The sequence below is a fragment of the Phaethon aethereus genome (genome assembly GCF_964289735.1).
Source record: "Phaethon aethereus genome assembly, chromosome: 4".
Lineage (NCBI taxonomy): Eukaryota > Metazoa > Chordata > Aves > Phaethontiformes > Phaethontidae > Phaethon > Phaethon aethereus.
The window spans coordinates 78,421,527-78,493,158 of NC_138578.1; the positions used below are offsets into that span (position 1 = coordinate 78,421,527).

The 71,632-nt window shown below is 49.0% G+C and overlaps 1 protein-coding gene across 1 annotated transcript; it reads left to right on the forward strand.

The window, feature by feature from the left end:
- Positions 1-20,239: 20,239 nt before the first annotated feature.
- On the forward strand, positions 20,240-36,179 carry ATOH8 (atonal bHLH transcription factor 8; the record flags this gene model as incomplete). The annotated part of the gene is made up of 2 exons (XM_081998925.1): positions 20,240-21,401; positions 35,697-36,179. Exons 1-2 carry the CDS (start codon positions 20,448-20,450, stop codon positions 36,177-36,179), a joined length of 1,437 nt encoding a protein of 478 aa, XP_081855051.1. The 5' UTR covers positions 20,240-20,447.
- Positions 36,180-71,632: the final 35,453 nt, after the last annotated feature.

Here is a 71,632-nt window from a genome sequence, read left to right on the forward strand (position 1 = left end):
TAAATAACAGAATTACAGCGGGTCTCATCCTGCAAAGTGCTGAGTAACAGCTCGTTCCCCATAAATTAAGCAGGCACTCAGCGCCGCAGCCTGATATTTGTATCCATGTCCTCCCGGATTATCGGTCTCTCCTCCTCGCTCTCTCTCCCCGGCCCCTCGGGGAGCAATTATCTGTGAATGAGAACAGAATAACTCTTTTAGCAGAAGGTTTCCACACTTGAGCACAAGGAGAGCTCTGAATGGATTTATCATGCTCGCTAAAAAGGGAGGTGGAAAAAAATACCCCCTTCTTTTTTTTTTTTTCTTAAGGAGAAATCCCTGAAGCGGCAGCCGTTCCCCAGTGGCTCCACACACCAGGAAAAAAAACAGAAAAAAAATGGATATAGTAAAACTTTTTAACGGAGGCATGAATTGGTTCTTCAGAAAAACAAGGCAGCAGTGCCAACTGGAAATGTTTGCTTTTGGTGAGTTAGATGGCTGGCGTCAGCCAGGGCTAAAGACATGCCAGCGGAATGCAATATTGGGGAAGCAGCAGGTCACTCAATCACTGGCAATTTGCCCAGGAGCAACTGGATGCCTTCAGAATTTTTTTTTTTTTCCTTGTGTGTGTATGTTGCTTTTTTTGCCTTTTTTTTTTTTTTTTCCCCAGGCAAACAGAGCCCCAGCAGTTTTGGGGCCAGGGAGCGGAGCTGGAGAACGGTATTTCTGAAAGGCACGTTCCTGCAGGAATACCCCCGTGGTCTGCTCAGCCGTGCAGCCGTGACATCTGGCAGAAGGAGTTGCGTTTCGATGGACGAGGCTGAATCCTGCCTGCTGCTGCCTCCACGCACAAGGCAGAAGATGCAGCTCCACGTGCCGCCTCTGCCAGGAGAGTGAGCAGCCCCCGGGAAGGGATGGGGCAGGGGAACAGGACAGCAGTGCCGATGGCTCCAAAAACACCCTCCAGCAAACAAGAATCTTTTCTCCAGTAACAAGTATCGAACACTAGAGAAGAGACTTTTGTTTATATTGTTGGGAGGCAACAGGATTTTTTTTTCCCAAGGTTCTTTTCCTTACAGGAGTGGCAAAAGTAGGTAAAAGACAAAAAGAAAAATTTCCACTAATGAAAAATGTCCATTAACTCCCCGCAGCATGGGAGGAGGCAAAGACCCGGCAGGCACTTTTGTCTGCACATCTGTAGTTTTTCATTGCTATCTCGTTTGTGCAGAGTGCCAGGCTGCACGCAGAGCCCGAACAACCCGGGGAGGGCGGGCATCCCGGCAGGAGCGGCTCTGAGCTCTGGTGGCCCCACTCACAGCAACCACCATCATTAAGGATTTGCCCTTCTTGCTAATGAGGGAAATCAGTGGTCGGCCAACAGCTGAGTGAAGCCCAGTCACCAGCACATGATGGGCTGATGTTGACCGTGGCACTTCTCCAGAGCTAAAAAGGAGCAATAAGATTGCCCTCGTTGTTGCCTTCTCCATCCGTTTGGGTAAAACCCGATGTGGGAGAGGGAGGGGAGCTCACATGAAAGCAAACCCGGGGACCAAGCTGTATCCATGTACTACAGGGCTCAGTACCGTTCAGAAGCATTTTCACAGTTAAAAGACAGCATCTTGATGCCCGTCACCAGCACACACCCATCTTCCACTACTCCACAGGGCAAAGTCCCCCAAGGAGACTGCTGTTGCAGATGGAGGAGAGGTGATCTTCCACATAGGCAAATCTGACCAATCCATGAAGAAGTTGGAGAGAAACTACACATCTTTGGAGGCAGATCCCAGCTATGATCAGCAGGCAGGGATCCCTGAGGGGTCTCCTAAGCAGGCTCTGTACCAGTGCTCTGCTGCTGTCCCCCAGTCTGGCAGCTGCCCTTGCACTGCTGTGTCATGGTTCCTGGTGACACAGCCACCAGCCCACCCAAGTCCAAAGACCATCAGGCTCTGAAGTGCAACTTCAGCTCAGGACTCACTCCCCACCTGAAATGCAGCTTGTTTTTCCACTTCTGGCTTTCAGAGTTTCACAGGTTTCACTGCTCTGGCAAAGATGATTTTAGCTTGATCACTCTTGTCTCCCCACTGGCTCCTTTCTTTTTAGATTTTTCCTCTTGGTTTTGGATCTTGATCCAGCTACAGGGGAGAACAGACCAAAATGCACTCAGCATCCCAGCTCTCCGTCGTTCTCCTTTTCTGCATCCCTTTTCATCTTAAAAGTTTCATATGTGGAACAAGAGCTTGTCATTAAATCACTGGACAAGGGCTTTAGTTAAAATAGATTTGCATTTCCAGGTCAGTCATCAGTTTCTTGTGTGATCTTGAGAAGAATCCCCCTGCCCCAAACCCTTCTACTGTAAGATGGATATTGTAACCTTTTCTTTTCCTTGCTGTGCTTTTTTCAGTCTTAAGGGCAGAAAGAGACTCTCGCTCACAAAGCACATGCACAGCAAAACAGTGAAAATTATTTGGGTTTATTGTGAGGTATCTTTAATCATTATTTAATAAAACACCCAAGTTCCTGACAATGTCTTGGGGAAAAACATTTCCCCAGCTTCTTTTCTAGATGATTAATCCTTGTAAAAAGGATCACATCAGTGTCCAGCCCATACAACAGTTTTAGAAGCTGTAGTTGTCCATTCACCTCATTGCCTGCCTGCAAGCGCCTCCTTCTTCCCAGGAACACCTCTTCAAGGGGAGCACTGATGGGCCACAAGGAAAGAAAGTGTGGACACACTCGATCACTCCAAAGGATAAATGTCATGGTGAGCTCTCCCACCCAACCCTGTGCTCCAGGGCTGCAGCACAAGGCAGGGTGGCCACCAGAGATGGGCAGGACTGAGCCCTTTCCTGCTCCTGCCTCAGCACTGCTGTGTAACTTGGGGAAATTGAGTTTGCTTCCTGTACCTCAGTTTCCCCATCTGGAACATGGACATAATGACCTTGGCTTCTTTTTAAAGCTCTTTGAGATGAACAGCCCTTTTAAAGAGGTAAGTAGTATTATAAGCAACGGACTGTCACGTCTGCCAAGAACCAAAAGTGATATGAGGGTGATGAAATTCAGGCCACCTCATCAGCAAAGCATGTTGTCCTGGCCTTCAAGACAAGGTTAGGCTCTTGGAGAGAGCTCGTTCCTTTTTGGGACAGAAAGGAGTGGACACAGACCCAGCACATGCTTTCCTATTATTAGTCATTTGTATCCATGTATTGCTGCAAATGTATACAGCCCTCAAAAACCCAACCAAAGCAAATGCCTAGCCTAAAGCCATGTAACCCAGGAGCTCAGCCACGCAATACGGGCTGAGCAGAAGTTGCCAGGTAATTTTCCCATGACAGCTTTAGCAGGATCAATGCAACCAGCCCTCATCAAGCCTGCAAGCCCCAGCATCTCCATAAGCTTTTCAGTAGGACTGGAGGGGGACAAGAGCGGGCAGAGGGGCTGAAGCCGGAGAGCACAGTGTCTCCAGAGGACCAGGCGGGAGAGGATGGTGATGCACGATTTGGCTGGGGGAAGGAGGCTGGAAGGAGGTGAGATGCAGGCATGGGTGAGGTTGGTGAGGACCTCGCAGACGAGGCTTGAGGCACGACTGAGAGCTGCTTTGCACGACAGGGCCAAATCCATCCCTGGCACAGCTCCGCTCCGGCCGCCTCTGTGTGTTTGCGTAAGGATCCAGCTCCGGCCGCGCCGGGAGGCACCGGCTGCGCGGGGCTGGCATGCCAGCCTGACGGCCCAGACGCGAGGACACCGCCAGATGCCCGGCATATTTTTTCAGCTGCGCGGGCTGCGGGTTGTCACACAGGGCTTGGCGTGCACCTGCGCGACCCTGAGCCGCCCGGCTATTAACAGCCGGCGACAGAGCTCTGATGCCATATCGCTGACCGCTCCGTTCTCGAGCGGGGTGATAAATCAGCCACCCTGCTGACAACCCCAGCTCTTTTCTGCAGCCGGCACTGATGCAAATGCTAATGCACCTAATACTTACTCCACGGCAGGATTCGGCCATGTGCAGCCAGCCTGGCTTCACCGCCTCCTGCCACCCTAGGTCACTGCTCATGGGATGCCCGGTGCTCTTGGTGCTCCTGGACCAGCCCCTTGAGCTGATGGGGCTCTAAGGGTCTCCTGAGGCAGTTAGCGAACCTTTGGGGTCCTTCAAGAGGAGATGAGACCAGTACAGATTTCTGAGAGACAAGCCAACATGGGGAGGACTAACGCAAGGTGTGAAGTCTCTGGGATATGTTTGAGGACATATAAAGCACCCAGAGGCAAGAGCTGCAGCAGGTGCTGAGTAGCAGGGGGCTAAAACCTTCTAAAACATGGGGGATAGCATCTGAAGGGGTCAGGGAAGGAGGAAAGGGATGGAGAAAGATGAGTTTATCTCTGTCCTCACTCCCTCTGCAGCAACCCTGCACAATACTTGCACGCTCAGAGGAAAAGTCCTGCTATGTTCAGCTCCTTTGCAAGAAACACTCAATGGGTGATGCCCTTCACATTCTCTCTTTTCTTTCACTGCTGACCCAAAATAAGCATAATCTGACTAATTAGAGCTAGTTAGCATCAGGATGAAACATCCAACATGGACCGCAGACTCTTGGGAAATAGATTTTGGTGTCTTGGGACATCAAAAAATGATTTCCCAGGCATCATGTGCACAACACAGCTGGCTCTGTGACTTTTCCTCTTTTTCCTCATCAGTTCTTGGTTCTAGCACAAAGATGATTTTTAATGCCAAATCATTGTGCTTCTTCCCTTTTTATTTCAGGCCGCAGGCTCACCACATTCTGGACTGGTTGCAACCCATCTGGTTTCACTAATACTTCTAATATAATATTTATAACTAGCTAAGGGTTGATCATATGACGGGTGTAATCAATAAGTCATGTGCCAATTGTGATTATTCTACACCTCAAGCCATTTTTCTGTATTTTGATGTCCATAGCCTGCTGGGGTATTCGTATGTTTTTTTGCTGTTGCACCTTTCCACCTTTGCAGCCTGGCATTAAAGAAGGCTGTCTTGAGTCTCAGTAATTGAGAAAAAAAGAAACATCACTTTGTTTCCACCCAAAAAAGGAAATGAGATGAGAGAATCAACCAAAGGCTCTGCTTGCCAGATACCACTTGCCACCATCTTTGGCTTTGCTGAAAGAACTTGTGCTTTGGAAGATTGTTCAATCTAAACAAAATCATCTTCTCAACAAGTTCCTCCTTCCCACCACCAGAAGGATCACCCAACAGAAACCAAAACCAGGTCTGACAGTTTTAGCTCACCCGTAGCCGGCTGTGGCAGCCCAACTTCATATGCAATGGGCACAGGACATTTCCTGGCAGACCATCAGATGCCAGGGAGTAAAGATCCCCTATAATAAGGGGGCAGTTCCTGTTACATGCAGATACCTTCTTCTTGTTCTTTCTGCCCTTCTCACCCTACATGGCTAGGGTGGGCTAGTGGGATTAATCTCTTGGTAGATGCTCAAGTACAGCAAGAGGTGTTCTTGACCCCTCCCAAAAAGTATTTCATAAAATATCTTCAAGAAACTTTGGTTGAGACCATCTTTGAGAAAAAAAAAACACACCACTTTTAGCTTAGTTTTGAAAAGAGTGCATATCCTTGGTGTAAAAACCACTGGAGTGGCACCAGGCTAGGATTTGGCCCTGTGTGGCTGCATGGAGGCAGAAGGAGAGTGAATTCTCCCTTTCCATGGGTGCTTATAGCTGGCCACAGCCTGTAAAAGCAAATGATTTAATGATTCATTCTGGCAAGCAGGGAAGGATGACTTCAGGTTTGAGCTTCCCACATCACTTCCACCAGCTCCCCCCAGAGAGCCAACACGTCGGTGGCCAAGACGATTGCACACTGCAGAGCCAAGCGGTGCTGCCTTCTCCGCCTCTGGAGCAGGAGCACAAATGAGGGTCCCTCTGTGACACATGGGAGTTCAGCAGCAAAACAGAGGCTGTGCATCAGCCCCAGGAGGACAAATTGAACATCTCCTTTTTATGCAGAGGCTTTCAGCAGCGACAACTGCTACCTTGTGAGTCAGTTTATTCAGAACAGCTCTGCACTAACAGGATTAACAAGCTCCTCACTGCTTCGATTGCTTCATAGTGGGAAGATCCAAAATCAACTGATGGAATAAAGGATAATTCCTCCTGCAGAGGGAGCAAGATTGTTTGTGGAACCAAAAAATCAAATGATGACTTGGAGTGCTGCAAGTAAGCCAGGCATGGAGACAAATACCCAGACAGTGTTGGGCACTGGGCTGGATGATGCAGGCTCACATGGTTGGGACCCCATGCCCTACACTTGGGTGCAGCTCCGTGGCATGGTCAGTGTTTGACGGTAGGAGAGGTGATGGGGAAAGGAGTTAGGCACTTTTCAATTGTAAACCTCAAGGCTGGAGGCTCAGCCCCAGCCCCGAGCAAATGCTACTTAAAGGAAATTAAAGTCCTGAAATGCCCCAGCACAGCTTCTATTGAGCAGTCACAAATAACTCATCCATAGCCACCATCATATGAGGACGTGCAAAACATTTCTCTTCTTTGCAGAACTGAGTTTCCCCTTCCCCACAGAGGCTGCATGGCCTTGTACCTTGGACAAACACCTCTCTTCAAGGAGAAAGACACTCTCAAATTCCTTCAGTACCAACCTTGCCCAATGAATTTTCTGCTTCATCCAGCTCTTATGGGATTTGGCACTGAAGAGGGTGAATTGGCTGAGCATCAGCACCAGCAGGCACCTACAGTCTGTGGCAGAAGAGCAAGGCAAATTGTGGACACCCATCAAGTCTCCACCATCAAGCATGGGAGTCACTCAGCTGGCCTTGTTTCCCGCTCAGGCTGTATCTCAACCATTTGCCACATAACACAAATAAGCCTAGGGCCCTGCCTGCTCAAGGCATCCTGATGTGTGGTCCACTGATCATCTCAACTTGCTACACATGGTCAGAGATGGGCAGGACACCAAAATGCTACACTCTGGTGGGAATGAGCTGTCTTGCCGGCACCAGGCACCAAAAGCAGTTGGTCACAAAAAGGGTTGTCACCTCAGGCAACACAGTAGATTCACATTCACGTAACCTGGTATTTGGAGTCCACTTTTTACAAAAGAGGAACACTCATGAGTGCAAAAGTTTTGCACTAAAGGCAGTCACACACTTAATGAGGGTGCATAATTTCAACTCTGAGAAGCTATAAGACCTTGTCAGAAATTGTTATTAGAGGTTTCATACGTGTCCTGTTTTCCTTTGGTCTCTCCCATGGCAGGGAGTGAAGCCATGCGACAGGCGTGAGTCAAAGCTATCTAGCCAGGACCCTACTAAGGGTTTCCAGTCTTCACACAGAGCTTGACACTTCAAAATGACATTATTCAGGCTCTTCTCCATCTGGAAGAGTGGATGGACTACAGCTGGTCTGAAAATGGAGTTTTCTTCTTCTCTCACAAAAATTCTAACTTTTACTTAAAAAAAAATAGAAACAGCTGAAAATAAACTTTCTGCTTTTAGCTGAAAAGCTTCAGTAAACATCTGAAATTTCATGCTGAAAACAGACACTTCTCAAAACAAGTTGGTTAATCCATAATGGCATTTTCTGTCAGAAAACCTTTGAGAGGTAAACATTTTGGAACAGCCCTGTAAATGCTTTTTTGCCTAGCTCAGTTCACTGCACATTAACCACTTCAAATATCAGTTTGAACACTGTCATCTGGACCTTTTGAAAAGAGAAATCTTTCTTCCTCCCCTTCCAGGTAAGCTCAGCAATAGATCCTCGTAATGGCTCTATGGCTTTCCTCCCATCCCATTTCCACCTTGACTGTGACCAGGCTTAATAGTTATCAAGATATGTACCTGCAGATTTAAAAGCGAATTAATCTCTCAGGAATTTATCAGGGGCTTTGAATGTTATCAGGAGCACTCAGTAGCAGGAAAATGGTTGCAAGTTAGGGTCTCAATGTCTTGTTTGACTGTGCATAATGTTTGAGTCTACTAAAAGATGGGTGGAAAGCAGAAGAGCAAAAATATCCACGTGAAAATGGGACTGAGGACCACACCGCATATTTCAACAGGCTCCTGTTTCAGGCTGGCTAGGGTTAGCTTTCCAAACAACTCACCCCAGTATCACAAAGAGAAATGTTATCAGCTATTTCTGTTGTGTTAATATCCAATTTATTTTTCAGCAGCACAATTTCCTGCCTGCTCTTTGAACAGCTATCAAAGGACAAGACACCAGACCATGGCAGACATTCTTCTAGTGGTGACATCTGCTAAACTAGTCAGCTTGTTCCTATACAGCCCACTCAATGCATCCTAAAATATTTTATAAGCCACCAGTGGAACAGAGGATGTTAATGTGGGTCCCTGACCTTTATTTGAGCCACCTTGATGTTCAGTACAGATGGGGAATCACACTTCAGCAGCCAGAATTTCTGTGTCTATTCAGCTTAGGGTTTCTGTGTTATCTCCAAACCCAATAAACTTCGCTTTAACGCCATCTGGCACTTCATATCCTTCACTGTTTTTCATCTGAGAGCACTGGCAAATCTGCATATGTGGCTTAATCCACAAGCCTCTGAAAACCAGTGGAAAGATGGTGTTGTATCATGCCTAAAAGTGCAAGACTTTATTTAGAAACATGCTTTCTACAGCTTTGCTGGAAGATGCTCCTCCTTTGACTAATCACTCAACCAGCATTCCAAGAAAACCTCTGGACACCTAGGAAAAGGTTGGTCTAATTACATTTAGAGAAGCTAAGAAATATCACTAATAAGATATTACCCAAACTCTTATGTGTTAGCTGCATTGCTAATTTTGCTTGGGCAACACCACTGATACCATGAATATCAATGTGTTTCACAAACATAGCCAAGTTCTGCTAGGGACTACTCACAGATAATTTTCAGAGTTATTCATAGGACTTGCAGTCTCTGCGTCACTGTCTCTCCTGTGCTCTCTGGCTATATCCCAAAATGTTTTCCATACCAGTGCTGACTTCTGCCTGAATTTTGTGTTCTGCAGCCAGAAAAAAAAAAAAAACCAAAACCAAAATGTGCCCAAGCACCTGAGAGTTTTCTTGTAGGTTTGATTGGAGTTTTGCCCCAACCTGTTACTATTCAAGGAGTCCTTCTCCTTGCTCTCAGCTCCTCACCATCCTTCTGGGTTGTGGTTCCATCTCCTGAGCATGATCTCTGCTATGCTTGAGCCCTGGTCCCTGAGCCACATCTGCCTGATCTCACTCCCATTCTGTCTAGTCCTTGTCCTGGATCCTCTCCTGTGTCACTGTTCTTCCCAATCTTCAACTTAATCCCAGGCTAAACTTTCATTTTCTTCTTGAAAGAGTTCTTCGATACATTTTGGCCAAATTTCTGGCTTCATCTCACTTATCTGGACCACTGTATTCTTCTAATTCATGTCCATTGACCACAGTTGTTGTCCTCATTCACTTCTTCTGAGCCCTGCCTGACCTTGATCACCTTGCTGAGATGTCTTAACTACCAGGGACATGGTTAAAGGATGTGGCTGACTAGCAATGTCATTGACTGTTCAATGACAAGCATGCTTGGTTATGTTTTCTCTCAGAGACAGTCTGAGCGCACTTGTGATTTGACAGTATGGACAACAGCTCTGTCCTCTGATGTGGTGTGCACCTCTGGGTGCAGACTGAAAGACGGCCCTGGTTTGGCAGTCTCAAACCTCCTGAGGAAAGCTTCCACAGTGGGGAAGAAAGGCCTGGCTGGTGCACTGACACAGTTCTGCTACGAGTGTCTTCACCAGGCTGATGGGACAGGAGTGAATTCAACAACAACAAACCAATCCATCTTCAGGCAGCTGAGAAACCATCACTCCTTTGACTAGTCGAGAGAGAAAGTGACAAGCCACAGTCATGGCAATTGAGAATCAACCTCTTCGGACTGTCCCCATGTCATCCAGGTGGATGGATGTGTTCATTTCTCAGCACTGAATGACTCGCATCCAAGATAGCAGAATACCTAAACCCAATGCTGAAGGCATTGTAACTTCATATTTGACAATGGATCAACAAATTTTGGCCAAAGCCCAGTTCTTCAGCAGCCCCAACATTCTGGGCTTCATAGAGAGACTTTGAACTCTGTACCACAAGTTGACTATGTCATACTTCAGCCCATCACTAATTTATCTTTCCCTATTTCTTTTTGCTGCAGTGTTCACCAAGACCCTGATCAGCGTAGATGTAAGAAGTTCACAGACCAAACTCTCAGAAAATTGATAATGTCCACAGAGTATTCATTTATGTGCTGAGAAACATGTTAGGAGGCCAAGGTGGAGAAACTGTATTGCAGAACTGGCTTGAATCTTGGCATGGGTCATACTTTATACCCTGTTAAACCTAGGAAGACATTTACTGACTAGTACTAAACCAAGTCCTGCAGTAAACTGATGTATAGGCTACCAGTCACATCTTTCATATGTTAAGCAATGGAGTTTCTTCTCTACTTGTAGGATGCAGACAGGTAGTAACACGAAACTGAAGAGTTGTACTGAAAGGAAGTTGAAAGGGAAAGTTAGGAGTCAAATGATTTCAGGACTCACAGAGTTTATTTAAACAGTACATTTTCAATGCTAAATGTTAATAGAATGAACAATAGAATAAAGTCTATTAGAAGTAAAAGATGGGAATGAAGTTCAAAAAGTGAACATAGAAAAAACATGCACATAGGTGAGGCAATGTTAAAAATTAATATAAATCTATTAAAAAACATTCTGAAGAGTGATTTCTTAGAGCTCTGAAAGCTAATAATAAAAACTGCTCCAAACACTTCCAAAGCGAGTAGTTCGCCAGACAGCTGTTCAGACTAACAGATGATCAATATGTGATAGATGAGCACTCAAGACACATTATCTCCCGATAGCAAAGTCAAATAAATACTGAGGATGAGTCCCACACTATACAGCCTTTCCTTACTGGGAGCATGTCTGAAGAAATATCTCAAATTGAAGCGTCAGTAGAAAAGATTTTCAAACAAACCAATAAAGTGAATAAGACAAATCTGCAAGACCAGATGGTATTCACCCAAGAGCTCTATGGAAATCCAAAGAGGAAATTGCTGAACGGTTATCCACAGTGCAGAGCCAACCTGCTGTTTAAATCAGCCTATGTCAAAAGAATAGAAGCAGTAAACGTGATGCAAAATGAAATAGCAGTTTCCAGAGACAGCTTGTTGAAGAACTAAATACAGACAGGTGTAATTCTGTATAAGGGAAACTGATAAATATTCTAAAAAAGAATATTAGACACATCAGGGAGCAAAGTGTAATGGGGAAGAGTCAAGTATTGCATCTATAGATATACGCAGTGTCTCACAAATCAAGTTCTTTGAGGGTGTCACTGAGTTTTGGGGGATGGTGATCTGAGTAATATGGTTCACTTGGATTTCTAGTTGTGGAAACCTGTGGAAAAATTAAGCTGTTCTTGAACAAGGGAGAAAGTCCTCTTGTGGCTCAACAGCTGGTTGAAGCCAGGAGACCAAACAAGGAATAAATGACCAGGTTTCATAACAAAGGGAGCCAACCTGTGGGACTGGATGAGGTTCTAAGCTGCTAGGATCTCTGGTGCTCAACACACACACATATTCTAGAAAAGGCATAAGAAGTGAAAAGAAGGGTGATGACTTTTTCTGACAATACTAAACCATTATTCCAAACTAAAGCTGTCAGAGCTGTGAGCAAAGAAACTCTGAAAGACTTACAATGCTAAGTGACTGTGCAATAAAATGGAAGACAATATTCAGAATAATATAAGTAATGAGGAAAAAGCAATTCTAAGGATACATGCACAATAAGGAGCACTGAGTGAGCTACTACTGTTGGGAACAAGATCCTGGAGCTACTGTGGATGGTTTTCTAAAAATGAGAACTTAGTACTCTATGGGGATTAAAACGGCAAAGAGAAAATTAAAAACTAGTAGAAAAAGACTTCGGAGCAATATAAAGAATTTTTGCACATAGCTCCAGTGCACAAATCTCATATAGGACAGAGCAGAACTACAAAAGGCAAGAAAGGGCAACAAGACACCAGAGGCGGGGAACAATTTCCAGACACGAAGAGCCAAAATAGGCTAAAACCCTTCATCTTGAGAGAAAAGAAGACAGAGGAGATCTGAGACATGTCTATGGAGCCATGAGTTGCATGGAGAAGATGAACAGGAAATAACTGTGTAGCATTTCTCAGAATCAAGGGCCAGGCACTAACTAATGAAATGAACAGGCAGCGAGTTTAGAACAGAAGGAAGGACATTTCTCTCACAAAGAGTCATGAACAGAAAAAATCAGAAATTAGTACAAATGGGCTTAAAATAGTAATGGTGGCTAGCTCCAGCTGGGCTCCTAAACACCATAGTCCAAACTTAACCTTTAGTTCAGGAGTTCCCTTAGCTGTTGACTGCCAGAAGCTGGGATGATGTACCATGGGTAGGACCACTCTGCACTCAACCTGCCTCTTAATTTTTTTAATTTCTTACAGTCTATATAACTCTGAAACGGTATGACTCTGGACTCCCACGTCCTTATTCACTAACGTGCCTCTAAAGTAATGTATCCCAGTGTAAAGTTCAAACTTAATGAGAAACAAGCTACTACGAGAAGTTTTGCAGAAAAATAACAAGTTACACTATTGATATACTCTAATAATAAATTCAGCCCTTCTGATGAATGGTTAATAGAAGAAAATAATGAAATTTAGCAGGTGATAAGACCTCCTTCACACAGATGAGCCTCTCTGGGAATCCTCTACCTTCCCAAAACCTCGATTTCTGCACCATCGTGATGACTGGCCACTGGAGATGTGAGTACTTAGCTCACGTAAATGAAGGTCTCAGTGGTAGTGCTCTTCCTTTGTCACATTAAAACCTCTTTTACACCTGGAGTATCTGACTAAAGAGTTTATTATAAATGTGCCTCTAACTGCGCTCTCTTTACTGTAACCACTAAGAGTCATTGGGAATTCTTGGGACCTTGCAAAACACTTTCAACAGCCACCATTAAAAAAATCTGGCAAACAAGTGCTTGCTTTGCCCTCACCCACAAAAGTAAACTTCCATCCAAAATACATAGGTTTGAACTAGAAAAGAGACTGTCCTGTACCTATGTTCTATTTAAGGTCCACTGTCCTTTTTCTGGACCAAAAGAATATTAAGTAAAAGACCTTAGCATCTTCACACCTCATCCTTTTTTTTTTTTTTCTTTTCTGCCACAATTTCTCCACAGATATCTTTAATACTCTGGTTTTGCCACGGCATTTGTCACTAAGCACACACTGTCACTGAAGACAGCTTTATCCAAGGTCATCTCAGCCTCTTGTCCCATTTGCATTTCAGAGTTGGCCAAGAGCTTCCGAGTGAACCAAGTGGTGCAGGAACGGGGCAGGGTTTGAGGCTGACCAGGAATATCAGCTGACAGGGAGACCAGCTGTAAAGGGACAAGCTTGCTTTCACTGACAAGAGAGAAGCAGCAATGCTGAGAGAACGGACCTGAAACTCCAAAAAGAAAACCAGTAAAGCCCAAAGGATGATCAATGCACATGGGGAAACTAAGGCAGAGGGAAGCCTGAGGCTGCTTGCATAAGCCTGTGTACCTCTTGTCTAGATGTAAAGAGTAACTGTTTGAAAAGCCTAGAAAATACTATCGCTCTCAGCACCTTGACTGAGGAGGAAGAGTGAGCTAATGCTGGTACCGGGCATCTTGTTGGTGCTGTAGGGCACAGGGACCACAGTGAGGAGGTGGGTTGGGGCAAGGAAGGACGTGGTACTGCTGCTTGCCAGGATCCACAGGAGACCAGGAGCACTACAGGGAACCCGCAAGAGAAGTTTTGGCAGAGCTGGGACTGCACCTTGTGTCCATCTCCACACACAACCCCTCTCCTGACCGCATGAACAGCCTCCCAGCCTCAGACAGGTCCTAAACAAACAAATGGAAGGATTTTTACTGGTTTCCATGATGGATGAGGTCAGATCAGGCTGATGTCAGACAAGCTGCCAGCGCAACTGTGCATAAATCAGTGGATTTGCTCACAAATGGAGAAAGTTGAGGTTTTTGCAGGCCCTTACCCAGTTGTTCAACCTCCCATACATCTCACATCCCCGCAATGCAGAAGCCCGTACATGCTCTTGCTGAAGTCAATGGAAGAGTTGGCCTTGGCCTTGATGGCTCCAGGGCCGCTGCATAAGCTGCTACGGTGTGGCTAAGCCTCCCGGCAGGTTAGTGGAGACACATCTTTCGCCTTGCCTTAGCGGGAGGGAAGCACTGAGGCGTTGCTCTCGGTACTGTAGTACTTCCACTGGGGCTAGGCTGAGAACTTCAGGCTTTTCTAAATGTTAAATAATGGTTTTTATAAAATTGAGCTACTCAATCTGTAGTGGAGTGCATCCAAACCAATTTGCAAGACCACCAAGCACCCAGTGGCTTCCACCAAGATGTACACTGATGTTTCAGAAAGTCAGATACCTGATTGGGATTCAAAGGCATCAGGGCCAGAGAGATCCTGTACAAGTATTTAGTCCAGCTTTCCACAGAAAATAAATTCATACAATAACTCCTGCATCAAGTCCACATCTTAAACCATAACCTGTATTTTTAAATTAAAAGATGTCCAGCTTTTATTTATACAATTCAAGCAATGTAGATTCCATTATTTCTTTAGGTAATATGTGACAGAGATCGTTATGTTCAGCATAATTACATAGTTCTTATCACAAGCCTCATTTGCTCTGCCTCTGGAAATCATTGAACTTCTTTCCGATAGACTAGAAAGCCACCTGGCAGCAATGTCCTCCTCATGGAGATGTGGATGGGCCATGAGCATCTCACCCTTTGCTCTTTGCTGACATACACTGACAAGACGTATTTTTCAGACCTTGGATCACTGTTACAGCCCCTCTTTAAGCCCGGAGAGGGAGAGGGAGAGGGAGAGGGAGAGGGAGAGGGAGAGGGAGAGGGAGAGGGAGAGGGAGAGGGAGAGGGAGGGAGAGGGGAGGGGAGGGGAGGGAGAGGAGAGGGAGAGGGAGAGGGAGAGGGAGAGGGAGAGGGAGAGGGAGAGGGAGAGGGAGAGGGAGAGGGAGAGGGAGAGGGAGAGGGAGAGGGAGAGGGAGAGGGAGGGGAGGGGAGGGGAGGGGAGGGGAGGGGAGGGGAGGGGAGGGGAGGGGAGAGGAGAGGAGAGGAGAGGAGAGGAGAGGAGAGGAGAGGAGAGGAGAGGAGAGGAGAGGAGAGGAGAGGAGAGGAGAGGAGAGGAGAGGAGAGGAGAGGAGAGGAGAGGAGAGGAGAGGAGAGGAGAGGAGAGGAGAGGAGAGGAGAGGAGAGGAGAGGAGAGGAGAGGAGAGGAGAGGAGAGGAGAGGAGAGGAGAGGAGAGGAGAGGAGAGGAGAGGAGAGGAGAGGAGAGGAGAGGAGAGGAGAGGAGAGGAGAGGAGAGGAGAGGAGAGGAGAGGAGAGGAGAGGAGAGGAGAGGAGAGGAGAGGAGAGGAGAGGAGAGGAGAGGAGAGGAGAGGAGAGGAGAGGAGAGGAGAGGAGAGGAGAGGAGAGGAGAGGAGAGGAGAGGAGAGGAGAGGAGAGGAGAGGAGAGGAGAGGAGAGGAGAGGAGAGGAGAGGAGAGGAGAGGAGAGGAGAGGAGAGGAGAGGAGAGGAGAGGAGAGGAGAGGAGAGGAGAGGAGAGGAGAGGAGAGGAGAGGAGAGGAGAGGAGAGGAGAGGAGAGGAGGCTTAAATGTCATCATTCAGTCTAAGAAAATAAAATTAAGCTGCAGTTATAAGTTTTCCCTCTGAGTGCATATTGACTGTGTCAAGTAGAAAAAGAAGCATTTAAAAAGAAATACAATTTTAAGTCAATGACAGATATGACTCCAATATGCATTGGGTGTGAATAATTCTCATTTCTTACCTCATTTCACTATCCTTCCTCCGTTTCATATTATCCAAGAGGACTATCCTATAATCCTGCCCATGCACATTTGCCAAGTCTCCAAATAGCTTTAAAAAACCCCACTGATGAGAGACCACCAACTTTACGGTTCTTGCAACTCCCACTGTACATTTTATGGGTATTTAGCAATGCTACAGGGTTTTCCTAACGCTGGAGAAATTTCTCTTCTCTTCACTAATAATAGACATGTGTTTCAGCTTTTTCTTTCCTCACTTTTTCTCTCCTTTCCTGCCTATATTCTCAAATTGCTGGTTTTTAAGATGTATTTTTCATAGAACTATAAAAACAGTGCATTTTTTCCTTTTTTCTTTTTCTTTTTTTTTTTCCCCCAGATTAGGGACTGGACAAACTTTTAGCCTGCCAAACTTTTTTTTATTTCTTTTTTTGTTGTTGTTTAAATACTTCACAATAAAAGAATGTGCTCCTGATGGAATTTTTACTGCGAAAAAGAAACGTTCTCCCCTTCTCCTTTCTTACATCTTACACACTTCAAAACACATACTGAAATTCTGTAACCTCCCAAGAAAAACGGCTGTCAAGTGCTGTCAAACTATTAATGATAATGTCAGAATACATGACACATATTTAAACGTTAAAAGAAAAGGGGTTAAAGCTGCATCTCAATCTCGCTTTGATGACTTAGCTTTACATTGATATACTCAGCATGCCACTTGCGATCAGACTTCTGTTTTTGCTCTTCAACAGCATTTTAAAATAATTCCTCTTGCCTAAGGAGGATGGTGGGAAATGTACAGGAGAGTAGACGTTCCTATTTAACAAGTGCAGAGCTCTGTTTTTTCACAGGATTTGGAAGCGTGTTCTGGTTTTCAGAAAGTACCAGCTGGATTAGCTTTCAGAAATGCTCAGGATGCTTTCCTGGGGAAGATGTCCTGTCCTTCGGGCTCTGCTTTGGAGACATCTCCCTGGCACCCACCTGCAGCAAGTCTTTCCACCATCACCTATCCTGGGTGCTGAAGACAAGCCTTTTCAAACACCCCAAACTGCACCTACCACTAAATCTTGCCACTTAGTAGATTGTTTCCATTTCCTTTTTCTCTCTATTAATCCATTATTTAAAAAAAAATATGTTATCTGAAGACACATTCTAGGGTTTTGCAGTAATTTTTTTCAACCACATCAATTTTTAGCAGAGTGGAGAGCTGCCCAACAAGGTGTTTCACCCACTGGCAGAAAGCAGAGACCGGTTTAGGGCATGGTGCTGCAGTGTCAGGGAGAGCTTGACCCCATGCTGGATGGAGTTAATCCATGACTTTGAGTAACGCAGTGCTGGAGGATGCTGGGATGAGAGGTTAACACTTCTTCAGTGATACTTTCTGCTCAGATTTTCACCCAGGATGCTTATGTCCTTCACAGGGGACTGGCCAAGCGCTTATTCACTTACTTATTCAGCCTTGAAGGCAGAGGTAGCAGAGATGCATGGCAAGCTTCTTGGTTGGCACTTATACTGAAGTTCTTTTCTTGGTGGGTCTCAAAGCAGAGGAGCTGCCCCTTTCCCACCCCACCAGCACGCGGCCACGGCTACACCACCATGTCACAAAATGCCAGGCATATCAAACAGGACTGGGCTGGGTTAGCCTTGCTCACCCCGAGCAAAGAGGGCCCCAGAGCTGGCAAAGGGAGGCAATGGGAGTACGGAGAGAAGGAGGCATGGCCGTGGGATCGAACAGTGGCACCAGACCATCAGCTTGGCTCTGCCATAGATGAAACCTCCTTCTGTGTGTGCCTATGCCCTGCAAGTGCCTGCCTGACCCGAATCTGTGAATACCTGTCCCGTAGAACACTGCAGGACTGCTAAAATGGTGCAACTCCAAGCGCAGACAATGCTGACATTAAGTGGTCTGCAGAACAGAAAGGTCAGAAGTTTCGCTACAACTCATAACCGTGGTCCTGTTACTCTGCACTTGTCCCCTCCATCCGTTTTTCACCTCATGCCGTCATTTCGGCATGTAGCCGAATGAGCTGCTGCATCCATATGGCACAGAGCAGCCAGCACCACCACCTGGAGATTTTCTTGCATTCAGTCCCAAAAGCCGTGTTGCTCTGGTGGCACGGCACGAGGCCGCGCTACTCCTAGCCCAAACGCTGATGCCAGCACAGCCCCGCTGCTTTGATTTCCAGAAGCGAGGTGGTCTCTGTGAGCTCGGGCATTGCTGCCCATCTGCGTTGCATGGGGAAAGCGTGCCAGTGGCTCTGGGGCTACCATGGCTTGGGCTGAAGGTTGTGGCAGGGTTTACTCTGCAGGAAACTCATCCTTGCTTAATTTAATGAGTAACTTTTAGCTAAGGAACTTAAACTGGTAGAAGAGGTTGTATCGATCCTTTCGTTGCACTTTAAATCTCTCTCCATTTTAGACTCAAGCAATCTTTAGTATCAACCACCGTTAAGCTAAACAGGAGCAACCCAATCGGATGACAAGAAGAGAGCCCACACGCAGTTTGCGCTGCTTTAACTAGCGAAGCGAAAGCAAGGTAATGCTCACGCTGCAGGTTTGTACGTACGTGGCCTCTGCGCTCCGCGGTTGGCCGCTCTCGCTGCTGTGTTCTCTGCGAGCAGGGCACAGACGGGGATGGGCTATATGCACCACACTGTGTGTCACCCTGAGGGACAAGGACCATCATGACCCAGCCCTGACTCGGGCCTCCCCAGCTCTCCTGTGATACCCATAACCACAAGGATACTAAAATGAGAGAAGGGGAAGGTCTGACAGGCAGTTATGTGACTAGGGACACTCAGGTTTAGGTTTCTTCTTGGAAGCACTCCGTAATGCAGCTACCGCCAAGGGAGCAGCTATATAACCAGCACCCAGAAAATACATGCGCCTTAAGGGCAAGACGTGAAAAACAAATGGTGTAAATGGCTGCAAATTCCTTTGTTTTTAATGGGCTTCATCTATTTAAGCCACCCCCCCGAATGGATCTGGTTCACGGAGTGAAGCTGGAACAGCAGGGGGATTTTAGGTAGGCAGATTAATGGCTGAGACTGAAAATTGGCCAAGATCTTGGGTTTAATCCTCCTTCTCTTGTGAGAAGAACCACCAGATTTTAACATAGGCTTCCACTGAAAGATAGACCCTGCCGGAGGGGCTGGTGCTACTACCACTCACTGGGACATTTGGGAGAAACCAGGTCATCAAATCCCTTTATTTGCTGTCATCATTGAGAGTTAGAGGAACTCCGAGACGAAAGATGCAGAAAATGGTTATTAGGGCATGCCCTGGCATTAGCAGCAATAATTCACGGGCTCTAGCTGAAGAGACCAGAGCAGTTTGCCAGCACCATCACAAGGCGGGGTGGGGGTGATGCTACCCACATTGGGAAGTCAGGCACTTCTGAGTTCAACTGACAAAGTCCTTCTGCAAAAGAAAATCAAACTGCAGTGACATCTGGGGAAGAGGATTTAATGGAGGAGGCAGCATGGCTGTTATAGATATGATGCTGAACCGGGACTCAGAGTGTCTTCTCTAGTACTATCTCCAGCACCTCTAGTTTCTCCACCTGAAGAAACTCTTGCTATGTCTGCTCTGGGGCAGCCTGGCCACATTAGCACAAAGCAGAGGACATTAGCCACCAGGCAGAGCTTGTCTTCCTTCGTGGACCTCAACTAGGTCAATAGAAGTTCCCTCTGCTAGCCCCATGTGGTGCTGATGGCTGCTAGGTGACATGCCATGGGAGGAGGAGGGTTAGGAACTAACATCACTTTCTCTGCCGTGAATTGAAGCATCTCACAGCTTACATCCCATTGATTCTCAATGCAACTTAATGTCTGAAGGGTTTGTCACAGAATCATAGAATAGAATATGAACATAGTTTGTGTTGGAAGGGACCTTCAAAGGTCATCTGGTCCAGGCCCCTGCAATAAGCAGGGCCATCTAAGGCAGGATTTAGGTTACTTAAAAACAGAAGCCAGGTGCCTAAGTAACAGAAGTACTTTTAAAGATGACCTCCTGAGGTCCCCTCTGTCCTGAATTTTCCTACAACCCTGTGAAATGCAGTTTATTCACAGCTGTGCCACAGCTCTGACTGTGACTTTAGGCAAGTCCCTGCACCTCTCCAGCCCTCCCTCCCACCCTGCCTGCCTGCTCTGCCGAGACCCCCTGGCTCTGCTGCCCTGGGGCTGCTCCCCTCGGGTGGCTGGGGTTAAGGGGAGTTAAGGGGTTTCAGGGAGCCAGCCCACGGCTGGTGGCAATTACCCCCCCGTGTCCGGGCTCCCTTGTTACCCCTGTGAAAAACAGGGCAGCGCTTTGCTGTGGAAGAATTCTTCCAAGAGGATCCGAAGTCGGTAGCAAAGCAGCAACCGAAGGCTGCAGGGAGCCGTGAAAGGCGAAGCGGCGACGGGAGGGACATCTGCGAGGTGTCGGGACATCTGCGAGGTGTCGGAGCGTCCCCCGCTCCACCGGCTCCCCATCCTGCCGGAGTGCCCTCCGTGCACATTTAGGAAGGCAACATGAAGTCAAGCACCCCCCACCTCGCAGATGAGGAGCTTGATGAGGGAAGCGAGTGATAAGAGGGGAAAAGCGGGATGAAGGAGGGCTGGAAACCAAAGCAAACCACGGATTTCCCTGGGGAGGCAAGAGAGGGGGGTGAGGGGAGCGCACACGGTGGGTCGCGGCGAGTCTCCGGGGGGCAGGATTTCTCTTCCATCGCATGGAAGAGCGAGGTTAAAGAAGAAAGTGGGAGTGGGGTGGGAGGGAAGGGAAGGGGGGGTGGGGGGGATGAACAAAGGAGATTGGCAGCACAGCTGTTTTGGGAAGAAAAAAAAAAAAAAGCCAGCCTTCCTGTTTCTTTAAAGCCGCTCATCTGCGCGGCGGGCCGGCTGCCGGCGGTGGGAGGCAGGCTGCGGGGAGCCGCGGGCGGGCGGGCGGACGCACGCACGCACGGACGGACGGAGGGAGCCAGCCCGCCGGGGCTCCGCTGCCCGCCGCGGCCGAGCGGGCGCAGATGGGCGGCGGCGGCAGCGGGGCGGCGGCGGCAGCAGCAGCAGCGGCGACGGGAGCGGAGCGGCGGAGCGGCCGCTGCTGAGCGCACCCGCGCAGCGCCCCGCGCCATGCGGAGCGCGCCGCTGGCGGAGGGCGAGCCCTGGCCGCGCCTCTGCGCCGCCGAGCTCGGGGGGCTGCGGCGGCTGCGGCGCAAGCACGGCTGCAAAAGTTTCCGCGTGGAGCTGAAAGTGCTGAGCGGCAGGCGGCCGGGGCTCCGCGCTCCCCCCCCGCCGCCGCCCCCCGCCGCCCCGCCGCCCGCCTGGGAGCCGCGCAGCGCCGCGCTCGGCGCCGCCGCCAGCGCCTTCCCCGCCGCGCCGCCGCCCCCCGCCGCCCGCCCGCCGCCGCCCGCCGCCTCCCCGCGCCCGCGGCCGGGCGAGGCGTCCGGCGTCTCGCCGGAGATCAAAGCCCTGCAGCAGACGCGGCGGCTGTTGGCCAACGCCCGGGAGAGAACCCGCGTCCACACCATCAGCGCCGCCTTCGAGGCGCTGCGGAAGCAGGTACCTGCCGCCGCGGCAGCGCGTCCCCGCGGGCGGGCTGCGGGGGGGGGGGGCACGGCTTTGCGAAGTCCTTCCCACGCACACGCGCCCACGCACGCAGCCCGCACTGCTCTCTCTATCGGGGACGCCCGAGGGCTGCCGATGGGTGCGCGGGGCCCGGGGGGAGCGCCCGCGCTGCCGAGCGCCCGAGGCCGCGGCGGCTGACGGCGGGAGCCGGGAGGAACGCCTGACAGAAGGGGAAGTCGGTTCAAAATGCCTGGAAGTACCAACCCTACAACTATGCTAACACTCCAGATAAATAAATAAGGGCTTTTAATTTGCTTGCAGTTAGAAACTGTTGGAGTTTCACCCCGGAGAGTGAGAATGGTGCGGAGGGGGGGGAAAAAGAAACAAACCCGAGAAAAGGCTCCCGAGTGAAAACAGAGGGTGGAGAGAGGCGCTTGGCCAAGCTGCGAGCTGGGGTGATGCTCCTGTACCAAGAGCACGTGTACTTGCTAGCCTTCCTGCTGAGGTGGGCAGCCCCAAAGGGATCACCAGGAATTTGGGCGGCAACAGGCTCCCGTTTGTTTTCATGCAGGGTGCCTGACCCCTCAGGGTCCTTGGGGTTCCTGCAGCCACCTCTGAAACTTTCTGTGTGCCCCATGTCTGCCAGGGGTAGCCCAGTTAAGTTGTGCTCCCCTGCCAGCCAGCTTCCCATGATTTTTACTGTAGTGCGTGCTTGAAGTGTGTATGGTGTCGGGCTTTCTTGTTGAGAGGTCTTGAGAAACCTCATGTCCGTGAAGAATAATAGATGTGTTCTCACTGGTAGGGTGCAGCTTCTGAAAGGTAAATGAAGTCTTGGACAAAATCCCTCCATCACCTCCCCAACATGTGGAAGGTGAGGAGAGATCCAGAGAAGCCACAAGGTTCTTGTATCTTCCCCACGAGGATGGATCAGTGCCCTGGCCCCTATACTTGACCCTATACTTCTCCTTGTATGCGGGCACCCTGTAACCGCTCACCGATAGACGAAGACGTGCTGTCACGCTGTGCAAGCCCAGCTGTCCCGGCTTTTCTGCCTTTCCAGTAAATGCTGACAGGACAATCCCAGGTGTGTAGGAAGGAGGAGATGCGCAGGACTTGGAGGGCTATGGGAGCTGCAGACAAGTCTGACCGTGAGAGATGCTGAGCTTCGTCTCTTCCAGGATGGTCCCGCCAGCCTGGTGGGAGCGGCACGCTCTGCTTGCAGGGAGGCTCACACAGCCAGGATTTTGGCTACCATCTTTCAGACATTACTCATCCAAGCCATTCCCCAAGTGTGCTCACTTTAGGACTCCATCCTGTTTCCTGCTTAGAGGAGCTCTGCTTGTTCCCATCTCCTGCGTGATGCCTGCAGCCTTCCTCAATGACTGCTGTGCATTGGGTACCTGCACCCCAAGAGTTAATCCTCCTCTGTCATCCACTTCTGCAAACAGACTTCCAGCCCTGACCTCGGTAGAAAGCGCAGGCTGAGTCTGGGGCTGTGTGTCAGGAGAGAATCGCTGATGAGTGTCTAAACTAGAGCATGTTTAATCACCGCGTGGTGGTGGGATTTGACAGCTTCTGCTATAATCTTGGTAATCCAGTGTGTGCCGGATGCTGTCCCCTCGGTGCCGAGAGGCCACCCCTTGTAAATGCAAACTCCAGACTTGATATATTTTGTTTCTATAAGCTGCTTCCATATCTCAGTTGTTTGGCGACTGTGTGTAACGCGCTTGGAAGTGTCAGTCTAATTCTCCGTGGACAGACATCTACACCACCAAAACCGCAAGGGGAAGTAGCACTGATTTCCCAAATCACTGGCAATCTTGTTCTAGGCTGAGCCTCAAGCAGAAGTCAGGCAAGCAACAAATTAAAGCCGCACTCTTTTGGGAAATGGGCAACTCTTGAAAGCCTCAGATTCCTGGCCTTGGCCCTGTCTCCATAAATCATTTCAGCCCTGGACTCAGCTGGGAGCCCAAAGAGCCTGGAGAACAAGTTGCTGTCCTCCCTTCCCATGAAAGCTGGTCTCTAGGGTCGGCACGGGAACATACTGGCAGAGCTGTATTCGCTCTGCAGAGAGAAAGAAATCATTCTCCGGGAAATGTTTGCTGCGAGGTTTTCCTAGCAATTTGCTGAGGGGTGGGCTGGCTGTCCTGACCATCATTGGATGACATTTGGATTCATTTCTTGTTGGGCTGCCAGCGGCATGCTTGGTGCCGTACGTGACATCAGGTGACAGTCAGCTTCATTGCACATACTCGCGGCGCTGGCTTGTCACTCAAATCATTCACACCGGTGCCGGTGGAGAGGTTTTTGAGGAGCAGTTCGGATCAGAAGAGAGGACGTTGCTTTCCGTGACGTCTTGGTCAGCGGGGCCGGGAAGCAGGAGTACAGAGAGATGCGTTGGCAGAGGTAGACGCGGCAGGGAGGCCTTCGCTCGCCTTGGGTAAGTGCCGTCTTTCACATCCCCGAGCACGCAAAGGGCCTTCAGCCCCGTGCGGGAGCAATCCCTGTGTGCCGTCAGCCACAGAGCTGGGTTTACTTCTTGTTCCTCGGTTAGTCCTCTGTCCCCTCCTTGTCATCACGTATCAGGCTCTTAAGCAGCTGGGAGGCTTTTCCTGAGGCACTGAAACCGATACCTCCCCGCAGACGGGCGGGCGCAGAGTGCGGCAGAGTGCCGTGCTTGCACGCGGCCGGCGCCGGCCCCGCACTGCTTTGGGAAGGGGTCGGGCGCTGGATGCGGAGCTGCTGGAAGCGGGAGCCCTGCTCAGCCACTGGCACCCAGCACCCACGCAGGTGTCATTCCCTTCCCCACCCTGTTTGGGCACGTGGGGCTGGAGATAGCCATTCTCACTGGCATGCACGAGATGAAACCCCAATGCTTGCAGGATCGCGTCCACCACAGCCACGCCATAGGGAGCCCGTCCGTGCCCGGGGAGGAGGAGGAAGGGGAAGCCATGCCTCTCTGCAGGACACCCTCCCCATCTCAGCAGCCCACCCGAGGGCAAGCAACTGGCACGCAGCATGCCGGGCAGATGGGCTGACAGCGACGTCCCTGCGCTCCGCAGCTGTGTACATATGGCACACGTGTTTCGGCTTGTGTCGGCTAGCTCTCCAGATGGCAGGAAGGGGTGGGTTGTTTTTTTCCCTGGTTCTTGGTGGAGAAAGAGCCGACCACAGTCGTTTCACACAAGGAGAGACTAATCCAGCCGTGTCCCCGAGCACTTAGCTGTCGCTGGCTTGCCTCTGAAGCCAGGGCCCCCTCAGACGTGGGAGGTAGACAGCTGCCGGCTCTGGGAAGCTGCCTGCTGTTGGGAGAGACGCGTCATTGCCGTTGTGCTTGCCTCATGGTGTCACGGCCACCAGGAATGAGGATCTCTTTCCCTCTGTATCAAACTGATGCCTTCACCATAGGGCCATAACACTGAAGTGGGACTGAAGAGCAGATGCTCCTGAGATACAGCTCCTTCCCCCTGGTCTTGGCACTTGTGATCTTCAGCTACTCAGTCTGGAAGAGATTTTCCCCACCTCAGTTCCCCAAGCATCGTTTGTCCAGGTGATCCTCACACTGACGGCGTACTGAGTCTAACAGTGGAGTTCCCCATGGGAAACACTCACCTGCACTTTGAGATGGTGGGGATACTTCTGCTATACTTCGCTCTCCCTCTGCTGCTGCCTTTCAGGGTGTCCCTCCTGTTCCCATGGCTGGGCAGCTCCTACCCAGAGCACTGGTCTCCTGCCCTCGGATGCCCTGGCAGATGCTGGTCAGTGGGTTCTTGCGCTGTCCCAGCTGCTCCAGGAGGCTGAGACTATTCTGGGGATGTATCATTATGTGCTCACCCTCTTTGTGTGTCATCCCGTAAGTGACATGATGGGTTGCCACTTCCATCCTTTTTCTCTGCCTCTTCCTACCGTTGTGGGTGGTCAGTGAACGCAAACAACTGTGATGCAGGCAGAGACGCAGCACTGAGTTCGCAAGAACCCAAGGTCATCTCCTCCTCCATCTGAAGTGCCCTTGTGCTAGTGGATGTTCTAGTTCATGAAGCAGTGCAACCGTTTGGAGGAGAGAAGATGCAACACCACCACTGCACATCTTCAGAGCAACTGCTCTCCAGGCCAGGCCACGCTTGCCAGCATCGCTGGCACTTTTTTTTGTCTGCGGATTCCTTTTGGCAGCAAAAGTCTTTTACTCCAGTACATCCCAAGTGTGACACTGAACCACCTTAATGTTTATTACAGCATGGACTTAGCCACCAAGTTTGCTGCTGGAGGCCTTGGCCAGGAGGGGATAGTGCTCTCCACCGTTAGGCTGCAGTGGGCACCCAGGCAAACCAGCTCCCACCAGTATATTGCACTCGCAGGAGTTGTGATCGAGCTTCTCAGCTGTGCTGACAGACCCTAAGGTGGCAGCAAACTCTCCCTCCATGGACGGAGACAACCACAGCAGCCTTCCTGATCTGGAGCCTGCCTAGGCTTGCACATCTGGTTTCTCTCTGGAGCACTGCTGTCCAGCTCCTCCTCAAGAAAGCGCCACAGCGAGCTCGAGTCTGCGCCGGGAGCAAATGTGTCCACAGACATTTATTTTTCCCTTGAAGTCTATTGGCGTTTTTCTAAATCTTTTCACCACTGCATTACCAGGGCGGTCTCTGCCTTAGCAGCTGACAGCCTCGCTCTCCACACTCGTGTGGGTTCTGGAGATATTTTAGGGTTTTATAGGACTTTTTAGCTGCTGGAGTGGAGGTTTTTTCCCCCCGCTAGCATCCTTTCACTTTTTTCTGCCGGCATGCACGTGGCTACTGTGGCTTGTTGTTAAATCAGTGCAGAAAAGACCCTGCTCGCTCCCATTGGGAGCGTGGTGGGACGTCCGGGGCGGCAGCCTCAAGGCCATGGGAGGAGGTTGCGTTGCTGCGGGGTGGCATGGGGGCAAGCTGTCTGCAGGGGTTTGAAGGGACAAGCCAGGCACGACCTGCGGCTCGAGCAGCGCCTTAGCCACAAGCTGGTGGAGGCAGAGACTATTCTGGGGATGCGTCATTACGTGCTCGCCCTCTCTGCGTGTCATCCCAAAGGCGGCTGTGGTTTGTCACCTCTGCAGGCGGGACACCGTATGTGACCAGTGTCGCTGGCGTGTCCTTACTGCGTGGTGGGGAGGCTGAGAGCTTTCCTCCATCACCTGCTGACATCTCGCAGCCCTATTCCCAGTGATTCATCCCCCCATGATCCCACCAGCAGGAAAACCTAAGATGCCTTAAAACCCAGCTCCTGAAGACAAACCGCCCGTTGAGCTCCCTGGGGGTGACAGCCGGGCAGGAGGGACTGGCCCCGCTCCACGGTGACAGTTGGAGAGATGCTGCTGGGCGTCATGTTGTCATCGAACAGCCCAGCGTTAACCGGAACATCTCGGTGGTTTCAGCCAGTCCGGAGTGACGCTTACGGTTATTTAGAGCCCGGTTGAGGCAGAGCTGGGCAGCACTGTGGTTTAACAGCTAAAGAAGATGACAAAATACTGGCCTGAAGCAACGCAAGGGGAGAGAAAATAAGGGAGAAACCAGACAAAAGGACAAAAATCCTGAAAACAATGACTGTGTCACCAAGAACAGGGCTTGTTTGCTCCCTTGGCTGCTGTCTAACTGATTTTATCCTCTGCTACAACTCCCGCTCCTGTCGGGAGGTATTTGCTCTGCCTGCTGCAGCCACCCCGAGTTAACCTTTGTGTTTTCTTATGGCTCCTGCTGAAATCAGAGGAAAGAGTCAGCCCCCGGGCTCTTTGTTCCCAACCTGCTTCTCTTTCGGTGCATGCCATGTGTGTTCACAAAGTGATCTATCCCACCCCGGTCCCAGTCTGCACCGTCCCCCGTGCCGAGCAGGGATGCGGGGATGCGAGCAGAGCCACGCAGGTGTTGCGGGAGGGTTGTGCTCCTTGCAGCCGGCCGCGGGCTCGGGGCAGCTCCCGGGTCTAAGCAGCGATAGCCAGGGAGTGGAAAACACTGTGGTGTCCAGCAGTGGACGGTGACTAAAGAATCACCAAGGCCAAGCTGGGGCTGGTGTAATGCCATTAGCTCCAGTGGAGCTTGTTCTCCTGTTCCCCAGGTGAATTGGACCCACTGGACCTCAGGGATGGAGATCACCACTACTAAAATGTCACCCAAAAAAGTGTTTCCCCACTGTAGTGCTTTGAGGGTAGCCCCTTCTAGAGGAGATTTTCTGTGCCCGACAGCCCTGGGATTTCTCCTGTGATACCCCAGTAGCCCCTCTGTGTAGCAGTTATTTTGGGAGGTGGGTCAAAGAGCCTGCAGTAAGGCAAGAACAGCCCAACAATGTGATACTCTTCGTGCATGATACTGAGAGTATGTGTTGCATGCCCTGGGGATGCGCAGGAGGCTTTGAGGGTGCAAAACGTCCGGGGATAGTGCAGGAGGACTGTCCAAAATGGAGCAGAGCCAGGCCTGGGGCAGCATTAACCAGACTGCCGCTTGGAAGAGATCCCCAGGGTGAACTCACCCAGCACCACACCTAGGTTTTGTTGTTTGGAGGAAGCCAATTCATTCACTCCAAGGAGTGAACTCATGTTTCTGCAATGTGAGCAATGGGGGAGCCAGGAGCTGGGAGGGAACCGGGAGCTGGGTTATTTAACAGCGTGGACCCACCCAAGAGGCGAAGGCGCCTCGGTCGGGACTAGCGCTCCCGCCTGAGTGATGCTGCTTTTGTTCTTGTTGGCATCTTTAAGCTAGGTTTGGTCCCTGGCCGGATGCTTCGCTGCCTGTGGCGAGGCAGGGATGAGGTTTTCTTTCAAGCTGCTGTGCTTGCTTTGCTAGCACGGGGCTGCCCGTTCCCCACTGCTGCAGTCTGGTGGCAGAGAAACAAAAGCCTCCCACACCCACGGTATGAAATAGCTGCCCATCGCTGACCGGAACAGAGCTCTGCGGAGCGTCTGGCACCGTGATGCCCACAGGTGGTCAAGGGAAGGGGTTCTGCCCCTCTGCCCCGCTCTGGGGAGACCCCCCTGCAGTGCTGCGTCCAGCTCTGAAGCCCTCAGCACAGGAGAGACATCGACCTGCTGGAGCAGGGCTGGAGGAGGCCCCAGCAATGCTCCGAGGGCTGGAACAGCTCTGCTGGGAGGACAGGCTGGGAGAGCTGGGGGGGCTCAGCCTGGAGCAGAGAAGGCTCCGGGGAGACCTTACTGCAGCTGCCAGGGCTTAAAGGGGGCCTGTAAGAAAGATGGGGACAGACTTTTCAGCAGGGCCTGTGGTGATAGGACAGGAGTAGCGGTTTTAAACGAAAAGGGGGTGGATTTAGACTGGAGAGAAGGAAGAAATGTTTCCCAGTGAGGGTGGTGAAACCCTGTCCCAGGTTGCCCAGAGAGGTGGTGGATGCCCCATCCCTGGAAACATCCCAGGTCAGGCTGGACGGGGCTCTGAGCAACCTGATCTAGTTGAAGATGTCCCTGCTCACTGCAGGGGGGGTGGACTAGATGGCCTTGAAAGGTCCCTTCCAACCCAAACTATTCTATGATCCTATGGAGCCCTTTTCCAAAAGCACTCCCCGAGAACCGTGCCATTTATTCACAAAGCAGGATCTGGCCTTGCTGGGTTCAAACCTGTGCCGTGCTGCCCCAGAGGTCCGGTTCAGTGTAGTGAGCACCGGTGGCATGGAGGAGCCATTGGTAGCAGCTGGCTGCTGCTGTGCCGTGGGCAGGAGGACAGGTATTTAGAGACCAGAGCCATGCAGCAGGCTCTGCTGCAAGCAGCAAATCTGCCTGTCTGGTAGCTGCAAGTTGCTCTCTTGGCTCCTCTGTTCAGGCACTCCACGGAAGTTGTCCGCTTCTGTGGTGCCGTTACTGCAATCGCCAGATCCACCCGCTGATAACCAACTGCACTGAAGGGCCTGGCAGGACTGTGAAAGGGCGTCCCAGCAGTGCTTGCAGGCTTTTCCATCATACAGCTGTATACACCATCATCATCCCACTTGGGACGTTTGGAGGACTTGGGGCATGTAGCTGTCAAGAGCAAGGTAGGGAAGTCCCTTGCTGCTGAATCTGAACACACCATGTAGCCCATCAAACAACAGGTCCCCCAAGAAGTAGGAGGACCCATATGTGTTCACCTCTGCCCTGGAACTGGGTGGAAAGAAAAAGGCTGGCTTCAAACCCTTCCCAAACACGCTCCACAGCGTAACACATCTTGAAAACAGGCAATAGTCTTCTGGACAAGGCCTTCAGCTTGTTAAGGCTGTTACTCATAGAATCACAGAATGATTTGGGTTGGAAGGGACCATTAAAGATCATCTGGTCCAACCCCCCACTACGGGCAGGGGCATCTTTCACTAGATCAGGTTGCCCCATCCAACCTGACCTTGAATGCTTCCAGTGATGGGGCACCCATAACTTCTCTCCTCCTCCTCTTCTTCCCAGTAGCTCTGCAGACACCAGCCCCGGGGATACTTCGGGATGGTCAGGGAGAGAGGTTTCCCCTGTGCTCAGGCCCGACAAGCAAGGAGCACCAGCAGTCCTGCTGCCCCAACCCGCCGCCTTTCCCCCAAGATGCCTTGACGCCGGGAAACGTCTGACTCGCCCCGGGGTGGAAGGGGGTATCTGAAGGCCAGCGCTATTAAGCAGTGGACATTTATATGAACATAAATATAACATTTATATTATTTTTGGCAGGAGGCACAGCGCAAACAATGAGACAGTGCAGTTGCGCTGTGTGCTCGGACGCAGGGCAGAAGCAGCCAAATGCTTTTCCGGGGAGGGCCCTGGTGTGTTTTAACTCCCAGCATAAAAACAAACCAGTTGAATTAGCAGGCAGGTAAATTCAGCAGCTTATTACGGCACGTTGTGGAGGAACTAGCTGGCAGGAGGGCTTAGCTTATGCTGCATCACAAACACGGATGTTTCTCTGGCACCTCGTGTACCCAGGGGTGGCAGTGGGGGCCCAATTCTGCCCTGTGTGACCTTCATGCGGAGGGGATCTGTGCAAGTCTGTGCTGCCAAGTCCCATTTCTAGCACGGTAAGAGAGAGATCTGGAGGCCCAATGCCCTTCTGTCTTCCAGCGTTTTCATGCAGTGTAAAAGCAGAGTGGACTCGTCTTTACAGGTGTTATCTGTACAGGTATTTATAGAAATTGTATCCTATGGGTAAGGACAGAGCTACCCGGCCAGAAGCTCAATGGTGTGAACTGGCTTAATGTTCCTAAAGTCCATGGGATGCTCGTGGTTGTTCCCCACAGACCTATCATGGTGAACACACCCTGCACCCTCATACGGCAAGGGTGGTTATTGTACCCTCTCACCCATCTTTTTCTCTAGTTGTTCCCCGACCACATCCCGCAGACTCCCTTCCTGTGCCCTGGGTGAGAATCAACTCCAAGACCATGTCTTTGGTGGATGACAGTGACCCTCCGGGGAGCAGCAGCGGAGCCCGGCCTTCCTCCAGAGAGCTGGCTGTGGGCCGAGCACTGCTCCGGCCCACGGACTTCAAAGGGAGCATCTTCGGTCTTCCAAGGGCGCTGCCTCTGAATTGTAGACGTCAAGGATGGAAAAGACCTGTTAGGTCACATCCCGTCCTGTCTTCCTGCCAAAGAAGGGCTCTTCTGCACAGGAATATGGCTCAAGAGCATTCATCTTGCGTTGCTTCAGCTCCTGCCAGCCTGGGGATCACTGATAAGATCCATGAGACTGTGCAGAGCCTTTCGCAGACACAACCAGCAAATATCTTCTGGCTGAAGCTCTGGTTCCCGCTGGTCCCAGCCCACTGCCGTGCTGATCTCCCAAAGCTGAGGGTGGTGCCAGTATCCTTTCCTTTCTAGCAGACAGCTGCATTCCTTTGGATCGGTGTGAAATTTCAGTTGCAGTTCCTTCCTAATTCCTTTTAATCATTGCAAATATTGCAGGCAAGATGGTGAGCTGCGCTGCCGCTTGGCAGAAATCAGTGAGGTCAGATAAGGGAAATATTTTCATTAGCTGCACGGGAACTTGAGCTCTCCCCTGGTTCCCTCTGGCTCTGAACGGACCTGCTCAACTCCCGTCTTCGCAGCTCTCCCACAAAACACTGACGTCTTGTTTGGCTCTGGCGTGATGAGCAAAGAAGGTGACAGAGGAAAGAGCTTGGTGCTCACCATGATGGATGCTTGCTCGCATTACCTCCTGCCGAAAACCTGTGTAGCGCAGACCCCATGGGGGCTGGGAGGGTTACATCTGTGTGGCCACACTGGCACCGGGCATTTTTCCCATTTCTAAGATGCTCGCTCTGTTTTGGGTTGGATTTTGAAGATTTCTTGGTACCCAGGTGTGCCATTGACACCCTTCACTCCAGCATGTGCAAATCTGTTCCCTCTTCCCTGCTGGCTTTATGTTAAGGAAGGATAAAACCAAAGTTCACTTTCTTCTCCCTCCCCTGCCCCACTGCTTGGGGAAGCTTTGGATCTGGATCTGAACTAAGTGGCTCATTCCTCTCTCAATTTCCCATGTTTAATTCAAAAGGAAACATTAAAATGGCAGGAGCTGAGCCAAGACGGGGAGGGTTCCTACAAAATAGTTATTCTAACACTGTTACCATGGCAAAAACTCTTATCTCCTAAATGCTGGTGCCCCGCACCCATCACAGTGGTATCTGAGCTGCTCAAGGTGAACGTCTTCCCGTGGATGTACGGGGCAGCTCCGGTTTGGACTTTGCCGCAGCATGTGGGAAAAGTGTTGTGTAATCCCAGTCGAGGGGTTTGTCAACTGTGTTAGCACTGAGATCTTTCTTGGAATTTGTAGCAAACATGTCCTACAAAACAGTTTGGTTTTTATTTTGTTTCTTTTTTATAAAAACAAAACACAAAAGAAAGAGAGCAAAACAGATGAGGAAAAAAGACATTAGCCTGCCTTCTTGTGTTGTAACTGGACAGCGTCTGTGCATCAGCCTCAAGGATTTTGTGGTCTATTTTCCTTCCACTCGATTTAACTTCCTTCTTGCTCTAATTCTGAAATTATTCCCACATTTCACTGAATCCTTCCATTTTAGTTTCCATCTTGCTTTGGTCTTTCACGCTGCTGTTTGATCTGGGATTCTCCACTGTTCTTGTTACACCAGCATCGAAAGAGACTTGGGTGTTTCTGCTCTCAAAGCTCTTGCTTTCAAAATAACTCTCAGCTTATTGCATCTGGGGGCCAGGTATTATGGTCTGAGGGCAAGCGCAGCTGGGGGGTGCATAATCCTGGCAAAGAAGCGAAGGCAAGGATTTAGAGAGAGATTTTGACGGGCAAAAAGAGGCCCTTTATGCCACCACACTCCAGCCATTTCCAGCTACCCCTCTGATTCACCCTGGAGCGATGGAGGCAATGCTTAGCCTTGCCTTTTCCTTGACTGCCAGCTTTGCAAAGAGGGTTGTACAGGGTGTATCTCAAATCCCGTGGGACACATAGTGCTGTTTCCAGCAGGAGGGCTGTGGAAGTGGCTCTGTCCCTTTTGGGTTGGTATTACCAGTGGAGAAGTTTCTGCTCCTGAGGTGGCTGCAGCAGTGACACTGGGTATTCCCAGAGAATAAATAGATTCCCTGCGATGTCCCTGCTCATTGCAGGGGGAGGGGGTGGATTAGATGACCTTTAAAGGTCCCTTCCAACCCAAACTATTCTATGATCCTTTGCTTCCTCAGGGGTATCGGTAGCAGATGGTGTATATAAAAAAAGGCCCTTTGAAGCTTATTGGCTTGCTTCTGGAGAGGTTGGATACTGCTGGGCACCTCAGCTGTATCATACAAGCCAAATAGCACATCGGGTCAACAGCATTAAAATCCACATGCTCATTGGTAAGGGTGATCCAACTGGTTGTAGTTGGTTTGGATTTCCGTAAGTATTATGGCAGAGCTCCTCCCTAGGAGTGTTTGAAGAAACTGAGCAGTTTGGGCAGGAGTGTGGATTAGTGATGGGTGGACAGGCAGGGGACGGTGGGTAGGGAAAAAGGGCCAGTTCCTGTGGGGAGGAATGTCACGAGTGGACAAACCAGCGTCTGACTCTGAGCTTAGCTCTGCTTCGAGCAGGGAGTTGGGTTGGAGACCTCAAAGGTCCCACCACCTGAAGTTGTGGCTTTGTGAGCTGTGCTGCTGAGTGTGTTTATAAATGACCTGGAAAGGTGGGTGAGCAGTGCGACAGGAGCTTTGCTGGCAATACTCCAGCAAAAGATACGGACATTTGCTAAAGGTAGCAAAGATAAGAAGAATTACAGCAGCACCTTATGACTTTGAGTGACTAGGCAATAATGTGGCAGATTAAATAAGTACAGTGTGAAGGGAAGTGATGCGTATGGGAAAAACCATACCAGATTCCACAGATGAAATGATAGACCCTGAGCTGACCGTTACCTCTGAGAAGAGAGACCTCAGGGTTTCTGTAGATGGTTCAATGGAAGTCTCGGGTCAGTGACTGGAGGTGGTCACAAATCAGTTCAGGAGTTATGAGAAAAGGAATATTAAACAAAACAGAGAACATAAGCATCTCTTAGATGAATATACAGAGCACCCACAACATGAATACCAGGTGTTGTTCTGATCCTGTCAGCTCCAAAAGGACTAGGAAGGGTTCAGGGAAGAGCAGCAAGGGTCATCAAAGGTATGGGATGGCTTCCACACAACTCTCTGCTAAGGAGGTTTGATCTTTTTCTTCCGGGAAAGAGGCTGAAGAGATGATGCAGGACTAAAAATGTGTGTCAGAGAGGAGACGAATAAAACGCTGTTGTCCTCTCTTTTAGCACAGGAACTGGGGGACCTCAAGTGAAGAAAGTAGGGGCCAAGTTCAGAACAAGCGAAAGAAGGGCAGTGTTATATAGACTGGGGAGAAAACTTTGCAAAAGGATGTTGTGGGTGCTCAAAATTGACAGAGGTTCAGCTTACTAGACAAAATTCACAGTCAAAGAAGATCTTATCATGGGTTGCTAAATACAGGGAAGGCACATCTGGCTGAGGTCATGGAGCTGATGCTCGTTGAAGCCTGGCAGGATACTTGGGGAAATCCTATATACGCCTGAGCTGTTCTGCTCCTCCCTTAGCATCTGCGTATGGCCACCGTGGGGTTTGTGGAGGTGGTGAACTCATCTTACCTTCTGTAAAGTCAGGGACATCACTCCAGGGATGAGCCTGGCTTTGTGTCTCTGTGGAGAAAAGAGAAGCTGAGGCATGAGCGTGGCAAGAAGCATTAAAAAATCCCCAACCCTGAGGAGAGTGTGACACCCTAGAGGGATGAGGAGGATGGAGGCTGGTATGGAGGCAGATGGTAGAGGGACATTGAGGCATTCCAGGGATTGATGTAGTATGAAAACTTAGATTGACAGGCAGTCAGACAACCTGAGTGTCTAGGATGGATTTCAGATAAATAAGCCCAGCTCCAGTTTCCCGTAGGCGATAGACTCTTGTGCATTAAAGGCTGAATGACCTTTACCAATTTTGCAAACCAGCAAACAGGGGCCCTAAGCCTATTGAATTTGTAAGAATATTTCTCTTCAAGCTGGACATGTCGAAGTTGTGTGCCTAAAATTGAGCGTATATGTAGTGTTTTGCTGGATCGCGATCGAAAAACACTTCAAACCTTCTGCAGCAGGAAACGTATGCTGTTCACTTAGACACATACTGGTTAGTTTGAATTGTTTGAATGTTTCACATTACACTAGAAGTCTTCAAGGGTAAAGAAATAAATTGCGTAAGGGGTGGCCAGGTCCCTGAACCAGGCTCTGGTTTGGTCTCTTCTGGGAGGTGTGGTACCGCGATGGGGTGTTTCAGCAGGTAGGAATTACTGCCTCCGGGCCCTGCTCCTACAACAGCATCGTGTTTTCGCATGGGCTGGAAGTCATGATCGATGCCGTTTGAGGGCAAAAACACCAGGTTGTGATATATTTGCTCATACCCTCCTTATTGCCTTATTCTGCAAGACCTGTGATAGCATTGGAACCACTTGCGGGGGTGTAGTTGCTCAAGACGAGGAACTGGGTGGCATGGGGGTTGCAGGTTTCCGAGAAGAACAGGGCCCCCGAGGGGTGAACTGAACGGCAGGCAGACGTCCCAGGCCGTATCCTGCCCTCGCGTTTTAAGCAGAACTGCCCCGCTGAAATCAAGAGGCTTCATGCTACTTTCATCCCCATGGAGATCAGTGGGGGAGTTCTTCTTAAAAACCTGTTGGGACCATATGGCCTTTTATCGTTAGGGTTCCTATTTCTATTAAAAACTGCTAAGAAAATAACCTACAGTTGTTTTGTCATGCTTCAAGCAAGATATTTTGTTTATCTGGCCTAATTTTTAATTTTTTTTTTTTTTCCCTGTTACCCTTTCTAGGTTCCCTGCTATTCTTATGGTCAAAAGTTGTCCAAACTGGCCATCTTGAGAATAGCCTGTAACTATATCCTTTCCCTGGCCAGACTAGCAGACCTGGATTACAGCGCTGACCACAGTAACATGAGCTTCTCTGAATGCGTGGAGCAGTGCACTAGGACCTTACAAGCAGAAGGAAGATCTAAAAAAAGGAAGGTATGTTACAGCCTCCCCCCCCACCCCCCAAATAACGGTAAAAGTTACAAAAGGGGAAGAAAAAGGAAAAAAAAGAAAAAATCCAAAGCAGTTTCCTTCCTTTCTCAACCTCTTAAAAGTTCCCTGATTTTTTTTATCCCTTGCCTTTCTCTCTCGCTTTTTCTCCTCCATCCGTCTGATCTTGTAATAACCACATTCCTCTCTAATCAAAAGCTTTTCTCTCCTCCCCGTACTCCGCGCCGAGCTCTTCCTCTCGTTAGTCGCCCATCGTGTGTTTTAACACAAGCATGATCCTATTAGAGTCATCTTGGGGCTGTTATTTGTTAAACCAAACCAACCTCGAGTTGCCTTTTGGAGCCCATAAAACACAGTCGCCCGCCTGTGTTTTCTGTTTTGTTTAATCTAACACTTATCTCCGAGAAAAATCACCCGACAACAAAAAAAAAGTAGCTAATGGAGACATTGTATGTATAAACACATTAGGAAGATGTATGACCTGAAGGACGTGTGGGTATCTTGAGGAAACAACGTTAAATCTAATTACGCCTTGCATTCCTTTAAGTTACTTAACACTGAACCAATTAGGTGAAATCATCGTCAAGCGGCGAGAGGAGGAAGCAGAGCGTTCTGCCAGTTTTCCTCTCGGAGAGTGACATGGGTGAATTAAAGGAGTGATTGATGTCTTTGTTCGGGCTTTTATGACAAAAAGAGTTTTGTAAACTTGAATTGAACTTCCCCCTGCTTTCTGGGCTCGCTTGTCAGGCGGGATAATAAATCAGCGGGATTTTAATGGATGAATGGGCAGCTAAGCCGGGGAGCGGGCTCCTTCCCCAGTGTTGTTAAGATCTGCCTCTGATTCGGGCAGGTTTCCTTGGTTTTCCTCCTTTTAGCCCGACAAATCACCCTGCAGAAATTCAGTTTATAAATAAACACAATAGCACACTCCCTGTCGCTTCCTCTCGCTGTCACGGGCAGTATTTATGCCCCCGGACCAGCAGTGTCAGGCAGAGCCGCGGCGGTGCCCACCCGCGGCCGACAGCCCCCGTAGAAACCGGGAGGTGCAGGAGGGGCTCATGGGCATGGGACAAAATTGGGGGTTCGTTGTGGGGTCTGTAGTGCGGCAGGCGGTGGTGTCCCAGGGACACCGATGTGATGCCACCAACCCTAGGGTGAGGTGAGAGTTGGGTCTTGGGTCCCCTCCCCAAGTCAAGATGGGGGAGCAGAAGGAGATGAGCATCCTTCTGGGGGCTTCAGCAGATTGCTTCTTGGGTCTTGTGTCCCCTCCCCAAGTCGAGATCAAGGAGAAGGAAGAGGATGACCATCCTTTTGGTGTTCAGGCTTTGGGTGCCCGATGGGCTGAGACCCATTGTCGTGGCTCATGAAAACCAACGCAAGCTTAAAGACAGAAAACACGGAGCCAGATTTCAAATGGCTCCAAATCCCAGGGTGTTCACATCTGAAGGTTAGGGCTGGGCCCACCCGTAGTTAAAAAAATAAAGAATTAAAAGCCTTCCATTTATGGCATTTGTTCTCTAAAGTTCGCTCTGGAGCGGATGCACAGAGAAAAGCCCAGAGCCCATCGAGAGTGCGTGAACAATGAAACTCTCGCGGGGCATCGGCACATCCCGCCTCCCAACAGGCCAACACCGATCTGCAGAAACAGCATCACTGGGAGAAAATCTGCCTTTTCTCTATATTTTCAAAGGACACCCACTCTCACGCTTCTCCAAAGGCCCCTCCGCCCCCCAAAAAAAAAGAAAGCCAGGCTTTGTACCCAAGGCAGGGTCCCAGTCCCTGCTCTGCCTTGTTTTTCTTTCTGGGAATTGTCTTGCAAATGCATTTCTGCAAGTTTAGGGCAGCCCAAGAGCCGTGGATCCCCCTGGCTGGCAGGTATCATTTTATTTCAAGCAATATTTGCTCAGGTGATCACAAGAGCACGTTCAGCTGATAATGACGCCAAAACTAATAGGTACCGCTGAGTAACCCCAGTAATTCCCAGTAGATAGAAGTGGGGATGCGAAGCCAGGGTTGGGAGGACTCATCTTGGTATCTCCCTTTCTCCTCGAGCCCAGCAAATCGATGCCATCGTGAGCACGAGGGAGGGAAATGCCGTCGTCAGAGGGAAATTGTAGATCCGGGGTTGCTGTGCAGGGAAGAGCGGAGCTCTGGATGTCAGGTGGTGAAGGATGTCTCTCCTGGGGGGTCTCGCGCGGGCGGCTGGATAAGGACACAATGGCTTGGCCCAAAATCACCGCACCCTCATTAATTTTGAAATCGGCACGTTTTTCTAAGCTGTGTGTGTTTTTAATCAGGTCTCCGAAACCACTGCTCGCTGAGCAGTTCCTCTGAATTATTGACTTTGGGGTGGTTGTTATATTTTTGTTGTTGTTGTTTTTGGGTTTCCTTTTTTGTTCTCTCTTTAAAAAAAAAAAAAAAATCACAGCAAGCCTGAACACAGACCTCCACTCCTCGAGCTGTACCGTTGGGTCCACAGCACCCTTATCTCCTGTCATCTCCATTTTAGTGTGTCTCTGCCTCTATCGCTTGCTCTCTCAGCTCTCTGCTTGCAATGTGCTATGGCACCGTGAGCTTTTCACACAAAAAAAGTAGCCGGTTGGAGTTTGTTTTGGCAGGCGGAGGCTCCAGATGTTGCATTTGCTGGATTGTGCGTCGCCTTTTGCTTTGTTTTTGAGGGTGAATTATCTGCTGTCCCTAACGTTAGGTTGTTGCTCAGACTTCGCTGTTGCAATAGGAAATTTAGCAGGGTGGGTTTTTTCCCCTTTTCCAATCCATTGAGTTAATTAGAAAAGTTGGCTTTAGCCTTTCAAACTTGACTAGGAAAAAAAAAATCCCCTTTCCAGTCCTGACTGCAGTTATACGGTGATTTTAGTCATTGCAATTGAGACTTGACTGAGGGTGTTTGGTGATGGGAGATCTCATTTATAAGCGGCCGAGGGGGTAATTGAAGGGCTTCAGATGCCTTTTCCTTTAGAAAAAAAAAGCTGCATGGGGGTTGGCAAATTCTGATGATAGTCTTAATTTTTTAAAGCTGCCTTTTGCTTGGTTATCCAAGTGATCTGGACTAACCCTTGCCCTTCACCATGCACGCAAGAGTCACACCGCCTCAGAGATTCGGGTTGCGACACCCTCAGCAGAGCCCCGAATCCTGCTGGGGCCACGCTGATACCTGGGAAAAGGGGGGGATCTGCCCTTGGCTCCAGCCGGGAGCATCCCCCGGCAGTGCTGGGCGAGAGGAGGCGAATCAGAAAGGGGAGCCCAAGTTTCCTCTTTCCTGGTGTACCCCGTTTCTGCACGGGACGTGATCCTGAGCGGCCAGAGGTCGTCTGAAAGCCTCACACGGGTTTGCAGGGTTTCGGGTCCAGCCTGCTCTTTGCACAGTCCCTTTTTACAGCTTCTCCCCCCCGGGCCAAACTCCGTGCCCCGCAGGAAGGCAGCCTTACAGGTCAGGGTGGGGTTCTAGCGATAGCGGGGTGCGCGGCAGGGTGCTGTCCCTGGAGACGGGTGTTTTTGTGGGTGCAGAGCTGTGCAGTGCAGCCCCCCACACCCCGAGCCCCGCAGGATCAGGGCTGCGGGGCAGACCTTTCCTCCCGCCGGGCAGCACAACCGCAGCCCTCGGTCTCCACCGAGCAGGACCTGACCGCTAACCGATACCTGCAGAACCCAAACCCCAAGCGCTGGCAAAAACACCCAACCCCAAGCTCCCATCGCAAGGGTCATTTTCTTTTCCTTCCTCTCCCTTCCTCGCTTCTGGTCGGCGCTCGTGCTAGGCAGCAGCATCGCCGCGGCCACGGGAGCTGAGCCGGACCAGGGAGGGATGGGTGAGGGATTTTTTTTTTCTTTTTTTTTTTCTTTTTTTTCTTTTTTTTGCTTCATCCTCCCCCCGTCCCGGCTCTTCTGGCAGTCGCAGACTCCAGATGTTCGGAGCGCGAGTTGGGAAGTCCTGCTGGCGCCACTTGGGGCAGAGGGCAGGGGAAAGGCACGCGAGCTGGAACCCGGAGTACTCAGTCACTGCAGGACTTGGCGCATTCCCCAGCTCGCTGCTGGCACATTCCCCGGCTCTCTCCTGGCCATCTGTTCCAAAAAAACACTTTCAGAACCTCATCATCACTCAGGATACAACACTGCGAGCAGCTGTTAGCGAGGCAGAAGGAGGAAAAAAAAAAAATGCGCGCACACACACACACATTAAAAAAAAAAAAAAAAACCCCAAACCATGCAAAAGGTCTCTTTGTGAGAGAGGAAACTGGGTTATGAATAACAGGCGAGCAGTTGGAGCTCAATAAAAGTTTTCGGCTGGAATTTAGTTTCTTGGTTTTGTGCCTGTGTGTGTGGATGCACACAGACGCAAAGAATTAAAAATGCCCCCCCTCTCTCTCTATATATATATATTCCCAAATAATTAAATGATACAGAAGCATATATAGGATGAAAAGCCACTCTATTTGTTGCAGTCTGCTGCACTAAAATGGCTCACATTGTGTATGTAATTATTGCATTATATAAAATAGTTATTGTGGTGTTCTGCCATGCCTTGATGCCGCCTCACTCCTACTTTGCTAAAAGCAGAGCTCCCGCTGTAGGTAACACTTATTCCCATTGAAAAATTCAAAGGAGGGCATTCTGTGGGTGTATTTACTTGCAGGAGTGAACAAATTAAGGTTTTGTATTATGAAAGAGAAATGGTAGTGGCAGCCTTGATTTGTATGGCACTGAGACCGTGCGCTCGGAGCATATTTTTTCTATAACACTGCATCATGACTCGTGATTTATTTAGACAGAGCCCCGAGATAAAGCCACAGCTCCCACCCCCTGGTTTGCGCGGATGATCCTGGCTGCCGGGGCTTGCTCATATTGATCATCTGATATTGATTATTATAACGCATTCGGAGCCAGCACAGTAAAAATCTTGATGATCTGCATGGCATTTCTTCCCCACGGCTTCCCGTCCTGCGTGGGGAGGGGGGGTCTGATAATGAGGTTCGACCTCCCTTTCCCTGCAGTTTGACTTAGCAGAGGTTCCTCTTTAAAAATAGCTTCATTTCCCTGCTAGGACTTGCAGGCAAGAGCGGGCAGCCAGCCAGTCTGCTTCCCCACGGCCGCCGGCTCCACGGGCCCCGGGGAGGAACGGGACCACAGGAGAGCAGCGACCCGCTCCGAGCCATGGGACAGCGGGACGGCAGCATCCCCGGGGTGGGGGGTCCTGGCCACGAGTTACCCCTGCCCCATGCTGGCTGAAGGATTGCGTACCCGGGGAACAGAGCTGCTTAAAAATAAGGCGGCGAGGGGGTAGCGAGGCTGCGTAAGCGCCGTAGCAGATTCCCGTGCTTATCGCTTGCGTTTGGTATGTCCCTGCAACCCAAAACAGCAATTGCAAATGGGGTAGAGGTGTGGGGCTAGGGGCTCATGAGAAGTTCATGAGCAAGTTCACCCAATGCCAGTCAGGGAGGCAGCAGCAGCTACGTGTGTCCCCGAGGGTGCTGGACACCCTGCGTTGCCCCGTTGAGGGGCTGAGCATCAGTACCCCAAAGAGCAGGGCCGAAAGCTTTTCCTTGCGAAAGGGATGTGATGTGGGATGTCTTGCACGACAGCACCCAACATTCACTTTCCTTTAAGGGGTGTTGGAGCAGCCGCATCGCAGCACACAAGGGCTGGGGCTGAGGATTCGATCCCACGGTGGGAGCAGGGTCCCAGCGTAGGCTACCCTTTGTAGCAAGGGTATTACCAAGAATAGGGTAAGATCCGCCCCACAGATATCGGGTAACTACAGCAAAAGGAAACTGTGAGTAGAAGAGACAGGAGAAGCCCTGGAACAAAGGCTGACTCAATTCCAGAAGTGCTTTGATTTATAGAGATTGAAATGCGCCGGGATGCTGCAGACTCACCAAGGTCATTGGGCCAGTTGTCAAAATCAAGAGCCATGGGAGTTCTGATATTATTAGTTTAAAGCAGACGCTGGTTAATAAATCTGTCTTCTGAGCCCCTGGTTGGAGTGGAAAAAGGTGGAGGGGGGAAGAAAGGAACCTTTTCCCAGCTAACATAACCCATGGCCAGCGTCGGGCAGCACCAGGGACCAAACAGGAGGTGCCAACGAGCTCTGCTGAGATCCTCCACTGTGTTGCAGAGGGATCTCTCCGTTCCTCTTTCCATTTTCTTCTCCTTGAAGGTACGGCCCTTACCTGCCCTTGGCTGGTTTGTACGTATTCCCTCTTGCCCTCCCACGGCTGATCTTCCCCAATTGCAAAGACAAAGCAGAGACCTGCTGCTGAGGCTCCTCTTAAAACCATCCCACTTCCCAAAACCCACCAATGCTTTTCATCAGCATCGAGCACCCTGAGCTAAAGGGTGGGGTCTCTCTGAACGAACCCGGGAGGTGCTAACTGCAATCTCGAGTCCTATTCCTTCAGCGCTTTAAAGAGCACCAGAGGCGCACGGGAGGGGACCGGGGGCCCTGTGACTCGATGGCTTTGGCTTAGGGCATGAGGCTGCTATTGCTGGGTAATTCATTCCTGCAGTGGAAAAGGTTTTGCTTGCTAAGACTGCTGTTCCAGACAGGAACAGGGGGGATTTGTCTTCTACTGTCTTTTAATATTAATGAGAGTGGTCACTGCTTCTCTCCTCTTTCTTCTTTTACATTTTTTTTTCCATGTGGGATAAATTAAACAACTGACTTTTCTATTACTGGTTATTAATATGTATTCTTTATTGTTGGCAAATAATTTTAGGGGGTTCCCAACAGAAACGTTTGAGATGAGATACACAGGGCTGTTTGTCATTCTCCCACCTAAATCTCATTTATTCAAAATCCCAAATGCCAGTTAAGGCCTTGAATTAGGGCAATAGTTTTCTCCTGCTCCGAGCAGCACTAGGGAGTGTCTTACAGCCAGCAGAGTCACCTCTTTATCGGTAATAATTGCAACAACGAGCTCCGTTTTCAGATTTGGTGTGTGCCAGATGTGAAGAGTTCGTTATTGCTTGTGTAGGGGAGCAACCGGCGTGGGCTGGGACCGACGGAGTGACGTTTATCTGGGGACTTTGTCATTGCTGGGATGCGCTGGGATGCAGCCAGCCTACGGCTCCATCCTCTCCTCCAGCACAGCTGCACGGACAAACCTCTCCTCCACTGTGTCCAGATGTGCTGACCCCAACTCCAGCAGCCCAGGGTCCAGCAGAGACCAGCATTTCCTGCATGGAGAATGACCGGGGCCCTCTCGGCGAAATACTCTTATCGAGGGAAGTCCTGGTAGTCCTGGGGCAATCTCGTGCTTCCCAGGGTCTGCGCTTCGCAGGAGCGGGTGGCAAGGTGGATTTTGGGTCCCCTCGCCTCTTAGCCTGGCGTGGATGCTGAGTAGTGACGGTTGATCTCACAAGCAGCTGCCCTAATGATAGCAGTAAAATAAATTAAGTAAATTAAATTAATTTTAAAAAACCCCAAAACATCAGTATCTTAGTAATAGTTTATACCTTAATGTTACAATATCCAGTAACGGAAAAAGAGAGGCAGTACAGAAGCAAAATGGATTGAGGAAAAAAATGTTTTTCAGGCCAAGCTTTAAGGAGTTTGACCATTTTAAGACTGTCAGAAAGACGGCTGATCTGTCCAGGGAATTGATGACCGTGTCCAAAGGACTTTCAGAGGTCGTACTGCACCCTGAAGGGCTCTTAAATCCACTGGCAAAAAGCAAGAAGTGGTGGTTGGACTCGGTAAATGGGATCTCATTTCCAAGTTTCTAATTCCTAAGTTACTTAAAGGGGGATTTAGGAGCCCACGTGATGAAGGCACTTTGGACAACAGAGATGTGATCCCATGAAAGAGCAGGCCCCGAGGATTTTACTCTGTTTTGAACTATGCTAACAATTGTTTGTGGGATATTCATGGGGCTTACTTTAATGTTAAAGGGGGTTAGACGAGGTTTTCCCTGTCTGAAGCTGCTGTGCTTTCGAGTTGTGCATTTTCCGATGGACCTGGCTGCAATATTCTGTAGCCAAATGCAATTACCCAAGTACATCTGCCGCGGCCGTGACGTGCAGGGGGATGCTCAGGCACAAGGAACGGGTTGCAGACCTGCAGGCTAAGAAGCCGTGCACGCAGAAAAGTAAATGCAATCACTAAAATACAGAAATAAACCCCATACCCTGCACAAATCCAGCTTGTCCCAACTCCCTTGCTTTCCCTCTGTAATTCTGAGGTCGGCTTTTGAAGCTGAAAATAGACCCAAAAAGCTGCAGGTCTTGTCAAAAGCAGGTATTTGCCATCCTTTCTAATTTTTTTTGCAGCAGGAGCTGGAGCCAGCACTTAATTACCTGGTTGCATTTCTTGCCTAAACCTTCCTTGTCCCCTCGCTGCCAGTCCCTCTGCTCTAGGCGGGCTCTGACAACGTTGGGACACCTACAGGTCTTTGCTCTGCCAGCCCAACCCTTAGCGGGTCCCATGGCCAACAGTCCCCAGGGACGTCCCAGTGTGTTAACGACGGTCGTTCATGCAAGGAGCTGCCGGGGCACCATGTGTTTACTGTTCTGATGGTGCATCTTTCTCTTTCCAGGAGTAATAACCAGGAAGGGAGGATTCAGAAGAGCTTCCAGCCGGAATTACATCTGTTCTTGGCAAAAGTTGCACGATCCAGATGAAGACTGCAAGCAGCTTTTTTGCAGAAACCCCTTTTCGAGATGACGATTGGCCAAGGAACTTTCTTAATCTCTGGAACAGAAAGGAAACAAGGAAAAGAAAAAAAAAAAGGACGGGGATGCTTCTTATTGTTGTTAAGCCAGCCACCTTTTAGTACGTGCAATTTATTTAGCACTTTTCCCTTTGCTTAACTGGGAAATGTTACCCTCTCAGATCATGTGTACAGTAATTTTTTGTTGTTGTTGTTGCTGTTGTGCCAAAGATTTGATGGAGCTTCTACACTGTGTCTTATTTTTGCCTTAACGTTAAATCTTTGAGCCAAAGAAAAGTCAGAGCTGCCGTTCAGATGGTGGCGAGCAGGCCAGCTGTCAGCGACAAATCCGAATTTCTGAATCCTTCTGGGAGTCGCCTTTTGTTTCTGCTGCCCGCACTTCTCTGCCTGCAGCCCTGGAGCCAGCGTTCAGTGTGGGCAAGAGCTGGGACAACACCAGATTGTGCTTCGGCGTTCAGGTTTGCTTCTTTCTTTGAGCTACTCCGTAGTTTTGCCTTTTGGGCAATTCCCTGACGTTCCTGCCTGTGCGACACATCCACAGGGTAGAAATACTGACACGAAGTGAGAGCTGAAACAGGAGCTATGAATTTTTTTTTTTTAATGAATAAATAAAATTAAATAAGCAAAAGCTAAGTGCCATGTAAAGAAAAAAAAAAGGGAAATCAAAAGAAAGTTCAGCTAGGCAGAATGAAATGCAGCAAAACGATTCAGCGGGCATTTCAGGTTTGTGAAGTCGTTTTTTCCGTGGGGTTTTTCAAGTGGTCGGAAACCCGTGTAATGCAAAAGCATTTGAATCCTATACTGTACCTTTCACTTCAAATTGAAGTAAAAAAAAAGGAAAGATTGAGAAACATTTGCTTGGAGTAAGCAGACTTTATAGGTGATGCAGTTCGTTTGCAAGACGGCTGCTAATGATGGGGGGACAGAGCTCTGTGTTCAAGCAAAAAAAAAAAAAAAAAAACGGGTTTCCAAACCAAGGAGATTCACATATTCTGTTTCCCACTCAAGGGGAAAGAGTATTTGCGAGGCCAGACTCGCATCCTGCCTACGTCAGCGTAAATCGGGTTCCCGGGTGTCTGACTTAGCCCAGGCTGAATCTGGCCGGGCATCGCCAGGCGCTGGGCAGGGCGAGGGGCTGGAGCGGGCGAGCGTCGGCGGGCAGGGAGGGGAACGGTCTCTGTTTTACTGACACGAATACAAAACTTGAACTCCTCAGTGCCCGCCCGTTTATTTCCCAAGCTGAGCAATGAACGCTGAGCTGGGGAGCCGGTAACCGGAGCTCAGCAGAGCAGGGTCTGGGTCTGGGGGCAGCCAGGCTGTGCAGCGATGGTCTGCTCGCTGCCACGTCTCCTGGCCCAGGCCAGGGTGGGTGAGCTCCCGCTCAGGGTGCTCGAGATGTCTCCTACCTGATTTCTGGGATGCACGGGGGACAGCTGTGTCCAAGCCACCTCCCAGGAGCTCGTTATACAGCCCACCCCTCCGCCCTCGCCGCCGGTCATTATTAGCAGCCCAATAAAATACATTTTTAGATTGTCATTTGTATTTCTTTATTAAAGTACACTTTTTAACCCTGTCTTCCGTTATATACATTAAGGCCAGCTTTTTAGCTTATAACGGGGAGAGGGGCTGAGCTCATGGACTGCAGGAAACACTCCAGGGGTGTTTGCACCCATGTCAAAGGGTTAGGTTTAAAGTGCATTTGCTTTTGAGAACCATCACCTCACGGATGTGGCCCAGCCATAGAAAACACTGAGAGAAGGGGAAGAGGAAGGCAGGCAGTAGGGAAAAAAACCCAGCATCGCAAGATGACCTAAAGGGGGAACTGCCGGCTTTGTACATGGCCGTGCTGCAATTCTCCCACCTGGGTTTTAAGCTAGAGCGATGGGGAGAACTTGGGCTTGTCCCCACCCCGGGACACATAGGCTACACCATGTAGCCAGGGGCTAAGGAAACCCTGTGGGCATTTCTGTCTTCAAGCAGCGTCCAAAATTCACTAAGCATTTTTAATTTGAGAAACACCATTGTATTTTATTCACGAGTCCGGCAGTGGCTCTCGGTTCGAGTTAATGATTATCAGTAAGGCAAGGTCTGCAGGGAGAGTCAGCAGTACAATACTGCTGATACTCTTTATTTACCTTTTTTTCTCTTTTCAATTCCTGTTGATAGATAAGGAATCTGCTGCAAATATGTAAGTCACAAGCTGGGCGGCATCATCGGGTTGTGGCTGGGGCTTTAAGTTATGCAATATTGTTTGTTCCTCTGATTAGGGAAACATTAACCCTTGGGAACAAGTTGCTTCATTTACAAATTCCCAAACTCACTTTCCTTAAACATTCCCTGCTATTCCCACCCCACCGCTACCCTCCAGTAAATGCAGACAGAAAGATAGCCCTTAAAAGTTTTTTTTAAAAATGTCGTGCTCGGTTTAAGCGCCTCTGCAAGAGGCTGCGTGGGTGCTTTTGCACAGCAGGCGAGGCAAGAGCAGCAGCAATGGCCATCCCTGCCACTGCCCTGTGCTGCCCAGCCCAGCTCCACCAACCAGCTCTGACAGCAACAGGGGTGAATTTTTACCAAAGAGTAACAAACACGTGAGTTTGAACACGGGAGCGGCCGTGACGCTTCGCTTTCCTGGCCAGGCACGCAGCCGGGGCCAGCCGAGGTACGGCGCCGACCTTGCCTCGTTCCTCCCCAGCAAACATGCCGCGCGATCGCGCTCCTCTGCCCGTAACGGTGTTTGTTACCGTGCTGGAAAAGCAGAACAGCCCTCGTGCTGTCACCTCCCTGGGGTCAGCAGCGCCTAAGTCTTCGCTCCCAGTTGGCGCCGGCCCCCAGTTCCACATCTTGGACAAGAGGGCACGGGAGGCCTTGTGACACGGCCTCGTGAGGGACGGCATGCAGGAGCTCAGCTGACCACGAGCCGCCATGGGGCGGAGGGGAGGTGGCATTCACCAGGCAAAGGGGATGCTGAGAGGCTGGTGGCATTCCGTTGTGGTTTTCCCAGATGCTGCATGCCCTATTCAACCGGAAAACACACCCCAGACCAGTAATGTCGCCGGGACGCAAAGCATCGCGCCTCATGAGTGCTCAGACTGCGGCCGCTGCTCGGATGCCAGCTGCGGTGGGCGAAGGGCATTAGCATTTCCCCTGATTTCTGATCTAAAAATTGCTGAGGGAATTTAGCGGTCAAGGAGATACCAAAGGTGAGGACCAAGGTGAGAATCGTCTTAGGAACATGGGAACACCACCAGACTTGTTGAAAGTATTGCCCAGGATTTGCAGCAGCAGTCACCATCCACCTGCACGAGGAGCCCTGCCCTGCACAGACACCTCTAAATCCAAAGATCTTCAAGACAGGTTTTAAGTTGCCAGGGGTTGAAAGGTTGTGTACAGAGTCTCAAAAATACCGTGTGTAATAATGAAGTCAGATTCTTCTTTCTTTCAAGGGTTTTCTGTTGCTCGTGGGCAGTGGGATCAGCAGAGCAGCAGGAGAGTGGTGGGACCTTTCCTACCATTTCTACCCTTGAATGCCGAGCATCAAAACACCATGAAAACAGTCACACTGCAAAAGGACACAGCTCACTAGGTGCCTGGGCCTCTGACAACATCCCTGCCTGCTTCACCTGAATCAACGGCTCCCACTTCCCAGCCTCTCGGGCCCGTTAAGCATCGAGGAGATAAAGGACGGGGCGAGCAATCAGCGCAGAGGCCTCACATGAAGGACCAGCCTCCTCTGGGCAGAGACCTCCATGGTGATGCTGCCCCCGCTTGAATCCCAGCCATGCCCAGACCAACCCTGGGCAAAAAGCCAGGCGGGATGGACCCCAAAAGGCTGTGTCAACCCGGGGTGGGGAGCCCTGGCCACCACCAGGCTTGAATATATTCTACTGTGAAGTGGCTCATGCTCTGCTATGTGTCTCCACACAGGGCTGTGGTATTATTTTGACTTTACCCTGATGCAAACTCATGCTGGCCCTTTTTATTGGAAGTAGCTCTTCGTAGACCAATGCAACGACATTTGCACGACAACTCTCCCCAGGCTCAGGTGAGCACCTCCATCTCCCTCTGCCCCACATGAACAGAAACACTCCTGCTCGGGCTGGCCCATCAGTATTTCCACGGCCAGGTAAAATGGCCTTGGCAAGCTGGTGCCAGCCCCTGTGGTTCCTGTTCATCATCCCTGCTCTAACCAGGATATTTCCATACTGGAACAGGACGGCACAGGCAAAGTGAAGACCTCGGCCCAAACAAAGGTAGCCAAGTGCAAGCCAAGTCCTGTTAACAACTCCCAACCACATACCCCTGAAGATATGCCTCACGGCAGCCCCCAGCCCACGTGTTTTTCTCCTCATATTGTCAGTTTGAGGTGCTCTGGAAAGGTAAACAAAATTCCCATGAACCTGGGTGAGGGTGGCTGACCCTTGTTGCTGCAGAGAAAGAAGGCTTTGACGTTGCAGGTTAGTGCTGTCAAAAGTGCTGCTGGGATGCTGCAGACAGAGTCCAGAAAGCAGGTTAACCTGTCGGCAAAGAAAACAAATTTCAGCCTAAACCATGCAGCAGATATAAATAAGTAGATGTTGAAACAGAAGTCACCACCTGAACTTTTTGATATAGTAGTACAGGGAAAAACAAGTCCCTGTTGCATCTGCCCTCCACGCCACGGGCTGAGAGGATGCACCTCGGAAACGCCAGGATGGCAGTACCTAAATCAACCCATGAACCAGTGTGCATCAACCCAAATCACTCATAAATCCATATGCATCCACCCAAATCACTCATAAAACTGCATGCGAAGGTCGGGACTGGCCTTGCACCCCTTCTGTGTCATTAATCCACACCCAGCACTGCCTGACGGGTGCCAGCACTAACACATTTTCCCTACAAGCTACCTACATTTGGCTGGGATCAGTGGTCACCTTTCAGGGGAGGTTTGAAGTGCCTCAAAGCACTTCTATTACACATCTTGGGCCGAGCCCAGCTCTTCCAAACTGGAAGATGAGACGCACCGTTTGCGCAGCTCACGCGGTGACCTGCTGGCCCAGCTCTGCTTGCTGCCACCTTTATAGGATTCGTTCACTCCCTCTACAGCCCTGGGGCCTGGACAACCATCTCCCCCCCATAACTAACTAGGACATCCATCATCTAAGCAAGATAATGTGGGTCTCTCTTCCTAGATGGCCGCTTTGATGAATACAATTGTCATATATACGCACATACGCACATATACACACTCCAAACCATACAGAGAGGGTTCCACCTTGGTTTTCAGCTGCAACATTTCACGGCGTCTACTGTATTTCACTGGGACCTTCCTTATTTCTGCCCCGGCCCTGCTATATGTCGCAGTGGCACCAGTTACACTGCAGCTGTAGGATGTGTGTTGTAATTATTAGTAATTTTATTCACTTACTCCATATAAAAATATCAGCACAGTAACATGAATGATTTGTGTAATGATATATTTGCTGTTATTAGGACCTAATATGTTATGCCTGTAATTACATACTATGCCCTATATAATAGGCCTGGAATTGCTGTGTAAATTTTGGGTAATTACAGAAAACTATGCTACAAACAGGTCCCCCTAGACCAAGTCGAGCATTCACTACCAGGAAATAACCATTATTAAAGGCTCTGCAGTAGACAAACTGATAGACCGAAAGCCAAAAGTCGTCTGAATATACAGCAGTAATGACGGGGAAAAAGAAGGAGCATATGGATATATTAGGAGGAGAAATAATCAGTGCAGGGGAGCGATAGAAGCACCAGTCCCAGTCCAGGTAGCGTTATCCCTGGGGAACATTTCTTCTAACTCTGATTTTGGCAATACTCCAGCAAAAATCTGAGGAACCTCCAGTGGGTGCAACGTAAGCTCCAAGTAGTACAAACTCATTCAGATGCAACTGTTTCAAAGGATTTAGAAGCCATACTCATCATTAAAAAAGAAAGTTATAACGCTTGAATCTAGATTAAAAGTCTGCCAGAGGTCATTGCAGCTTAATGCACAGTCAGGCCTTTCTAAATCAGCTGGAAACATTGACATCGACTAAAACTTATTCTCTCCTTCCCAGACCCGAGAGCTTTTCCAGATTTCAATGCACTTCTTGTGGTGATGCTGATCCTTGCCCTCCTCGCTGCAGTATCTGCACATCTTCCATCTAAAATCAATAGCAATAGCACGGTCCCCTGTGGGCTTCTTGTAGTCACGAGCGTTTCTCCCAAGGATGGGATGTGATGGGAAGAAATGAGATCAGCCATTTTTATGGCTGAGTGAATAGTTATGGGCTTTGAGGGCTTTCTCATGGTCATGAACCTCAGAGCAACTTCTGATTATTTTAATTTCACTGCAGCCTTCCAGCTTCATCATCTACGCTGCCAACTTCTATTAAGGTTCCATTAAAAGCCAACGAAACACAGGGCTTTTTACAATACCCTTGATAGAACAATTTCCCTTTCTGGATACAGTAAAAAATTTTAGCCAGAAATACATCTTTTTGGTTAAAAAAAAGAGAGAGACAGACAATTTCAAGCAGATCAAAATATTTCATCCAATGTTGTCAGACTGTCTCAGCCAGAAAAAACAATCCAGAAAAGGCTAATTTTCAAAGCAAAACATTGATTTTTCCTTTCTGCCTATCGTAATTACATTTGTTTCTACTTGCTTATGAAAAGCCCGAGATATCAGACAATATTTCATTTTGTGTAGGGCTAAGTGTTTTGTTCAGATCAAAATGTTTTCGACAACACTTTGTCATTGATAGATGTTCGGTAATCGAATTTTACTGTTATTAGTTGTACCTTTTCCTTCAAGGATCTTAACATCTCTTCATTTTAAGTGTAGCTAAACTTAGCAACAGAGAGAAGGACAAACCCTGACCTCAGATATAACTGAGTGAATTCAAGCAAATCCTGACTGACACAAAATGTGTAGTAAAAGATAAGTGCTGGGGGACAATACAATTTAGCCCTCAGTTACACATACGATAGTGTAACTTGCCCAAGACACTGTTTTAAAAGTTTCAACCCACAACATACCAATAACTCATAAAATCCGTGGCCTTTCATATCAGTATTGAAATGACAAGTTTGATTTTGGGGGCATCCATGCATATGCTTGAACTTCCTGAAGTTCATGGGACTTCTCACAGCATTAAGCACAAGCAACCGGTTTGGTGCCCCAGTGATCCAGCGTCAGGGATGGGTTTTGTTCATGGAAAGATCACATAGCTTCAAAGTTTGGTAGATATTAAAATTAAGTTCCTGTCCCCATAAGTGTGTTCCCTCTCATTTGGCACATTGCACTAAAAAGGATGACTAGGGCTGGCCCCCATCCCACGTACGTAAGCGTGTGTAAAACATTGGCTTGTGTATAGGCGTCATTGCAACGAAGCAGGAGATCTCATTGCTCTGTCCCTTTCCATGATACACATTATAATAGTATATAACTCACAAATTACACCATAAATCATTCCTGGGGTTGCTGTGCGGAGGAAAGCAAGGGAGGTTTTTTGGAAGAAGTCTGAGAAGGCTGAAAGTGAGGCAAGTTGGCAAGACCCATGGACAGGCCTGAGCCCCTCATTGAGAAGCCAGCGGAGGAGAATGGGACTGAAGGGTGAGCAGGGACCCAAGCAGTTGAGGCTGAGGCGCAGAGAGCTGTGGTGGGCTGAGATCCCCACCTCATCAGTAACACATGTGTTGGAGCAACCACGGGGCTGACATGAAATATTGAGCAGGTGCTCCTTGTGAGAGTGATGCCTCTTCAGTGAGCTGAATGGAGAGGATCCTGCACAAAAGCACTGTATAATGGCCCTGAGACCTTCATGAGACATAGGCTTGTGAAAGCTAAATGGAGATGGGAGATAAAACCTTCATTCTGGAATCTCCTAACTTCTCCATGATGGAGTTCATAGCCTTAGTGCAGTTTATAGGCATATACTACCTATGCACTCCAACGCTGACCCGAGTGTTACAGACTGCACATTTGCACACCTAGAATTCAAACCTAATTGCGATGACCTCACATAAAGTAGTAATAATCAACTATCAATAATACTTCGGAAATTGGGGGAGAAAAAATGGGAAAATGTTAGTTCTTAATAAGAACTAGTGCTGATGGTCAGGAAATTGAACCTTCTGCTAGCATTAGTTACAGGAGCCAAAAACATTGCTCCTGAATGTTTCTGGAGAGCATATGCTTTATATACTTGAAAGGTACTCTTCTGTATCAAGTCTTTGTAATTGCAGAGACATGGAAAATAAAGGCAGAAATCATAAAGATTTCCTTTTCCACTGGTAGTTAATCAGCCCATGGTGTGTTTATGTACAAGCAGAGAGCTGTCTTCATCCCAGCCTCTCTCCTCCCTGCATCCCCAGGATGCAGTCCTATGTGCAGTTAGCTGACGTTTCCCTAATGAATCAAACCATTTGCTCCAGAAATACAAGGTGCAGGGCCAATATTTTCAAAAGCTGCCTTTAAAACTCTGGCAGCAATCTAGTGTGGTCATGTTTCCGAGTGTGAAGTTCTTCATGTATGAATGCTTGCACTCAGGATTTATTTGCTTGGACTGCGCTCACATCCGTGCAGGGAGCGTGACCGTGAACCCAGTGTTTTCCATGTGCTATCTACTAGATGGAGGAAAATGTGTTTAAAGGATTAGAAATCAGGTAAGAACTGGAAACTTGGTAAGGATTTGCAGATCCAGGGTGGTGTTCAGGGCTACAGAGCAGGGACTGAGTTAGAGGAAAGGAAAATGAAAAAAAATGTACATTCATGTGAAGCAAACCCAACAATTTTGCTACAGTCAGTACAATCTTTCTTTCCTTGCGCTTCACTGAGGCGGTGAGAAGTGCCTTTCTTTGCGCATCTGGGAGCGCAGCACATGGAGCATGGTGGACAGGTCCCAGAGGTGGCCTCAGGCCTGGAAACGGTCTGACCACATCAGCATCATCTGAAATCAAGACTGATTAGTCCTTGCGGGAGCATGTCAGCTCCTGTGCTGCCATGTTAACATGACATGAGATTGCGATCAGGACCTGAACGGGCACCTGCTGTTTGGATGCACTAACCCTCGCTGACCTTTCTTGGGGACCCCCAACACACCCCTGCCCCACACCTCATCTCTTATCCACAGTGCTTAGAAGGGAAGGGCCACAGCTCAACCTGAGCAAGACGTTTGCAACGTGTGTTTTTGAGCGATTAGTGACATGAACTGTCTCAGACGTACAGGGCAGGACCACACCGCATTGTGCACGCCACAAGTGCAAACTAGAAAGATGCCCCTTGCCCCAGCCTGCAAGCAGATCTGCCCCAGTTCTGTACCATTCCCCCATTTTTAGTCTTTTCTACTTTTAAAGAAAAGCTAAATTTAGCACAGAAATAAAACCACCAAGAGTCTTGCAGCTTTTATGGAGAAAAGCGTGCTTGCTCAGGAAGCATGAAATTAAAAGCTCTAGAGCGTGCCTTTGCCCGGCTCCACACCACGTGTACCTCGCCAGCTCCGCAACGGGCTGAGCGCTCACCGATTCGCTCCATGGCCTCATCCTGCAAACATGCACCCCTGCAAGCAGGGCTTACTCATGGAAACACTATGCCTGCATTCCTGCTAGCGAGCGGCTCGGGAGGAACCCGCTCCCCGGGCTGCCCGGGGGACATGGCTGGCACCGTCCGAGCCGTCAGCCTGGCACCGCCGGGAGGGCTCCGACAGCACAGCAAGCCACCAAGCCTGGCCAGGAGCATGGGATCCCACAAGCTCTGAAGGACACCCTCTGGCCATGCTCAAGGCCACACTTGGATGTTTTCTGACAACACAGACACCAAAATCTCTTCTTGAAATAAAGTGCCTTCAAGCAGCTCCTAATAGGCTCCAGAGACATGCCCAGGAGTTTTACTAAAAGCAGCTTCCCTGCCTGCCCATCCCTGTGTTATCGGAGTTTGCTTCGTGGTGTATTTTCCTTAGGAAAGTTTGGATGTCGTTGTTCCACAGACCCCTCCAACAGCCTTCAAGTCCTCGAGGCTGGGTGTGAGACGCACAAGATGTGCTCCTGCCAGTTGACTCCCAAATCAGGACAGTGCCTCTCACATTTGGAAGGCTGCGTAACGGTCAGTCTCCCACTCCTCAACTTCACGGGTCAGACACGGCGGGGCAAGCTGGCCTCCAACCCACAAACTGCATTTTCTGGGGCAAGACAGGACCACGCTGGGTCTGGAAGCTACGTCACCTCCCCGGGCTCCCAGCTCAGACGGTCCCCGTGGAGGCTGTGAGCACGTGCTGTGACGCATGACCCTCTGTCCCTGCCTGCGCACCCTCCCAGCCCTGCGGGAGGCTCAACGTATGTGATCTCACGCTTTGGCAGAGACGAAAGCCGAGGGACCTGCCCTTCTTTCAGAGATGGGGTAGCAAAAAGTTGCTTGCTTGATTTCAAACCCAACGGGGTTTGAGGCTTGTCCCCTCCATGATGAGGGCTGAGGTACTCCTCAGGACCTCAGAAATCCCCTGAGGACCACAGTGCCTTTGCAGAGCTTCGGGGAGCGCCTGCTGTGACCCCCTCCCGCACAGCTGGTAACGGTGCACCAACGTGCATGTAATACATTCCAGACTCCTTTGGTTTGACTGATGCATATTTTGACATCTCAGAGAAAACATTTTGCAAGATGCACAGTCAAAGGCTCTTTCAAGCCGAGATGTTGTGGAAAGCCGCGTGAGCTCTCCAAGGCACTATCTCTCTCTCTCTCTGCCAGCTGCTCTAATGAAAGCTCCCTGTGCAGGCCAGAAGATACAGCAGGGAATAATACATTCCTTTAAATAGCATTCTAGCTGGCTTGAGGAGGCCATGAACATTTTAACTCACTTATAATTTTCCTGCGGTTCAACCCTCTCTCCAGCAGCGGTCTTCTCGGGGCACCAGGGCCAAGCGAAGACATGGGAAGACTTTAAAATGGCATTAGCTAACCCATGGCTGTTCAGGAGGTGTTTGTGTTCATGTCCTTTCCCGAGCAATACTGCACGCCACACAACACCTACCCTGAGGTGTGCTGCTTAGACCTTAATCACCCGGAGGTAATTGGCACGTGGAGACGCAGTGCTGAGGTCAGCAGAGGAGACCTTGTTCCAACAGGGACTGATCTCAAAGAGATGATAGCTTCAATAACACGTGGCACCGGTCAGAAAATGCTCCCCTGACATCTTCCATGTGACATTTTTCCACGGGCAAAGCCAGCTAAAGGGGTCCCTGAATGTCCTCCTCCTTTGGACTCCTGCAACCATCTATAAACCAAGTCAGTGAAAGAAAACACTTGGGGTCAAGGGGGAAAATAAATTGAGGTTTAAAGAAGTGCACAGACCCCATTTGCAGCACGACCCACAAGCAATTCTTTTGGTCCAGCAGAGGCACAACAAAAGGCCGAGCAACAGCAGGACAGCTTTTGGGATGAAGGAGCATTAGGATACCCTTAAAGCAACTTTGATTGAGGAGACGCTTGAACAGGGGACTGTCTCCTGGATGGAGAGTCAGAAGGAGCAGCATGAGAGCAATGCTGAGAAGTTTAGAATTTTTATACAGAAAAAGTTATTTAGAATAATTCCCAGTCTCCTGCCCCATAGGAAATTTCTAATAAAAACTTAAGATTCAGTGGCCACAGCAGTCTCCAGCCTAAATAAAAAATAAAAAGAGGAAAAACTGTTCTGGGGGAAAATATCAAAAGGATCATTTTCTCTGCTGAAAGCTGAAATTCTTCCACAAAGAAGTCATTTTGCCACTCCCCAGAAAAGCAGAAAAAATACCGTCATTTTTCCATGGGTGATTTTTAACGGTTGCTTCATTGTCTTCAATGTCAATGTTCCTTATGCAGGGTCTCCCAGCCCTGCTCTCACCTCACTGCGCCTGTCAGCTCACGTACAGTCTCTCCAGCACAGGACAGGTTTCTCTCTCATGCAGCTCACAGCACACCCAGTGTTGGCGTTTTAATCGGATTCTATTACTGATGGCAATACTCTGATACAGCCATGGCTTTGCGATGCTGAACCTGTGTGATACCAGAGCACGCCAAAGGTGCTGGGCTTTCTCTCTGGTCTAATTTCTCTGCACCACCCTGTGCTTCTTGTCTTGCTCTGCCACTGCCCCAAAATACATCTATGTCTTATCCCAAAGGTTCAATGTCACAGAAATAATGGGTGGCACTGTAATACTTTTTGACACCATGAGGCAAATGGTGTCAAACAGCCCTAAAACAAGTGTCCCATGTTTTACGGGGGCATTTTAGGGAATATTCCTAAATTTTATCAGGTGTTTTCCTTTGTTATGCAGCTCTGCAAAGGATATTTTAAATCATGCAGCTTGGCATCTATTTGTTTTCTGGTCTAAACCATTTGTATTGCATAGGTCTAACAGCAATCCATTCAGGCTTATCATAGAATATTAGAAAAAAAGTTGCATCCTCATGGAAATCTCAGCAGAATCAGATCTTCTCTTAGCTGGGAAGATCTGGTTTCTCTATGAACCTTTATCCTGAGAGAAAGAAGTTCTTTATATTTGCTTTACAGTGAGAAATTTGGCCCTCTTGGGGGTCAAAATTACCTTTCCTCACTTCTTCCAAAGTTTGGGAATGAGTTAATTTGCATTGAGACAAATCACGGTCAGGGTTCCTCTGAAGCACAACTCCATTTGCTAGAAATTCATCTCCACCTGGTATTTCCAGCACAAGGAGAGTCCATCAAAACACCTTTTTCTGGGAGCTGAACCGCTTCCAGACCTCCAGCTGCAGCTGTGTGAAAAAGGACTCTCTGTTTTAACCGAACTGGAATATCGTGGCTCTTCTGGTGACGGTGAGGACAGGTGGCCTTTCCCTGCTTCCCAGACTGAAATTACAGCAGCTTTGCACTTTGTAAAGCAGCCCTTTGGTAAGTTTGTAATGAGGGTGTGCACCGTGCCCTGCCACCAGCCAAGCAGAGTGGGGACCGGGGCACGCTGGCAGCACGCTGCCTCTGGGAGGGGACCTATGTCCTGCACATGCTGCCACCAAAACAATGTCACAGAATGATTATTATTAAGGTTGGAAAAGATCTCCAAGGTCATCAAGTCCAACTGTCAACCCAACACCATCATGTCCCCTAAACCATGTCCTGAAGTGCTACATCCACACGTTTTTTGAATACTTCCAGTGATCGTGACTCCACCACCTCCCTGGGCAGCCTCTTCCAATGCTTGACCACTCTCTTGGCGAAGAAATTTTTCCTAATATCCAACCTAAACCTCTCCTGGTGCAACTTGAGGCCATTTCCTCTCGTCCTATCACTAGTTACTTGGGAAACCAACACCCACCTCACCACAACCCTCTTTCAGGTAGTTGTAGAGAGCGATGAGGTCTCCCCTCAGCCTCCTTCTCCAGACTGAACACCCCCGGTTCCCTCAGCCGCTCCTCATCAGACTTGTGCTCCAGCCCCCTCACCAGCTTTGTTGCCCTTCTCTGGACACGCTCCAGCACCTCAATGTCCTTCTTGTAGTGAGGGGCCCAAAACTGAACACAGGATTCGAGGTGCGGCCTCACCAGTGCCGAGTACAGGGGCACAATCACTTCCCTGCTCCTGCTGGCCACACTAGTGCTGATACAGGCCAGGACGCTGTTGGCCTTCTTGGCCACCTGGGCACAGTGCCGGCTCATGTTCAGGTGGCTGTCAACCAGCACCCCCAGGTCCCTTTCCGCCGGGCAGCTCTCCAGCCACTCCTCCCCAAGCCTGTAGCGTTGCATGGGGTTGTTGTGACCCAAGTGCAGGACCCGGCACTTGGCCTTGTTAAACCTCATACAGTTGGCCTCTGCCCATCGATCCAGCCTGTCCAGATCCTTCTGCACCAGCCATGGACCTGCTGCTGCGGGGATCGCCCTCGTTTGCAGATGTTTTCAGTGACAGCAGCCAGGACACCTGCCTTTACCTTTCTGCCCTGGACTTGGCCACAGCAAAATCCAGATGCAGAGTAACTCCATGTTTGAGGATTATGAATGGTGAGGGTTTGAAGCAGCCCTGGGGGAGATGCAAACCAGCCATATTAGGCACCAAATCTGTTCTCTTGTGAGCTTTCCTGTCTCAGGTTTCTCACACAAATGCTGACTACAGATGGTCACCTATCTTACCATTCCCTCAAATTACATACAGCTTCCAACACCACACCTGCTCAGCTCCATGTCTGGTGTGTAAAACCTCTGTTCACCCCAAATCTTTCAGTTCTTACCTTGCCTTCCATGTAACGTTCACCCATTTTTTTCCACCGTCACCCATGGGGCAGTTCACTTGCTTTTTTTCTTTGTCTCCTGCTCAGGAAGAGAATGTCAGTATTGATGTAACCAAGAAAAGAAGGCTGTTACCCCAGCAAAGCCTGAAGCAAAGACATTCCTGCTCTGGGCTGGGTCCATACCATACTAGCACACAGACAAGTTTGTTTAATTTGGGGATCTTCCTGTGGCACTGCATTCAGACCCATATTCAGATCCTGCACCTGGGTCAGGGCAACCCCCGGTATCAGCACAGGCTGGGGGATGAAGGGACTGAGAGCAGCCCTGCTGAGAAGGACTTTGGGGTACTGGTGGATGAAAAGCTGGACAGGAGCCGGCCATGTGTGCTCACAGCCCAGAAGGCCAACGGTGTCCTGGGCTGCCCCCAAAGCCACGTGGCCAGCAGGGCCAGGGAGGGGGTTCTGCCCCTCTGCCCCGCTCTGGGGAGACCCCCCTGCAGTGCTGCGTCCAGCTCTGGAGCCCTCAGCACAGGAGAGACATGGACCTGTTGGAGCGGGGCCAGAGGAGGCCCCAGCAACGCTCCGAGGGCTGGAACAGCTCTGCTGGGAGGACAGGCTGGGAGAGCTGAGGGGGCTCAGCCTGGAGCAGAGAAGGCTCCGGGGAGACCTTACTGCAGCTGCCAGGGCTTAAAGGGGGCTTATAACAAAGATGGGGACAGACTTTTTAGCAGGGTCTGTTGAGATAGGACAAGGGGGTGATGGTTTTAAACTAAGAGATGGCAGATTTAGACTAGATATAAGGAAGAAATGTTTCACAGTGAGGGTGGTGAAACCCTGGCTCAGGTTGCCCAGAGAGGTGGTAGATGTCCCATCCCTGGCAACATCCCTGGTCAGGCTGGACGGGGCTCTGAGCAACCTGATCCAGTTGAAGATGTCCCTGCTCACTGCAGGGGGCGTGGACTAGATGGCCTTGACAGGTCCCTTCCAACCCAAACTATTCTAAGATTCTATGATTCTATAATATCAGCAGCATCGAAACCACAGAGAGCTTCACAAGCTCAGTGATGGCACCATTTTAAATGCATGCACGAGCCAAAGCCCTTCAGAAACACATGCACCATATTCCGTGCATGTCAGCTTATCACACAAGGAGGCAGCTCATTCCTGGACGTGGCCTCCATGGAGAGTGCATCGTAGAGTACCTAACCTCAGGTCAGAGCTGTAGTGCGTTCCCCGTTACCATCACCATCAGCAATTCACTGCCTGAAACCCTGCAAATTATAGATCTACTTAACACAAGCACCCAAGCCCTATACAAGCCTTTCCACCCAACTCCTGCTCTTGCCCTCAGTCCTTGCAATGTCTCAACCAGCTTGTTCAACATGGAGACACCATTTTCCCCAGCACAGCAGGAGGGAGAGGAGGAGTAGACACCCAGGACCCCAACACTGAGATGAAGGCTGATACCTGCAGAGGTCCCAGCCAGGCACCCCACCAGGGTTTGCTGTCCTCCGGGCCGGGAAGGAGCAGGCTGCGAGCACATCCATCGCTCAGCTGCAGGAGCCTGCAGCCCAGCAAATTAAGTATTCAGCAACCACTAAACTCTCAAATAGACAGTAGGCGCCAGAATCCTCAGCTGTGGCTCCTTGGACTACACTGGATTTACACTGATTTAAGCCAGCTGAAGATTTGCGCCACCAGGCCAAGTCCCACTGGCCTACCTCAAGCTGATGGCTAGTTGACGTGACTGATGACTAAGATTTCCATTTAGCCTAACTCGAAGCATGAGCAGTGCCTATGTAGTGCTACCATTGTTGACTCCAGCCTTTTGTCTCGGGCTGTAACCGATAGGCCTAATAGTCGAAATCATACTGCATGCATTCATTCACCCTCTTCGCAAACAGCATGTTATTGAGTTCAGTGGTGAAAAGGCATGCACAAACACAATGGGGCTGGGATTAAGCCCAGCTGCATTACCAAAGTAAATACTTTTGCTGCTGACAGTTTGTCTGTAGGGATTTGGAGAAAAGTTTTGTGCATCTACTTAGGCAACATATGGTTTTATTTTCCCTGTTAACAAAAACAGTAGTGGTCAAAAGTCAACACCCTCTGATGACTGTTCGGTGGCCAATGTGGAATGGGCTTGGTGGTCTAAGTCCAGTTCCTTACATGTCCACATAAAAATTATCCCCTTCCTGCATTCCTCTCTCACTTGGCACTGTGGTTTACAGTCTCCGCAAGGAAGCTGAGGGGTTTTTGAGGTTAATCTCATCTGTCCTCCTTCCTGATTGAAAGCCGTTGGTGACGTGGTTTGGGTTAAGATACCTTGCTAGCTTCTTTAATTCCTCTTGTGATGAAAACCTGTCCACAATCTGTTTCCCTGAAGAGAATCAGAAATAATCCACGTTTGCTGGCGGCCAGGGCATGCCAGCTAGCCTGACTTCTAAAGCAAACACAGAGCTGATGAGGACAAGTATCATGCCAAGAACACAAATGGTCTGAATTTAGCCCTTCATCTCCAAGCCGAACACGTGCAATTCTCCAAAGATCTCTGCAACGCTCAATCAACAGCTGGTCACCTTCACATCTGAAATGGGGAAGAAAATCCGTAAGGGCCTGGCTTTATATTTGGTGATGACTTCAGTGGGGTGGTAAAGGGCAAAAAGTTGGCTGAGCTTCCAGGGATGCCCATCTCACATAGCTCCAGTGAAGTAATTGGCAGATACTCCACTCAGCATCATTGGAAACAAAAAAAACAACCACCACCACCAAACCCTCCATAGCTGATCCCCCTCAAAGATTTTAAAGCTTTCAAGGTGCAAACAGGTCTTGTCTACACTGAAGTGATGAGAATTACAGCAACTAGAGCACAAGTGCTAACACTTAGCATCTGCAGGGTCAGAGGCAGCTTGAGAGCTGCAAAGGGGTGTTAACTAGACCTGCCACATGAAGTAATTGTTTTTAAGGGACTGTATCCAAGCTGGAACTCAGCAATGTAGAACATGCACACTAAGACAGGTGTAGTCCCAGGCACAGTGGGTGGGAAGCAAGTCTGGAAAATCACAATTAAGAAGCCAAAAGGTGTTGCATAATCCAGACTTTCCTGCCAAGACGAAGGTAGTTTTATTCAGGGCCAGATCCTGCGTGATGCCCAGCTACTTCCGCAATGTGTTTGCCATCCTCAGATGCTACTGACATCTCAGGAAGATGAAGGTCCAAAATATTTTGCAGGGAATACTCAAACCTGCCCATGGACAGCCAGCAATGGGCAGGTGGCCAGGGCTGGAGGAGCTAAGCCAGGAAGAGAAAATGCTGCATTTCAGGTTGACACACAAAGCGAGCTCAGAAATGAGCCATCGCAGTCCCACAGTCACACATGTATCCATCCATGGAGGAAAAAGGTAAAGCCAGAAATTGTTTCTGTTCCTGTGAAAGACAATTGGAGAACACTTACTGGTGAATAAAGTTTATCTTAACATTTTTCTGCAGAAGTTCAGGGGTTTTCATTGAAAAAGCAAAAACTGAAAAATGTTTGGTTTCTGGCAATCAAAAACTGGAAACATTTTGGCCACAAACCAAAACAATTTGGGGTTTCTTGCTTTTGGTTTTGTTTTGGGTTTTCGCCAAACTCCTTAACTTTCCTTTGCCAAAAAACTGTGCATTTTTCAAGCTTTTTCTTTCTCAATGAAAACCCTGAAATTGTTGTTGAAATTGGACATTTCCCACAGAATTTTTTTGATTTTTTTTTAAAGGCATTTTCGGCAAAAAGAATATTTTGAATGAACAATTTCATCCAGCTCTGTAAGCAGATCCCTCAGAGGGACTATCACACCCTCACTTTTATCTCCTCTCCCTAGCTCACTTTTCTTGCCCATGGGACTCAGGACTGTGACCATGGTCTGGTTTTGAACACCACATGGCCAAGCTTTACAGCTGTGGTGCAGCCATGCTGACCCTCCTGAGGACAAACAACTCTGAAGTGGGAATGGCTTGAGCTTTTTCTATTAAATACCAACTATCTATGTGGAAATTAAAAAATATAGCAAAAGAAAATAAGTATATTGAGTCTAAATTCAGTAGATCTTGGACTAGGACCACATGGACCACATTTGTGTCCATAGTTCTGTGAGATGAAGGTGCTGGTACCTATCATCCAAAGCATCCAAACAGCATTTACTCACAGGTTCGTTAGAGCTGCTGGCCCTGAGTCCACCATAAGCTCCACAACGTACATGGCTGATACAGTCTTCATTAATACTCAAGGTTTGGCATAGGAAAAGTGGACATGAAAAATGTACAGGAAAACGTAAGTTTTATGGACTTCTAACACAAACACAATACTAGCGACTAAAAAGAAAATTAAGAACTTTACTACTTTTCTACCCCACGCACTGAACTCAGAGATGGAGCTGAAGAGCAAACCCAACTCAAAACTGAGAGGATGTTTGCACCCTGTCTCTAGGGACAACTTTGATCTGACCCAATACTGAAACCAAAAAGTGCACAGAAGTGAGGGACGTTCGGACTGGAGTCTGAATGCCAGAGTTTAGACTGCACTTTTACAACAGAGATCCAAACTACAATAACAATTCTCAACTTCCTGAAGTTCTGTGAATGTGAATTTGGACCAGGTTTTGAATTTCAATCTTGCAACCAATCTCCCATTAAATGGCCATTGAAAGAGCCATTATTTGCCCAATTAAATCTAAGATATCTTGGAGTCTTTAGAACAAAGTACAGCCATCTTATGGCTGCTTTTTTTCCTGGAAATATCTTCTTTTCTTGCTTTCAAGGTCTGTTTGGATGTTTTCTTTGGTTGAGGCACTGAACTAGGTATTTGATGACCCTTGCAGAGCTAGGACTTCTTTGAGGAAGGCCGGGGAAGGAAGGTGAACACAGGGAGGGAAATGCCATTGGCAAGTGGGAGAGTATACCAGAATGGAAAGGGAAGGTGAAGAGTCTCAAATTCAGGCAAAAATGGGATTGCCATGCAGCAAAAATGCCAACTTGGAGGGCTTTGAGCAGAACGATTGAAAGGATCAGCCACGAGAAGAACTGATGACAGGAAGAGATGGATTTGGGGTGGGTTGGAGAAGGGGAGAAATAAGGAATGGATGGGTGAGGAGGAGGCAGGTCAGGGGCTGGTTATGAGGATGAAGGTATCTGTCAGGAGTTGAGGACAAGTCAGGGATAAGGAGGAGGGGCTGAGGTGCTGGTAGGTTCTCACGGGGCATGTGAGAAGAAGGGGTAATGAAGTCTTAAGAGGGCTGGGTGGATAGTGAGGAAGAGGAGCAAATGAGGTTTTGTTTTTCTTTTTTTTTTCTGCATTTGAATAATAAAGGCCCTCACACTATTTTTAATCTGATTTTCAGCAAAATTTATTTAAGCCTTGACATAGTGCACCTCTGCCTGTCAGCAGAGGCATGGTTAACAGTGCTGTACCCTAAGCCCAAGACAAGCAAGGCGAGGGGAATAAATTAGTTTAAATCTCTGCAAAAGGGTTCCCAGTTGCAACAGGGTGAAAGCAAAGGCACAGTAAATTACTGTGATTCAGCTCACTGTTAAGTCATGCATCGGAACCCTCCGAATACAGAAGAGATACTCTGTCATTAATACAAACCTAGGAACAAGCTAAAATACCAGCACAGGCTGGTTTTAGAGGCCCTTAAGCGGAGTGGTTAGCCTGGAAGGCGAGCTGGGGCTGCTCATGATGAAAGCTCCACAAACTGAGAGGTGGTTGACATGCCAGGCAGCCCTGGCAGAGAAGGAAATATATAGATTCATTCTGATGTTTGAACTGTAATGTCCTTATAATAAACCATGCCCAGGAATGGGTGTTATTTGGATTGTCTCAACACCAGATAGTGATAAACCCAAGATGGGGAAACTGAGGCAGGGCCAATGTTTGACATCCAGCTGCATAAGCTCCCTCCGCGGCTCTTTATCAGGACTGTTTTCACCCATTGTGTACTCACACAGTTAAGGGGATCTAGGAAGCTGCAATTCCTCTGCTTTCCAAAGCTGTTGCTCAGGAAAAGACTAATTAAGTGGCGGTGTTATTACAGCAGGTCCTCGAGTCTCGGAGAACAACCAGCAGCGATTAGGCAGGCGTCAGCTACTGGGCGGGATTTCCCACTGCCCAGCTGTGTAATTATCACAGCGGTGAAGCCAAAACCGTTTGACAAAGAAAACCAGCTGCAGACTGCGGGGCTGGGAGGTAGCACATGTCCAGCGGAGAGAGAAACAATAACCTCTCCTCCTCTGTATTTTTCCAGAAGAAAGATCAATGAAGACAAGCACGCCACATTCCTGCAGAGCAGCAGATAGCAATATTGATTTCTGGGGAGCACCTGGAATAAGAATCAGAGGTACAATACTGCAGTTTTCTTGGAGAATTGTGTATTCGCTGCTGCCTCCCTTGCCCAGGGACATGGAGGCAGCAGGTGGGAGCTGCTAAGCAGGGAGGATCTGTTGCATTGCTTTGAAATATGGACCCCATGCTGCAGCATCAACCCTGCAGAGAGGGGCCGAGGACTGCCTTTAATACCCGCAATAAAGCACTGAAGTGGACTTTGAGTGACAGAAAAGTTTTGGGCTTGTTCCCTGAAAAGAGAAGATTTCTGTTGTCTGTGACCTTGTATAACCTTCTGCCTCAGTTTCCCCATCTCTAAAATGATGGCATCTGTGTTAGCTGCCTCACCTACTGTCCCAGTCACATTGCATGATGCCTCCAAGCAAACTGGACGGAGCCTGGCCCACAGCTCAGGGGCTTTCTTCTGCCTGTCTGTGCCACCAGATGCACCTTCAAGAGATGTCCTCCCTGTCTATGGCCACAAGGCTTTTGATTGCATGTGAAATGGCCCTTAGCACCTCCAACCAGTTCTTCTCTCCCAGCAAGGAGCTGCCTACCAGCGGGGAGCAGAGACCAAACACAGGAGAGAAAAACTGGGCTGCTGGCATGTGTGGGAGAGGAACTGGAGTTATTTGGGAGGGATCAGCAGTGCATTTAGTGGTGTAGCAGGACCAATGCAGGTTAAGAGAAGGGGAAGAGGCTGCAGCTGGGGAACACACCACCACCACCATCACCAGCGTATTGTCGTCTCCACCCTGCAAGCTCCCTGCCAGGTCCAACTGACCTGAGTAGGTAGAGTCTTCCCCTGGGGGTTTCTGGTACGTAGGTGTCACAGCACATCGCAGCATGGTGTAGCTCTGACTGTGAGGGGCTCAGCATGAGTCACACATCCAGCACGTGCCAATGGACATGGGACCCACGTGGATCTTCTACCACAAAGGATGGTGTGAGAGACAAGGCTCTTGGAAAAGAAAGACAAGGACAAAAGCCAACATTTTCCAGAGTAGCAGCACAAAGGCATCTATTTCCATTTATATATAGTAGTTCCCTACCCAAGTCCAATTTCATATCGTCATCCAAAGCTCTCTCCTCACACCCATCTGAATTTCTTTGGTGCAATACTCTCCCTTCCTTCAAACAACCAGACGGGACTTTTCAATAGGTCCCTAAAGAACGCTGTTTGCTTGGTGGAGCCTGTAAGCAGGGACAGACCTCACTTGATCTGCTGCATGAGGAACTCATTTCTTTCATGGAAGGTCTCAGCCTCTAACTACATTCTCAGTGTCTGTGCAAATCTGCCAACCATTAGCAAATGCCTTCTCAGAGGGCTCTTCAACCTGCAAATCCATTTGCACTTAAATTGCCCGACACACAGCACTTGGCCTAGATGAGTAACAAAGTGTGTGACCTTCCAGCGATCAAGCATTGCTAATATCTCAACTATTTCAAATGTTTAATAACTTAATTTAATGCAGTGGGAATGATTTGATTGAATGCACAATATCTGTAGCAGCTAATTAACCACAGTAGCCAGAGAGGTCTTGGACTTCATACAGCCTTTCAATATAATTACAAATTTTTAACAGCAAAATGAATTTAAATCCAACCTGACACAGCAATCCATCTTCATCTCCAGATAAAAGGAAGCACACGCAGTATTAACATTTAAACAAAAGCCATGGGCAGCAGAGAGAGACAAGGAGCATCAGCAGATGTGCAGAATGAATTACTAACAAACAGCCCTGTGGGAGGGGAGGGATGGACAGGTGCATGGCATTGCACAGGTCAGACTTACAATACGGCCACTCACTTTGGCGACTTTGCCTGCAATCCATGAGTTTAGACTTCACGGCAAAGGCAGGGCCCCTTAGGTCTACCTGCATCTCCTCTGGAGGACCAAGTGTGTTGTTACTGACTCCTCCTCCTCCCTCGTGTGCAGCATGGCACACACTGGCAAGCACGGGTGATCACATCCCTACTTTTATTAGAGCTGTTTCTCAGCAAAGTGGATCTGAACACAACAACCCCCGACTCCTCTGTGTCTGGGTAGGCAAGAAAATGTCCCAATGGTCTTCTTGCTCCCATCTTGCAGTGCCTCAGGGGAACTGTCTACCCTCCTGTGAGCCATGCCCAGAGCTTCTCCTGGAGATTTCTTCCTCTCCCATCTTCCCAGACATGGGTTATGTGCTGTGGCTTGAAGGGACATGAGGATTTGGGTACAGAGTTTGCAGGGTCAAAGTTTGACCACACTTGCTATAGCCGTGATGGAGATTAAACTGGCCTTTAGGACACTAGGTGGGACTGACGGACACCTAGTGCAGCATTTCAAGTAGTTCAGGGGAGTTGGAGATGTCTGTTCTTCTCCACTGGCTGTAAAACACAGCAGACATGATTCAGGAAAGGAGTAGGTTTGGGTCTATCCCACACGCAGAGCATCTCTGCACACAAAACTTTTGTTGGCATTAATGAATGGAACAAGCATGACGTGGGGTCACTTCCTTGCAAAGACCTGACACTTGGTAGTATCTGACCTGAAAACTCAACAGCCACAAGAGACCTTCTCAGCCACCTCCCAGGTAAAAATAACAAAAGGGGAAAAATATATTTGGAGTTTTAATTTGCTTTCTTGGTTTGAGCCTTCTGCATAGAGAGAGCCTCTCCTAAAAGTCATGAAGGCGAAAAGCAGATTTTAAATGAAAGGTGAGATTTCTCCTTCAACAAGCAACCACCTGCCCTCAGCTGCTTGCACAAGACATTTTAAGCCTCTCTGGAGCCTGTGCTAGTGTAAAGCCAGTGCAGTTAATTTCCGTGCAAGTGCTCCCCATTACACTGGTGTAAATAAGAGCAGGATTAGACTGACAGTAAAACAGACAAAAAAATGAGACTAAAACACAGACATCCTACAATCATGATAGTGAGTAGCACTAGTGGATATTAGTAGCTCAGAATAAATAGACAGGACATAAAGGAACTATTTGTTCTTGCTGTTAAGAACCTTTCAGATTCCCACTTAGCTTGTATCTGTCAAAGACATTTTTTTCCCCAAGAGTTCGTGAAACATTACCATAAATCTGTCCCATGTAGAGTTTTAATTGCCGAGTTCAAAACTAGGCTGACTCTGCCAAATGTGATAGCATCAGCCGGTGGCGTCATTTGTCATTGTTACAGGCAAATAAACCAGCAAGTTAATCAAAGGGGATGAAAAATGAGGTGGTTTCATTTTTTTAAGTCCTGAATCCAATTCCTTCTTCTTTCTTCTCACCAATCTGCACCAAAATGCCAACAGTACCAGCTGGCCAAAAGGCACTTGTTCAAAAATCCATTGTAGACAACACATAGGCACATTCTCAGCTGATAAAATCAAGGACGAACAGGAAGAGATAATAGCAAGTAGGAGATAAAGAGAAAAAAACATTCTCTGGACTGCACTGTCCAGCTGAAGGAGATGAGCAGATAGGCAACCGCTGCTGCTCAGACGAAACTTTGGTCCAAGGGCCCTCCATATCAAACTGACTTTCTAGAAGGGCAGTGTGGTGAAATATATTCTTTTGAGGGCACCTTGGACTACTGCATAAAATAAGCAGAGATCAAATTCTGAATGAGTCTAAGTGTTCGGGAATCCCGTTTGTCAGCAATACATTGCCTGGAAGCTCAGATCTGGGCTTCTGCTAATCCTGTATGGATCCCCACCATGAGGTGTCGTTTGACCGCACGATCACTGCCCTTCTTTTGCAGACGGAAACAGGGAATTGTTGCTTGGAAATATTTGCTCTTAATGTGCTAGTGCTGGCCTTTAGCAGACCCAAAGTAGATGAGAAGGTAACGCCTTTTGGTCAAAAGGCGCTCTGCTTATCTCCTTCTTACATCCCTTTGGTGGAAAGACAGGGATTATTTACCAGATGGAGACCTAAAGTATTTCATGTGGTACCTCAAAGTTGTGGTTTAACCCCAGCCAGCAACTAAGCACCACACAGCCACTTGCTCACTCCCCACCCTGCAGTGGGATGGGGGAGAGAAATCAGGACAAAAAAGTAAAACTCGTTGAGATAAAGACAGTTTAATAGGACAGAAAAGGAAGGGAATAATAATAATAATAATAAAGTATATAAAACAAGTTATGCACTATACAATTGCTCACCACATGCTGACTGATGCCCAGCCAGTTCCCAAGCCGCAGTGCCTCCTGCCAACCCCCCCCACCCTGAGTTTATATACTGAGCATGATGCCATAGGGTATGGAATACCCCCTTGGCCAGCCTGAGTCAGCTGTCCTGGCTGTGCCCCCTCCCAGCTGCTCGCTGGCAGGGCATGAGAAGCTGAAAAGTCCTTGGCTAGTGTAAGCACTACTTAGCAGCAACTAAAACGTCAGGGTGTTATCAACGTTATTCTCATCCTAAATCCAAACCACAGCACTGTACGAGACCCTCTACCGCAGCCAAAACCGGGGCACTCAAACTGATAGAGCAGGCTTCCTAATGCTCAAGGGATTCAGTCAAAGGGTTATCTTGTCTCAAACAGACTTCTAGTTTCCCTGAACCACTCTGAAGAAATGACGTGGCCAGCACCACACTGGAAGTCTATGGAGATGTACAGGCACTCAAAAATGAGCATAGTGGTGGGCTTGGTGTGTGAGCTGACAGATGAGTGTACATGCTCCTAGCCTGCTACAGCCGCACAGTAGATGTATGAGCTGAAACCTTTGCATCTTACAATTGTCAATATGTGCCTTATGGTTGTCCCCAGGACAGAGCCAAGGTCTGCCAAGTCCATGGCCAACACCAGCAAGAGCATCTCTTCTCATTCTGAATATTTTTAAGACATCTTCTCATACCTTCTTCTCCCCCTTAATCCATCCCCCATTACCTCTCCTAGCAAACTTTACTATTAGTCTAACCTCAATAGTCCTGAGCTTACATGTATTTGTAGAGAAGTGAAAGACTAAGAGCAAAGCAGGGTCTTCTGCACAGCTCTGCCCTCATCCTCCACCCTATTGCCCTTACACCAGCCACAAACCCCCCAAAATCTTGCACATAGTTCTCATTCCTCCTGCCTTTTTCTCTTTTATAATTTTCCCTCTTTAACAAGAAATCACATTTTACTTTCATCATCCCCTGACCTGAAGTTTGTTCAGGCAGGATCAGAACAAATAAAGGGTGAGGACCAGATACATCTCCATAACCAACTGTGACTCCTTTAAACTCTCGGTGTCTTCACATCCAGAGATGAGCAGGTCTGGCCCTGCCCAGGTGCTGCTCTCCTGACTGGGGGGTCAGATGGGGCAAGGTGAGCTACTCAGCTCTGCACTTTGAGATGCTTGAAGAAAAAAGCCTTTTTCTTCCTCAATACATGTGGAATAGCTTCCTCAATAGATGTGGAAGAGGTGGAGAGAACAGTGACATTCCCTTTGCTCAGAGTTCCTACTGGTTTTAGGACTTTTAAACTTTCCCCAGATAAGTAAGTGGGGACTTACCCCAGAACCCAACAGCATCTATGGAAAAAAACAAAATGGTAATTTGAAGAAAAACAAAATCACCTCTCCCAGGGCTTGATCTTATGTTCTCTGCATTTGACCTCCTGTCCACTAATGTGTATGAAAATACCCTCCACAATGAAACATTTCTTCATAGGCAATTATCTTAATTTTTATTACACAGGAATTCCTTTTCCTGTCAGACAGGGTTTGGGTGAGCTGAGCATGGCTCATGGCATCTCTAGTTCCTCCCAACAGATATCACGGTGGATGATCTCACAGAATGTGCATTTCCCCTCCACATAAGTTTCGAAATGGGATCACATCTCTACAGATTTCCTACAGCCTAGAAGGAGGGTGCATCTGATTTGTCCCTCCAACTCAACAACAGCAGTGGCCAGACACACTACAAATTTTTAGGAAGAAAAGGTTGAGACAGAAAAAAGAAATGCCATCGTAATAAACAAGTGGATAGCCAATATATGCTAGAAAGAAGGAATAAAATCCAAGAAGCAGCATGAAGGAAATTTGGAGTAATAACTGGTACAGTAGCAAGTTTCTGCAGGTAGGACATATGACCCAGAAATCTTCTGTTTGCCTAAAATGCAGCAATCAGCACACCGGCTTAGAGCATACAATAGCAGTTGGCCGCAGAAATCAAATCATCCTACAAGGCTCAAGGTCATGTCTTTTACTACGAGTGAGAGATCCTACTGCTGAAAATCTTAAGCTGGTGTCTACTGTATCCCCACTTCTGGCATCGCAGAGCACTGATCATGGTGTCAGCCCCCAGTGCCCTGTGACAATGGCTCACTACATCGGCATGTTCCCATTCTGAAAGCAGAAACCAAACCAAAAACACGTGTCATCTTGCCAAAACTCACAACTCCACTCCAAATCTCATGACCTTTGAAATCTCAGATCACAGAAGCAAGTCTTTTACTTCTACCTGGAAAAATTCCTTGGTGGAGAGCATCCCGTCCCAAACACCCATACAAAAAGAAAA